This window comes from Vanessa cardui, chromosome 5, assembly GCF_905220365.1.
Source record: "Vanessa cardui chromosome 5, ilVanCard2.1, whole genome shotgun sequence".
In the NCBI taxonomy this organism is placed as follows: Eukaryota; Metazoa; Arthropoda; class Insecta; order Lepidoptera; family Nymphalidae; genus Vanessa; species Vanessa cardui.
Genome location: NC_061127.1, coordinates 3,421,970 through 3,494,058, shown reverse-complemented (window position 1 = coordinate 3,494,058; position 72,089 = coordinate 3,421,970). Strand labels below are relative to the sequence as shown.

Genomic DNA, 72,089 nt, shown 5'->3' with positions numbered 1-72,089 from the left:
CCAGTGGAAAGAACAAGTCAATCTGAATCAAAGACCACGGTTTCTAAAGATTTTTAGTGTTGACTTCCACGCAGGATATATTAATTTAAATAATTGTATTAACTAACATGACTTTGTATTTTTTAAATGTTGAAAAAGAGTAACTACTCTGTTTCTTGCCGGTTCTCCTCGGTAGAATCTACTTTCCGAACCGGTGGTAGCTTCACTTAATTGTTAATTGTCGATTCAAAAGTGCTTGTAACAGCCCACTTGAATAAAGTTTATATTGATTTTGTTAATTTGTATAGTTTGAGCCGAGATGGCCCAGTGGTTGGAATACGTGCATCTTAACCGATGATTTCGGGTTTAAACCGAGACAAGCACCACTATATACCTATATATGTGCTTAATTTGTGTTTATGACTCATCTCGTTCTCGGCGGTGAAGGAAAACATCGTGAGGAACCCTGCATGTGTCTAATTTCATTGAAATTCTGCCAAATGTGCATTGAACAGCGTGGTGTAACATATTCCAAGCCCTCTTCTTAATGGGAGAGGAGGCCATTAGCCCAGCAGTGGGAATTCTACGGGCTGTTACTTTCACTTTACTTTTGTATAGTTTGTGACCGTAATTAACATAACACTTGGCGGTAAGGAAAACGTCACTAGGACAACACTTGGTGGCTACTCACGTTCCATAAAGAGGCTTTGGAAAAGGTGGAGCAGTTTGGTGAACTAACCTACGAACACCCCTTTAAAAGTAGACGATCTCCTTGAGAAACGATATTCAGCCATGACTGAGACTTCCGGGCTATTGCTGTATGATACTTGTATGTTATAAAATAAAACAATATAACAAATACAGTAAAGTATACGTGATTGTATAAAATGAAATAGTTTTTATGACGTTGGTTTACAAATTGGGTTTTTCATTATTTTTCAATTATATTCATTATTAAATAATTTAATATATAAATGTAAATGTATTCGCATTTATAAATAGCTAATCGATGCAAAAATTTTAGCGTACTAAGGAAAACCGAGGTCGAGTTTCCTTGTACGAGAAATATCTGTCGCTCAGGATTTCCTCCGTTATAATTGCGTGAGTGTTCACACCGTAATCATTAAAGGGAGGGGAGTCATTATCATTATCATGATACAGCGCACGTGTCCGACCTACCTTACTTAAGCATGCTGTTTGCATCTATAGCACCATCGATTTAAGTAATTCAAGAAGTTACTTGTAGTTTACGGGAAAAAATGTTAATATTTAATGTCACCAATGTACAGAAAGTATTGTTTGGAGTGGTAAGTTGAGTTGGAGTTGTACCATCCAGACACATTATAAGAAAGAGCTGAGATGGCCCAGTAGTTAGAACGCGTGCGTCTTAACCGATGATTGCGGGTTCAAACCCAGGCAAGCACCACTGTATATATGTGCTTAATTTGTGTTTACAATTCATCTAGAGCTCGGCGGTGAAGGAAAACATCGTGAAGAAACTTGCATGTGTCTAATTTCATCGAAATTCTGCCACATGTGCATTTCACCAACCCGCACTGGAACAGCGTGGTGGAATATGTTCCAAACCCTCTCCTTAAAGGAAGAGGAGGCCTTATCCCAGCAGTGGGAAATTTACAGGCTGTTACTTTACTTTACGTTTATTATAAGAAAAAGAGGTACAATCATAATATGTATAACATCGATAGATAGATAGTGAGACGTAGCATCAGTAGTGTAGATAGAGATTATTTCTTTGATAAATTATTTTAAAATAAATCTCTGTCAAAATAAATACGGTAATCGAATAATTTGATATCTTCTCTTAACATAAAAGTCTCAAGAACCCAGCAAAATGCCATCTCCAACGAGACTTAAAGTGGAGTTTGTTAAAATAGATTGCAACCCCAAAAAGGCAGATTCTAAAGTCTTATAAAATATGTTTTGGAGTCAATATTTTAATGGGGGAAAAGAAAAATTAACAAAGGTTAATAAATAATTACATACACAGATAAAATACATACATTTTGTCTTCATCAAATAAATTAAAATGAATTTGAAACTTCGTTACAAACTCGACTTAAAACTAAGCTTTAAAAGAAGTGGAATCATTAAAAACATTTTATTGAATTAGATAAGTTTAAGATACACGAGTTTTTGAATTTTTTATGGGTGTGATTAAAAGTAATAGCCTGGGAATTTCCCACTGCTGGCCTAAGGCCTCCTCTCCCATTAAGGAGAAGGTTTGGAACATATTCCACCACGCTGTTCCAATGCGGGTTGGTGGAATGCACATGTGGCAGAATTTTGATGAAATTAGACACATGCAGGTTTCCTCACGATGTTTTTCTTTACCGCCGAGCACGAGATGAATTATAAACACAAATTAAGCACATATTTATCGGGGTGCTTGCCTGGGTTTAAAACCCGAAATCATCCGTTAAGTTACACGCGTTCTAACCACTGGGCCATCTCGGCTCGGATTAAATGTTGACCATATTTCCAATAACATATTATTACAAAAGTATCACGTTATTGGAAGAACCCTATTAAAACTATGTAATGTTACAAATAAGGAAATAATTACAAAAAAAATAAAATTACACGGCTTATAAGCCAAATGTACTAACAAATTTTTTAAATATTTCTCTTATTCTATATGTTCCTGCTTATTTTTAAATCTAAAATAAGTTAAATTTTCTATTGCGAAAACATATTTATATGACATTCTTACAAATGTTAATTTCATTTTTTTTTATTTTTGTGTATCAAAATACAAACATTTCTATTACAGAGATTTTAGTCTAGTTATTGATGGATTGCTACCATTAAAACAAATTAAAGATGTACATAGGTATATAATATAGTTAATATTTATAGTTAACTTAGACAATTTTAGCACTTTGTCCTTTTAACACGTGCGGCGACCATAACACGTGCGCCTGCGCACCACAGAGAAATAACACCATAATTCTTTAATCATAGGTGTTATGTTCAAGTATATTTTAAATATCACATGCATTTGTTTACATATTATCGATCCTTGACATATCTGAGTTCACATAAGCAGGCAGGCATTACGTAATCTGAGCTATGGAGTTAATTGTAAACCTTTTATGGGTAAACGATATTAATCAAGCATCATGTATTTCCAATGCAAATGTATGATACAAATATGTTACTTTACTTGGATATATTTTAATAAAACATATAATTTCTTTACAAATTTATCTAAGGACTTGTTTTTATCCTACTATGACGTACGTGAGAAGGATAAAGTGTTTATGAACTTTGCTGTTTGTTTAATTGTAAATAATGCCTCGGCTTAAACTTTAGATATATGTGCAATCTCATACATTATTAATTATACAGGGTTATTGGCAATTTGACGCATATCCGTTAGGAGGTGATAGGGGTTTATTGACTATTTGCAATAATTTTAACCCCCATATGCATGATGCAAAAATTAACCATTTTTGAGTTATCGCGTTTTTTAGCTTTTTTCAAAATTTGTCAAAAATGCAACTTCAAAAATTTATTTAAAAAAAAGTATATTTTCATCTCCTATCACCTCCTAACGGATATACGTCGAATCACCAATAAACCTTTGTAATATAGAGAGTTTAATATAGAGAATTCAATACAGTTTTCTTGATATTAAAATCGGTTGATTCAAATCTTCTGTAAGATTTTTATCATACTCATTTATCTTTATCTTCTTTACATTGTATAAAACAAAGTTGCTTACCGTTGTATGTATGTTTAAATCTATAAAAATACACAGCGGATTGATGCGGTTTTTTTAATAGATGGAGAAAGAAAAGAAGAAGAATAGAATGATTCGAGAGGATATAAAAACCTTTATATATAATACATGGACAATATAGTAGTTGAACACTGATAATTTTAAAAGTTTCTAATGTGATGTCGTAAATACACAAACTCAGTAGTATAAATATACTAAATAGTATATCAGCATTGCTTCCGTGCGTAGCCCGGCCGGGTCGCTAGTATAATATAATTATAAACATCGTATACACGCTTCCCCTGTAAAAATTTTGAATTTATGGTGTGATAAAAAAATGAAAATAAAGATTTTTATAAATCTTCGTTGCAAGACATTAACTTAAAACCAACGATAAGACAACCGCAACACATTAGCTCAAGTGGTTTGAGCTATTTATTTATACAAATGTTCCGTTAGTTACATCCTGAGGTTATGTCTTATAATCGCTGGTCCTCTACGAACTCATTTTGGCCACACTTACAGTCGTGCACCCGCCCCAGCGGGATTCAAAGTTCACAGCGGATAATCTTTCTTCCTAGGGATATTGCATGAAATCCTAAGAGGTTGTTACTGTACTAGCACACTTTTCATCTGTGGACATTTTGGTGGAGTAATTTCCCCGACCGGCCTCTCAATCTGTGAGACGAACAAGTCTCCTCTCTACTTATATGAGTATGTTCATGATTGTTTTCGACATTACCCCGAGAGGATCAGGCTTGAAGCAACGACGGTGGGTCATTGCTCGTACCAGAACACTGCCCAGGATAAGTTGAAAGCGTGTTTCGCATAGGGAGCGACAGATTCTTGTGTGTATCGGTGATCCTCTGCAAGGATTAAATAACGTTCAATTTTAAGTCACGAAACATATTTACCTAAAGACAAATTTTGTAAACAATCTGGTGTTTGTTTATAAATAAAAAGATTATTTATTGTGATCGGGACGAATACGAATAATAAAAATACTTGTCTACCCAGTTACATAATCTAAAATAAAATATTTATTTTATGGAAATTAAAATTAATGTATATGTATTGACGTCAACGGCGGCCCCGCCCACTTTATAGAAAGGTCACTAGACTCAATTTAAAGTTGCCTGGAATTTGTAATTCTTGACTACACACTGCCTGCGGTTGTGATCTGATAAGTTTGTTTTTGTAAAATATGAGACTATTAAAAATAAAAGGCGGAGTTGTGGAATTATTTATTTATACAAGCTTAACACCTGCAATATATTAAAGCAAGTAGACTATAGAAATTATGTCACAAGTAATCTTATATTCTAAATATTGTCTCATTTGAAGATGTTGCATAATACATTAAAATCTATTAATATTTACAAACTCTATAGTCTGTTAACGTTTCATTTTGTCCGATACGCTGCAGAACCCGAGGGTTCAAACATTGATTGGGACTAAAAAATAAATATAAAATAAACTATAATTGGGTCTTCAACTACTGCTGGTTGCTCCTCATTGAAATAGTTTGCAGAATGTAAACATTACTTGTCCCTGAAAGCACGTAAAGAAGCCATGCGGCTTTCGACATATTTCGGTCATTTTGGATTTCGTGAATAAGGGTATAGATAGGTACGTCCCTTCGGAATAAACCTGAAGGTAGTAAATTCAAAAATTTTGCAATACTGTATTCATTATACACTTAGAATTAAAATTCATATAAACGTACTGTAATTTTATTTTTGTTGTCTGATTTAGATATTGTGTTTTTGCTTGGAATTAAAAATGAGGAGGCTGATAACACATCTATAGAGGTTTTATTTGAAGAATACAAGTGAGATTCGATTACGTTCCAAATCTCATCTATAGATATTATGAAAATTAATTGTATTCTCTTTTTATTTATTAAATTTATTTTACAAAACAAGATTTCACCATAGCACAGTATACAGGATTCAGACATAAACGGAACTTGAAAGCGATTGCTTTTTCTTCTGAGCGATGTTTGCCAAAGAAAGCTAACTATAATACAAAACTAAAATACATATTATATGTAAAAATAAAAAAGATAAATTGTGTTTTTTTTTTTTTTAATATTATACGGGTCTCGAGGAAGTCGTGCAAGTAGGCCTGGCTGGGCTGACTGTAAGTAGGCCTTCGTCTGTAAACAGCATTAAAAAAAACTTAATCTATAATAAGAATTTGAGATGTTATGACCCTGTACGAATTATAGTATCCATATATGACTTAAGTTACTGTCCATTTCACAATGTTTAAAAAGTATATTGATACATTAAAAAAAAGTTTTTAGTTCGATTTTCAAAATATGATACAGACCAACATTAGATATTTATTTACTTTTATAGCCGGATCAACAAATATATGCAATGATATTAAGAAGCGCTTAATAAATCGTTCTGGCACGTTTGTAAACGAGTTTCATACTCGTGTCATTTTATTTACTAACGGACAATATGACGTCAACCGATTTTTTTTTTTGTTATTAATACAATAATATCAAATTCCAATAATCTAAAATGTCGCAGTTGTCTAAAGCCCAATAATATGACATTCTAAATATTCAAGTAGAATATATGAGCAATGAAAGAATTGCTTATTTTTTTAATATCAAGTCTGCAAAAATGTTGTTGTTGTGTTGTGTTGTTCATTTCGCTACCTTTTCACTATTACGGAAAAAAAATTGAGCGGGAAAATCAAATTTCATTATAGTGGTACGTCAAAAGATAATTTTCAAATGTGCATATGATAGCAAACTAATCTCGATATGAGTATAATTTTTTTTAAATTTATTTGAAGTATTGGGCGATGGATCTAGGATATAGGGTCCAAAAATATTAAATATTAAAATTATTATTTCAGTCGTACGAAGTCGGAGCGGACAGATAGCAGTTTAAATATAAACATAGAGTATTTAATCGTGATTTTACACCGACCACTTATGTATTGGTAATCCCCAGAGATTCATCGAAGTTTCCCCGCATGTCCCTGTGTGTATATAATCCAAAAGGGCGATGAACTCGCAATAACTATAGTTTAGAACGAATATGTTATCAATGTCACACATAGTATAGAACTAGTATTCGTCAACGACGTATATAAGTACATATACGTTCTTGTCCCGAGAGTAAGTTTTATTATTTGCTGGTAAAGTTTTCTGCAAGACCGATTTTGGAGGACCATTCAACAAGTAAAAAAAATGTTGTTGTGTCATATTTTAATTAAATTTAATTTTTTTTGTAATTGTAAAACGAATTAACTGCACTTACAACTGCACTATCACTTTGCAATTTCAACAAAATTCTAGAGCAAGAAACTTGTGAAAATTGAAGGATTAAATTTAGGAAAGCAACGCCCCTTCATGTTTTGATCAGCAGAGGATGTAACGCGAACACGCTTGCCTGTATCGAATTTAATTGTGCTACACCAATTCATTACTGACTGTTTGTGGAATAAGTTCTAATCATAATATATATATCTTAACATAAAAAGAGGAAAATAAGTATTTTTCGGCAAATGGTTATTCACTATATATCTCAATCTTTAGGACGTATTTATACGTCGTTGTATATTGTTGTTGTTAGAATTGTCTTCAAGACTAGCAGATTAGTTAATGGTGAGTGACGTTAAGTAGTCACAAAGGCATGTCATCTGAGATGCCGTACTATGTTTTTTTTGGCCGAAGGTCTTTAAGTGATACCAAGGTCCTTGCTGTAGAAGATGCAGTTTTATCATCTAAAGTCTCACGTTCGGTGTCCTCGACCATGATTTCCTAAAGTTACACAAACTATGTGAATCATATATTCCTTAGTTTATCATAAAGATACACATGAAAAAATATACATGTCGGGGCGAAACCAAGCCAAACCAACCAATTTAAGAAAAACACGTGTCCAGGAATTATTTCTTTTAGTTAAAACTAATTCGGTAATAATATTTAGTGAATTCTAATATGTTAAATTAGTCTGAAATATTTTAACGTCCATAAAAAGGTGTTATATTGAGTGAATAGTCTAGCCACTCACTTTTGTTATAAAAGGCCGAGCGCCCACCGATATTGACAGGTACGTTCGAGTCGTCGGAGAGATCAGACTTCCTCAGATTGGAATAAATCAGAGAAAAATATTTCCTGAACTTAATTTCATACCCCCGAGGATGGATAGAGATCGAAACCCTGACACTCGTTATGTCAGCAATGCTGACGTCATGTTTTTTTAAAAACGAGCTCGCACTTGCTTCTCCGTCATATATTAGGAGATTAAACTTATAAACAGGATTACCCATCTCATCAAACCTTAGACTATTCGGAAAGTCTCAATCCTAGAGTTGTTGTAAGCATTCTCTATTACTTATGTTATTTTGCATTACAACCGGATATTATGTCAATGTAGCGATACTCGATAAAATTTTCAGGCCATACTATATGTGCTTTTAAGAACTCTTGAGGAATATCCACTATTTTTTTTTACTTCGTATACATGTCACGATACCTATTTTTTTCTATACATGTAATAAAATTGGAATTGATATTTGAGAAAAAATATTATCAGGAGTTAGTACTAACGCAATGGATTACTTAACAATGTATTTCTGCTTTTTACCTGTTTATATATGCGTTTTTTACCGCTAATCTCAGAAAGGGCTAAATCAATTAAAATACTGTTGTCACTGATGTACTGCAGAAAAATAGGAGTCGTGTTTATTTTATTAGAATCGGGTAAGAAATAAAAATATATGTATATGTAAATTTAAAGAATTTCATCATCATCCATATAAATATTGATTAGATATAATCATTTCGAGCAGAGTGATGGAACATAACGATTATACCTACTAACAATAACAGTTGAGTTTTTATGATTCCTGAACGATTCTGGTCCTACCTAAAGTATACCTTCTTATATTATTTATAAAAACTACTGTATGTAATGATACCATAATAAAAGTGACCAATTTACAACGTAACGCGATAGAAGCAGAGATTTGAACAGGGTGCGGCGAAGATTACACTATGCAACAATATATATATGTTTTTATTTAACTGGGTTCACACTATGTAATTATGTTTTGCCACCTTAAAACTAAGTCAAACATCGAAACAAAATTGTTCTATTACATCTAGTTTAATAGTGAAACGCATTTATTGATTTCACCAAAATTATCTCCATAATTAGTGACAAATGTGAAATAAAGTGTTTTTCTACATTAAAAAACCTTTTTTTTTTTCGAACGACTAGCTTTTCTCTTATAGTGAATTTCCCTCTGGAGGCTCTATAAGAAGTCTACAACCATGACTGGCTCCCCTGGCAACGCTTCTCGTATTCTGCAATGTCTTCATGAAATCTTTCACCCTGTTCATCACTTACGGAACCCATGTTTTCAGGAAAAAAAACTTAAATGGGAGTGTAAAAAAAGATTTTTAATGACATACTGCAGATTTTTACTGACATATTCCAGCATCCGATTAATTTTTTTATGAATATCCGGTGATTTGTGATTTTCTAGAAAAAAAATTGTGACGTCGACAAATGCCAACCAAACGTTTTTCCAATCGGTTTGAGGTTATATAAAAAGCAGGATTATTGACCAATTTTCTTATGTCAGGACCGATGAAAATATATTTTAATTTTTGCCTCACTTGACCTAGGAAATTAAGCTACCGGCAAAGTTGGAAGTATTATACCGATTTGGAGTAAAACAGCCTTGCCAGCCTTGTCTTGCCAGTAAAATGTGCTTGTGACCTAATGCCAACATTAATCCACGAATATTTTTGCAGAACACTAATCCACTTTTTTTTTTTAATTAAAAGGTACCTAAAGCAATATGACGTTTTTGATAAGTTGTAATGTTGACTCCAGTTTGCAATAGATTCTACTATTTTAGATTTTTGTTCAGTAAATTTAAATCTCTAACAAGGTCATTTAATTCTGATTGAATTATCAAATGTGGTTCTGTATTTTTTTCATCAATAATTACCTCTACCTCAAATAGCTAACTCTAATATCATGAAGAACTAGAAAGTCTTATCGGTACTGGAGTGTCAAGAGAATGTGCGGCATTTTGTAGATTTGTAAATAACATCAATGTTTTGATGACTATTGTACACATCAATTATATACTTTTAGAACCAGCCTCAACTTATGTAAAGTAAGATTATGATCATATATTACGAAAATTACCATTATTTTTGTTTTGGGACGTGATATCTAAATATATATTTATTTTCTTTTGTTTATTATGCATACTTAATACTAATCACCATTCGGGATATCAGTGATTTTTTTTTATGTTGCATAGTGTTATTGTATATTAATGTCCTCCTCATTCCAAAACACTTTACTTCTAAACGAGTCCAGCGTCCAAGGAGCACTGCCAACTTTATATAGCTCTGTCGTGTGTTAACAACTCCATAAAACTGTATGGCTTAATCCCCGACGGCTCAATGTGTAATACTGTATACAAGCAAGTGTGATATTATAATTATAATTGTTATAGTAACTACAAGTCACTTTTCCACCTTCTGTTTGATACTTTGTTATACATAAGGTAAGTTATATATATATAACTTTTACGGGTAATATTACATTATATGTTTATGAAATTCGAACGTCATTTCAACTTTAAGTTCATAACTTTTTGAACACGGCTAAGAACAACATCCATTCGGGAACTGCGATCCTACTACGTATGTATGTTTGTATATTTTTTAATATACCTTTGAGAGTCACACCAATAGACGGGCACCATCTTGTTTTAAATATACAATAAAAACAGTATAAACTATTAATACTTTACAGAAACCAATTAACATTTAAATATTATGTAAAACAATTAAAATTCGCCCAGTTAATCTTTTTAAATGTAACAATTTTATTAGTATATTAATAGATAATGTTGCTTAAATAATTAAACCTATATTCGAAACTTACCTACAGACTCTACAATCATTAATGTCATGACCATTAAAATATTTTTTTATTATTAATAATAAATATTAATTAAAACATATTATAATAATCTTGCAAATACATATTATACTATCATTAAATCGTGTTTCTGTAGCGACTTTAATCAACACTGGAAGGTCAGAGTCGTTACGAGCATGCACGTGGTTAAAAAAAAAATCGCAAAAAAATAACAATACAATCACGCGTCGACTCATTTTATTATATTTCGGTTCATCTTAATTTATTCAAATTTAGAAGCTTTTAACTGACTTTAATGATACTCGTAACTGAATTTCGAGCACAGATTAAAACTCAGACGAATCATATGTATATTGTTATAAAGAATTTGCAAATATTAATATAATCATATAATAATAAATATCTCATACATACATATTTGATCCTAATATAAGTAGCTAAAGTATTTGTGTTATCTTGTAACGACGGTACCACGAATAACTAGAGACAAGACAACATAGAAAACTAGTGAATTTTTCCGGTCTACACACTACTCTGAGGACGTCAAAATATAAATAATTCTCTATATGGTCTTATTATTAGAATTAAAAATTGATGCGATGAGTGAGATCAGGATCAGGCGTGGAATGATGGCTTATGATGGTAAGTAAGGTAATCGTAACCATTTCTTACAACACACCAATGCGCCACCAATGTTGGGAACTAAGGTGATAAGTCTCTTGTGTCTTTAGTTAAACTGGCTCACTCACCCTTCAAACAGGAACCCAACAATACCATGTATTACTGTTCTGGTGGTAGCATATCTGATAAGTATCTACTAGGGGGATTTAAATTTCTATCTGTCAGTATAATTAGGATGTTTTTAGTCTTGGATAAGAGAACCGCTTCTGGAATACAAAGTAGACTTAAAACGATTGAATTATGAGCAATCTTTTTGAAAGTTACTTATTTTATTGGTGTTATTCCGAATAGTTTGAAAATCGACTCTCCAAAGGTGTGAGTATAACATATTCATTTTTTCTGTGTTATTCCAGTCTAGCCTATTTTAGACTTGATAGGTTTGTGCGGCAGACACCATATGCTTATCCAGCTTATATTGGTTTATTATGGACACGATGGCTGTCTTTCTGAGCTATGATTACAGCTACAGCTACAGGATTAACTTGCTAAAGCCATTGGAGACTTGTTTGGTAGTTGTATACTCGAAGTTAATACCGTTAATCAACAGATATTATCCGTTAATTACATTAATTTTCATGAATGGCGTTTTGGTGTCGATCCGAATACGAATTTATGAGAAAAATAAAAAATTTGGAAGATATAAAGAATTTGTTCCAGCGTTTGGCCAACTTCAATAAGTAAATATATTATTTAAATTTAAACCAGTGGAAATGACAATGTCTTATTAATAAATACATCTCTGTATCATGCTTATGAAACATAGTACGTATTATTGTGTATTAAAATAATACTGTAAATATACAATATCAAACGAAGGATCAAATGAGTAGAATAGCAAGACTATGAATTATTAATTTTATTGTTATAACATCATTTTTACTTTACACGTGTAGCCGAAGATCGTTTCAAGGAATTTCGTTGAGCCAAGGATAATATTTATTTTAGTTATTAATTTTTTGGCGAAATTAGACGACTGAGCCGAGATGGCGTAGTGGTTAGAACATGTACATCATAACTGATGATTGTGGGTTCAAAACCAGGCAAGCATCAGTAAATTTTCATGTGCTTAATTTTTGTTTATGATTCATCCCGTACTTGGCAATGAAGGAAAACATCGTGAGGAAACCTCCATGAGTTTTTCAACGAAATACTGCTACATGTGAATCCAACCCAGATTGGAGCAGCGTGGTAGCATATGCCTTAAAACTTCTCCTAAAAAGGGAGGGAGACCTTCCCAGCAGTGGGAAATTTAAAGGCTCTACATGTTATGTAGACGACACTGATCTTTGAAAAAATTTTAAATTTTCATATATATTTTTTTTGGTTCAGAGTACACTTTATTTATTCATTGTTTTGACATTTCTAATATCGGGAATCAAAAAGCAAGTATTTTCGTTTTGGACACGAAAAAAGAACCATGATTAAACAGTGATAATCACAAAATTGAAAGAGACATATTAATCAGACTTTCAAAAGCATTTCTTATATACTAATACAACATTCTCGGGATAAATTAGTGGATTTTAGTTCCTTATTTGATTATTAAGACCCAATTTTCGATGTAGCTCTTAGATTTTTTATATATTGAAACTACGATTTCGTAAACAGTTTTTCTATTTGCAAAATTATTACCACTAAATGAGGTTTACTTCACTTTGTACCATGTTCTTTCATTAAGAACCTGTATCTAGAGTCACGTTACCTATATCACGTACATTGTTTCAAAAAAACAGAGATATATAAATTATTAATTTATTATTTAAGAATTTATTTGTATGCGAAGTCGAAAGTCCTTGTAGAGTTCTTTGATTAACTAATTAAAAATGTAGGTGACTCACGAACAGTTTTATATAGTTAGATTACAACTTAGAATTTTAATGCGATGTTTAGTATGGGATTTAAGTTGCCATTGCATTTTTTTAATTTTGATTTTGCCATTTTTTATATCCATCAACAAATTGGACTGGCGTAGAGGAGTAAGTTCCAAAACTTTTCTGAACAAGCAGAGAGTCCAGACGTGGGATATTTAATTATTGTTTCTTTTTGCTTCATAGTATTTTAGTGAGTTACATGTACTATATATATTATTAAGTTCTTAACCATATACAAATGTGTACTTACTAGTTACTGTATAAATCTTGATCGCGTGGAATGGTGGCAAGAATACTAGCAGCATTTTCCCGTTGAATCGCAATTCCGATCCTCTGGGCAAAAAAACGAACCAGCCCTCTTGTCACCAGTGGAGGCAATGACTCGAGGTGTTATACTTTTGATGAAGCTTTTTGCACCACTATTCCAAGGGCCAAGCGTTTCGACATATATTATGGAATTAATATTATATGTCTTGAAGCAGTTTAAGATTTAAGTAGTTTCTAAAAGATTAATGTTAAGGCTTTTTAATATTATTACTAGTTTTCGCCTTTCTTTGCGGTGATACAGATTCATTTTGATAACGAAGAGTAGATTATTTCACAAGGCGTAATTTAAAACTACCTTTAACTTGCATAAGATCGGCCCACAAAACGTACAAGACACATTATTTATTTTTTCTTATGAATCGAAAAAGTTTTTAATTGAAGTAAATACTTTATAATTGAATTATTAATTGTGTGAAGGCTTTCAATGATAAGCTCTCTTTCATAAGTAAAATTTTGAATCTAGGAGTATTGGTCGAATTGGGTAAATGGTAGAGGTTAGTTTATAGAGATGATATGTATGTATTATATTTACCCTTATAAAATAATATGCTTATATGAATACAAAAGTATATATACGTATACATTCTTGCCACCTGATGGACGATAACGCAAGCGTAGTGTTGCCTCGTTAACAATTAAATTAACCGACTCGCTTATCACTAGTTCCATTTTAAAATGTAAAAAATGAACTTTTTGAATATAATAAGGTAATATTTCATAGTTGCTAAACTGCATAGCAATAATTCTTGTATGAATATTTAAAATTGCTTGGGTTTTCCGGGGAAATACTTGTTAGCATATGTTATAAGTCGCTACTTGTTGCATGTTGTATGTGTATGTGTGTTAACATAACACGTCTCGACTCGACTCGTCTGTAATAATTATGTATTTTTTATAGAAGTAAACGATGTGACCACTTACCATCAGGTGGCATTCTGATGATAAGCGGTCACCATTTCCCATGGATATCAGTACTACGATATTTGATAACCAAATTGTAAATCATCCTTGCGTTACGAAAATTTGAAGCAGATACGTTAAGTCCTTTGTTTCTGCAGTTAAATTGGTTTGATCCACTTCAAACTGGAAAACTACAATACTAATTACTGTTGTTTGGTGATACAATACGTGATGAGTAAGTACGGCTTCCTCAGAAGGATTTTTACTTAGCTCTAGTTACTTATCTTGTAACAATAAATAGGGAATTTTAATATCAAATAGAGTGTAAGTAATCGTATGAATTGTGCAAATAACAAGTTCAATCAAAATAAAGAAGCATCCTTTATGAATGAAAACATATGACATACTATAACGAGAGAGAGTCTAGACGCCGTGTTTACCTTATATGGTAATGTTGTTGGATTGAAAAAAACAAATGAATGATGTTGTTTCATAATAAAATATATGGGAATAATAAATAGTTGTAAGCAACACAACGCCCGCATACATCAGCTAGCGCCTATATCAAGCAACGAGCGGCTAGCAATCAGTGACGAAACCTGTCGAGCAATCCTTAAAGAAAGGAATATCCAATAAAAATAATATAATACTATTAATAGAATACTAAAAACAACTTAAAAAAATATCAGCCTGTAAAAGGTTCTGCTAGGCTAAAGCTCCAAACCTAGCCCACAAGAGAAGCAGAGAGGACTAATTTTAAATAGAAGGTATATACATACATCAATTCACTAGCGTTGCTCCAATCTTGGATGAATGCACGTAAATTTGACTTAAAAATGTAGTAATGGTAAAATTAATTTAGGTTTTCACCAAAGTGACGTGAAAGATTTTTTTACAATTTATTTTGTTTTGTTTATAGAAGTACCCATTAATCGTTATTTGCGATGTCGCAGACTTGGTTTTTGTTATAAGAAATAAAAATCTAATCTATTTCAACAATCAAACTATTAATTAAAAAAAAATCTAAATGGTCAGACAAAAAGAAAATGAGAGGAAAAGATAGATATAGAGAGAGAGAGCCTCCACTTACTTGCTAAAGGGAAAGGATGTACGTGATTTTATTTTTTAAAGAAAATTAGGGCGATGTTTTATGTTTACCATAGACTCATTCAATACTATTTAGTAAAAAGACACAGCGCGTGTTGTGTAGTTTCAATTAAAAAAACAATTGCAGATCAAGTGTAACGGCTGGAAACAACTAGGAGGTGAATATGACAAGGCATTATAATAATGTTGCAGTGTGGCTGCTAAATTTCACCTTCAGACATCTCGTCACAATTCTAAGTTTCACTTACACCACCTAAATGTCCAAAAATTCACAATAGCGTGATTTTCAATACATTTTCTGTCTCGTATAAGCAGTCTACAGATTTAGCTATCACCGGCGGTTTTTCCGAACCGACACGACTTGGGAACTTTCAAGAGCCGTACTCTTTCCTTAAAAGCCGTCAACTCATCTCGAGTCTCCTGCTCGTTTGTCAACTATATACCAAAAAAAAAGGAAAAAGAAAAAAAAATGTATACCTATATATAATATGGTTACTGGAACCATAAACCTGTAATATTGCATCATGAATACGTTTATTGTGGCGTCAACTAGTCTGTGGTAGTTTGTATAAACCCAGAGTGATTCAGTGAATAGCGTAAGAATGGACATATTTTATATGAACCGTTACTTAAATCGTTATTACATCCAAAAGGTAACATCTAACAGTACCATAGTATCATATATCCAGGATATACTTAGAAGGAATGCCTGTTTTCATTTGAAAATGAAAGAGTCATAACTTATTTGTTCGATTTTTAATATTGACATCGTTCAAATAAAAGTTATGGCCTCGAAATTATTTAATAAATTTGTGTTGAGGTTTTGTAGAAGACTATCCAATGAATCCTACCCGTGACATATAGCAAAGTTTCGATCCTACGTCAACCGGACTCCTGAAGGAAGAAGGAATGCATTGTGTTGATTTCGCTTATTCTATAACATGGTATTATAATATTGGTTGTAGGCTATCAAGAATGAAATAAATGTATATAAATAAATATGCTATTGAAAATAAAAAATAACAAAACTTCCAACAAAATGAATGTATAATACGACACAACTTAGATGCAGCATCGGCAAAATTCGTAAAACCGATCACATCCGAATTAAGTACGCCATCCATGAATCCATGAATATGATCTTTACAAACGCAATAACTTGTAATATCATATGACCTAATATATTCGTCAATTTGTCACGTCGACATGGTTGAACTGACGCGAGAATCTATAGCGACGAAAAGCGTAGAATGGCGCGATAGGGAGCTGTTTCTATTGGTTGTATAAATCGGCTGTCGGGTTTATTGAATTTGCCGATGCTACATCTAAGTTGTGTCGTACTATACTTATTGTGATTGTCACGTTATGTTAGACATTTGCGTCAAATGTGGTTAATGTATACAGATGTTTGAATCAAAGTCATTGTCTGACAATACCGGGTAATTTGAATGTTCTTACAAGCACACCCTGTAAAATAAAATTATTTTTAAATTCATTAGTACCGAAATGTTGGAACGTTATACAAAGCTCTCATTATTTGATAAGTCAATGCTACATATATTAGATGATGATGACGAGATGGCCCAGTGGTTAGAACGCCTGCATCTTAACCGATGATTGCGAGTTTAAACCCAGGCAAGCACCACTAGATATATGTGCTTAATTTGTGTTTATAATTCATTTCGTACTCGGCGGTGAAGGAAAACATCGTGAGGAAACCTACATGTGTCTAATTTCATTGAAATTCTGCCACATGAGCATTTAACCAACCTGTATTGGAACAGCGTGGTGGAATTGTTCTCTCCTTAATGGGAATCCAGCAGAGGGAAATTTACAGGCTGTTCCTTTATTTTTTTACTTTTACATATATTAAATTGTATTATTTTAAACTTGGAACACATACGAGAGAAGTAATATATTGTTTCTTTCCAAAGTTATAGCAAACATGTAACTCTTCACGTAACAGAACTCTAACAGACACATGTATGTATAAGTAATTCAATCATACATATATTTTATTATTTTAATCCGTCATTAACGTAAATTTTATTTTGATGATGAGGCGAAATACATTTACCTCTATGTGACGAATTAAAATTCGTAAAGTAGCTTTAGGTACTCGATTCATTGAAGTTTCATTGCAAATGTACCTAATTTGCGTTTTATGAAACGCATCCATCTATACATATTATAAAATTGGAGTTGTTTGTAATATTAAATAACCGCATTTTTGTATGTATTAACGGTACATTTGCCAAAATAACATTTTTTACACTTTTTGTCTTTTTGTTCCAGCTAATTTCTGAAACGACTGGACCGATTTCGATGTGATTTTCACGGGCAGATAGATGATGGATTCTTACTGAGTGAATTTATCATCAGCCTGTATCAGCCCATTGTTGGATATAGGCCTCCCCTAAGTCGCAACACTGAACCCGATCTTTGCCCTTTCTCGACCAATTTCCACCAGCCACCTATATCACCGTATATTATCGCTCCTTAGAGTCCTTTCTAGGAGCTCATTTCAAGGAGTAACTTTGGCTATTTTATTTTACAATTATATATAAAATATTAAAAATGTTCACTGTTCAAATACTGTCTCAAAAACCCCATGATGACGTCTATAACCATGTATTACACATGGTTATTCGGTTATAATCTTAAAATTAGTTCACAAGTCGGCATATATTTTAGTCCGACAAATTCTATTTGATATTTCAATAAAATGCTTAAACCAAAATGACCAGAAAGAATTTTGGTAGAACACCAACAGCTTTACGTAACTTCTAACTGAACCGCGCAAAGTTCTAAACTCTATGTTTCTACTGCGAATTCGAAAACACATAACCTAATATTTTTTATAACACTTCGAAAACTATAGCCTTATAAGCTAACCATTAAAATAATCATTTATTTAGCTATACCAGCTACGTTAAAGGTATTTTTCTTTAACGTAGCTGGTCAGTATTGTCAATACTTTCAAAGATTCTACTGTCTATTTCTGAAATGACTCTACCATCTTTAAATAGTATAAAACAAAGTCGCTCACCGCTGTCTGCTGCTTTTTATTAGCAATTGCTTGGATCTTTAAAATCACGCAACTGATTGATATGGTATATTACATAGAAAATGAAGTAAATAAACGCTGAAAAATTTAGAAGTTCCTTATGTAATGTCGTAAATAAACACATTCTGTAGTATATTTAGTATCAGCATTGCACCCGTGCGAACTCGGGACGCGTCGCTAGTTCTTAATATAACAAAATATAATTTGTAATTAAACGTTTATAAGCACTTAATGAGGTCGGCGTATGTTTAGTTTTCCTTATATAATTGATACATACATTTATCCTTTTTTATTACGTTTTGGAAAACGGAAAGATTTCGTGACGTAAAGTGTATACCGCTATCAGTTTTTTAATGTAATTTTAATTAATATTAAATAATAAATTGGTTGAGAGTTTTTCATTAATATTAAAGCCCGAGTGAGTCGAGATGGCCCAGTGGTTAGAACGCGTGCATCTTAACCGATGATTGCGGGTTCAAACCCAGGCAAGCACCGCTGATTCATGTGCTTAATTTGTCTTTATAATTCATCTCGTACTCGGCAGTGAAGGAAAACATCGTGAGAAAACCTGCATGTGACAAATTTCATAGAAATTCTGCCACATGTCTATTCCACCAACCCGCACTGGAACAGCGTGGTGGAATATGTTCCAAAACCTTCTCCTCTAAGGGAGAGGAGGCCTTTAGCCCAGGAGTGGGAATTTACAGGCTGTTGTTGTTGTTGTAAAGCCTGAGCTATATTGGTACTCACTCTCTTTTTACTGTAGTGGAAAAGTGTCTCGTTCTCAGAGATCGAGTTCTAAGTTCGTTCTGGTAGAGTAATGTAGAGTTGTGTGTTGGAAAACACCAATAAAGTATCTCAATAAGTAGTCTATATGGGTACCGTTACGTCTTATTTATCAGTTATATTAACGTTAAATAGTTTTGTTCCTTTCTCAAGTCGTAAACGTAAACGTCACAGCGCGTAAGGTGCAGTTTCGATAAAATAAAAACAATTGAAGATCGAATGTAAAGGCTGGCAACAAAGGTGGTTATGATGTATAATATGGTAAATGGAACTATACACTTAAAGGATAATTAAGCCACTGCAATTCTATGCATTGAGAATAGACTATTTGACATTTCGTACACGTTTCGTTTTCGTATTTCGTTTCGTTCTTAAATATTCTAATTTTATTTAAGATTTATCTTGGCCGCAATTATAAACATAAAATACTGTAAAGTATTAAATAATGGTTTGAGGATACGATATTAATATAATTTAATTATTTTCTAATATATTATTCGGGAAAAATGTAAGAAATAATTGAAAATTAGTTATTGCTAACTAAGTTGAAAACGTCAAAACATTTACCACAGGGTTTCGTTATATTTATAAATTTCTTATTAAAGGACTAAACAAGCGCAGAGAAAACGATTGCTCAAGATCAATACTAATAGGGCTGTTGATAAAACTATATCAACACTATCAATATGTCTAAGTACTCTTATAAATATAAACAACGTAGTACAAAGAAAAGCGCGCCCTACTACCATGCACGCTACGCAGCCGCGACGCGGACGCGGGGAGCGCGTGTAAACAAACAACTTTGGATATCGTAGTATGAATAACGCGCTCTCGACGCCCGCCGCCCATTCCGTCGCGAACTGCCGGCCGTGCCGCACGCAGCCATGATTGATTACGCGCGCCCCTACGATCAAAGCATGTGCGATCTCTATCTGCCTCCCACACCACCGGCGCCCGCGCGTCTCGATGATTTCCAAGTTTTCAAAAAGGGTAACCCTTCTCACATCTACGGAAACTACTACAACAATTACGAAATGTACGGGGAACCAGAAATCGACACCGCCGCCAACGTTTACCACAACCTCGTTAGCTCCCGCGAGTACCGTCACGAGGACTGGAAGCAAAAGATGGTCATCGACTGGAATGACAACGAAACCGTGTCCTGGATAATAGAGTGTGCCGTCACCCACGGGTTCTGCGAGTATGATGTGCCGTTTTACAATTTCAATGTCCCAGGTATGGAATTGAGAAATATGAGACGAGAGGAAATCCAGCAGAGAATGGCTCACCCCAGCGTCGATCCTAATCTATCAAGAAGGATAGGTGACACAATTTTCGACAAATTGCAGAATCGTCTGAATGAAGATATGCTCCGGCAGTCGTCAGTGTTTAGATACGCGGAGAGTGATCCGTACCAAAGTAATGAACCAGTGAAGACAGTGTTAGATTTGGACTCTTTGGACCATAAAAACAGGTTATACGCTTCGGGTTATAAGCCAAATGACATTAGTTTGTTTCAAGCTGCCGACTCCAGCGATGACGCCGAGGATGTATTCCGTTCATCGGAAACAGCATCGCCGGAGTGTTCATACGGTAGTGATGGTAGCAAATCTGGTGACGAGGAAGAGAAAAGGAAAATGTTTAAAAGACCACCCGGACGACCTAAGGGCAGCGGCAGGAAAGTATGCAAGCGCCCCAGGAGCGTGTCCGTGCCAGAGTTTCTCCGGAATCTCTTGTTCGACGAAAAGTACTGTCCCTCAATCATCAAATGGGAAGATCACTCGCAAGGAAAGTTTAGGTAAGTTGTGTTTATACTTCACTCTTAATTTAATAAAGATAAATAATAATTAAAATAACAAAAAAATTCAATGTCGTGACTTGGTCATTTGTCGTCGTTTGATACTCCGCTGTTCATCCATAATTTATCTCATCTCAAGTCACGTGGATCGGCGAACGCCAATAAACGGTTTTACAGCTCAACTATACGATGTCAATACGTATAGATCATTAGCGTTTGAAGGTTTACTTCTGTTCTATTGTCTCATAAAAGTACAAATAGTTATTGTACAATGTAAAAATGCAGTACGTGTTAGTTCCATGAGTAATCAAATAAAAACTTTACATAAAATGCGGATAGGTAGGTATGCAAGATATACATTTTATTTTAAACATAAATAACAATACTTAACTACATTAATTTATTATCTTTATCAAATCATTAATTACATTTTTCTACAGCGTTAATGGTACTAATTAATATGTACTATATATGTGATGTTTGTTTATTTGAATTCAATTTTACTAAAATTGTAATCAGTAATTATGTTAACGATAACAACAAACTGTATTAAAAGCAAGACCAATAAATATCCAAGGTAATGTAACAAAACAAAACATTTTTTTCTATCATAACAAAATTGTAAAGTAAACAGTAAAATATTCTTATCAAACGACAATTTGAGAACCACTAAATTAAGGCTATTGAAATAAAATATTTGAACATCGACATAAATACAATTTAATTTAAATGAGTGGAAAAGTCCTTAATGAGAGACAAATCGATGCAACCTTATATACCTAAATAAAATCAAAATTACTCAATTTTTGACCCCAAATGAAGTTATCTTAGAGAAGAATACTCCAGAATGCAATTCATATTAAATAAAATGGATAAAACATAGCCATTAACAATTGTACATCATATTTCTTAAAGAAACAAATCAAAAGGGACGATATTATCAATTATTAATTGATTAAATGGTAACCATATATTTCAACGGAATCAGCTCGAACAACTATCTTAATGAGTATCATAATCGCCTTCATAATATGCTCTTATTCCATTATTGCTTATAGTATTCATAGATTGTGTTTATAATTCATCTCGTGCTCGGCGGTGAAGGAAAACATCGTGAGGAAACCTGCATGTGTCTAATTTCATCGAAATTCTGCCACATGTGTGTTCCACCAACCCGCATTGGAACAGCGTGGTGGAATATGTTCCAAACCCTCTCCTTAATGGAAGAGGAGGCCTTATCTCAGCAGTGGGAAATTTACAGGCTGTTACTTTACTTTTACTTTACTAATATACGATGTGTTAATAATATTTAGACACGTTTGCTGTTTCACGTTATTTGCTTATTATCGATTCTTCTCATGTTTGCATCTTGCTCTGTGCGGTGTAATATGATCATGAAAGGCAAGTGTCGAGAATTTTAATTGCACACCATTATCACACGGAATTAGGTCATTTGCAACATATAATGCGCACTTATTTACTGAAGATTTTTATTGCAATTTTTAATGCGAAGTCTATTAAGTTATGATTATTTGTCTGACATTTAAATTATTTTAATCATTATCATTACATTGTATAAAAAGTCGCTTACCACTGTCTGTCCCTGTATATGCTTTGATCTTTAAAATTAGGCAACGGATTTTGATGCGGTTTTTTTTAATAGGTAGAGTGATTCGAAAGAAAGGTTTTTGTATATGACATGGACAATATACTAAATAAATAATGATAATTTTATAAGTTTCTAATGTGATTTCGTAAATAAACAAATTCTGTTGTATATTTCTTATCAGTACTGCGCCCGTGCGAAGCCGGGGCTAGTCTCTAGTAAATATATAACTTTAAAAATGTAAATATTACCCGTCATTATTACAAAAATGATAGACGTGATCCATTATAAAATAATATATAATAAAAAGTGAAGTAAAAAAATATGTTTGAGTATTAATGTGTTTTATAGCAGCAAACATTTAGGATTTTATTAAATTCAGCGTCTTCGAATATGACCTTCCTCGAAGCATCCGAATAAAAACACATCGAGTCGGTCAATGTGACTTTGCTGACTGGTCCTGGGATCATATGGTCAGAATACGGCGTTGTATTCAATTCAGCTAATGCATCTTTTATTATATGAACATTATTTAAAGCCTCATTCAATTCAAAATCACATTGTATTCGAACATCACTTACTTCTTGTAGAGATCTGGTAGGATACTCCATCATTATTATATTTTTTAATTGTACATCACTTTTCTACATAACAATATATATGTTGGCGTAGGTTACATCAATTATGATTAGATCATTGCAAGTCACGTTCTTTACACGTTTTGAAAACAGGATAAACATATACCATAACATCACTGTATTTATTTTCTATAGGTACTAAGAATAACGTGCTTAGTTTTGGTGGATTATATTGTGATGTTACCTAAATGAATGAATATAACACTTCTTTTTTTAACTTAAATATTTAATCCGGCTCGAAAGACCAATTTTAGACGGAGAATGGAACGAACTATTACTTCAGGAAACGCAGAGTTTATTTTGAACAATGATTTACTTATAGTAAAAAACGAAGACAACTATAGCGTGATTTAGAAATCTACTAATGCAATTTATTTACGAACAAAAGTTTTGAATTTATTGATATTTTTGACCAAACGTTAAATTGAATATAATGGAGGTTACCTATTCGATGTAAAGTACGTTGTACTGAATATATTCTATTCAAATTTTATTCTTGATTAACAAATGTGCAATTATATAAAAAAAAAACGTGTACCATAATTAAAAATTCTTTGTTTTAAAATAATTAAATACGTTAAAAAAATATATAACGCCTCTTTGTGTGAGGTCTGTGCTCTCAAGCAGATCAGCACATGTTTTTATACTTCACCTTTACCTTGCTGGTTTGGCTTTGTCCTTGCTTAATTCACACGTTGCTTGCAATTTTTAAATGCATTCTATTTAATTCCTATAGCCCTAGCGTTAAAGTCTATTTTACATGACAGAACTACAGTTTAGTCTAAGAAGTTGTTTGAGTTCAATCATTACTGCGTCGTTCAGAGTGGAGGCAATCATCATTATGACCCTTATCTCTTTATCTTTAGGGTTTGTATTGTTGCGAAGTCGTTTATATCGTTTTAAAAATACAGATTGTGATTTGCCATCCATATCGTAAATATTTGAAACTGTTTTGTTGGTATGGATTAAATAATATTGAGATCTTTAAAATGTTTAAACGATAAGTTTCTATGGTATGTATAAATAATTTAGTTATTTTTATTTTTTTTTCATTATCTTACAAGAAACAGACTCATATTGGAGGTTTTCTATTAAAACCTTTTTAAAATTCTTATTGGACCTCGAATATTTGTGATTCGTATCACTATGATCTTATTTAAGTCGTTGGATATCATTTCTGCTAACAGTTTAACAATAATAAAACTTTATTTACTGATGATAGAATAGTTACAAATTTAAAAAGGAACACATGTTTCGTCAACAGCTAACGGGCAAATATCAAGTCACTTTACAAATTTTTCTTCATCAAAATCTCGGCCATTGTTAATGATAAAATGCCAATTATTTTTAGGTTGTTAGTGTTAAACATATATATAATATAGGTATACATATAAATATCATAATAATAACTCGGCAGAGCCGTTAAAAAAACGTACATACCATAAAGTATAATTGAAAAGATCAAGAATATACTGGCGATGTATTATTATTAACTAAATAACCGTCTTGAGCCTGAGACCGGTTTGCAAGTAAAACAATTCGCAGAATATACACACCACTTGAGACTATACATACATATACGTGATTTTTTTGTATTTCCATTTGTTTTATTATTTACTAACAGTTGAGACAGGTATTAAGTGATGATTTTAATCTTCATTTACATTTTTTGTTAAATGTAATTTGTAACAAATATGAATTTAACTCTGTCTGTAATGGTTACTTATGACTTAAATAAATTAAGTTACATTGTTTGATGGTCTTATCTTCTCAGGCTAATGTTATATAAGTGTATATGTTTATACCTATACCCCTATATACTTAACACAGCACTTACTGATTAATCTCAGAAACTGTAACGTGTAAAAACTTGAAGGTTTCTTATACGATGTAGTAAAGAGAGTAGTGTAAGTTGGTGCTTAATAAATTTCGAGCGGGTAAGACCGCAGAATCAGCTTGTATATTATATAACATTAGAAGTAAAACAGCCAATCTATAGTACCAAAATTATTCTAAAAGTAAAAGTAGTAACATCACTGATGGGCTAAGGCGTCCTCTCTCTTTGAGAATGTTACATGCTTGTTTCACCTCTTATGCGGGTTGGTGGATACACAAAATATAAACAGACGTAAGGTAGCCTTAGCCAAATGCAACCTTACGGTATTTTCTTTATCAAGAACAAGATTGGGTAAATTCATTCGTGTAATGATTAATTATTTTTAGAACAGCGATCTTTAAGGGAGGTAGTGGTAATTTACCATCTTATAGGACATATGTTCGCCCACTATTAAAAAATTACAAAATATCTATGATATATTCTTATTATATCTTCTAAGTAAAATATATGAAGATTTCAATCGCTTTATCCTTATTTGAGATAGCTCTCATAGTCGAATTCAAAGCTTTCCAGTCCCTCTGGGAGTGATTAATAAAAAACACTTTCCGATCGCTTCTATGGGATCATACTTTGTTATTAAACTTACATTTATGTTAAATGCTCTCCATATTAGCGACATTATGCAGATAAAATGAATCGTAAATCCAATGACTTTTAGAACTCTTTATATATAATTAAGATATAGGTATTTGTATGATAAAGAAAAACAATAATTGATTAAGAATATTTTCCTACGCTACTAATTTTAATAAAGATTATAGACTTCTTATAAGATATTGTAACCATTACAACAATTATTGCTTAATTAAATACAAACATATATTTAATGATTATATATCTTACTTCAGGGTACACTTTTTTCGAGTCCAAATTATGATACAGGATGTATTCAGATTTAATGCCATTGTTATATTTGATTGTAATGAAGGTTATATAGGATATAAGAAAGACATTTACTTACACAATTTATCGTAAATTGACAATATAATACAAAGTAAATTGGGAATCTTCAAAAGACTCCATCCAAAATAGTATCGTTAAATGTTTTGAAAATTGTCTGATTTAAATTAATTAATTTTTAATAATGTTTAACAAAAGAATAAAGTAGTGCTCCATGAGGGCGGTTCCCTGCACTGGTATAGATTTTTTCGTTGCTACGCAGCTTCAAGGACGCTTCCGTCTTGCGCTTCCTTGCTACACGTGGGAGCATTAGCTTGCGGAATCACTCGGCTTTCCCTGCGAAACAACTTATATAGATACATAAGACACTATTCAAACAAATTATCATTAGTGCATTCATTGCTCACTTCGAATGCCTGGTGTTCTTTTGTTTTTAGACTATAAAAATCGCAACATATTTAGGTTTATATACAACTTTATATAGCAACTATATGTTAATAAGTATACAATGACATAGTCTATTAGTACTTTTATTTAGAGCTGTAATAAATAAAAGCTAATTGGTTAAATAAGCGTGGTTTTTATTATTTTTGTATCTATCTGTGCATGATATATTTTGGAAAACTGATATTAGTTTTTTTTTTTATATTCGAATTGTTTTTTTAAATTCATTTTCGCTTACATACGTGGTTATTTCCAGTCACTTAAAAATATGTAAAAGTTAGTAGGCAGTACTGCGAATGATACTGTAATATCTCCTTAGAATAAAAAAATAACTTGTGTGGCTCAAAATATACATCGTAATTAATTAAGCATATTACAAATGTTCTTAGTAAATTTAAATTAAAAAACAAAAGCCTTCCAGTTCTTCTCGGAAGAATCTTTATTTACAACTATTTCAAAAGTAACATGACGATATTTGTATGGAATTAATATTTTTTTTAATATATAAAAATAACGATTAACAAACAGACATAACATATAATTTGAGAGGTTAAGAAAAATCGCACGCCCCCGTTCGCTACGCACGGACAAAAATAAACGATGTAGCCCTGCCGTTACCATGGCAACGGCCGGGAAGCTTCCAGTCACGTGTCGCAGCTTCCGATTTTTTCTCGCATTTTTCTCCTTCCCCCCTCGTGTACGCGCCTTAATTGCGTCTGTGAGAGTGTGGTCCCGAGAAATTAGAGCAAGGATAGTTTGTGCGCAGAGGCTGCACGATATTTTATTAAATTATTTAATTAGTCTTGTATAAAATAAATATTAAATCATATTCATAGGTATGTATTATAAACGTGATATTACATACCTCTTATCCTTATAACAAAAGTAAATTGTTTAAAAATATTTTGTACGTCAATAACACTTAAAATTTAATACATATAACTGTATTTTGCAGCACCATATTTGATAAGTTTCGAGGCACATAATTGTCCTTATTTACAACGACAGGAATTTAATTCTAATTAATATTTAACAATGTAGCAACAACAAACCATTAATTAATATTACAAAACATATTATAGGTACGTCCATCCGGTGTATAATTAACCGAAAGATAAATGGTTAATTTATTTTAATAACAATCGTATGTTTAACGTTATTTTCCATTAAAAAGTTTAAACGTGTTAAATGGTAAATTGCTTGAAATAATTATACAAAAAACATAGTCGTCTTAAAAATATTACGATTATTAATTCGAATTGAGAGAGAAAACAATGAGATTTTTTATAACAAACAATAAAATGAATTATCACGAACAAAGATAACACCGATCCTCTGTAATAAATTACTCTGTGGAACGCTTGCACCAAAGTCCCTGTAACATTTCTTTTTCGTGAAAATCTATTTATAACTAGGGCAGCCTCGTGTTTGCCACAATACAATCATAGTCGACTTTATTTCTTTTCGAGTAAGGTTCAAATTCGTCTGTATCGAAAATTGTGCGTTGATGGAACCTATATATATTTTTTTCTCATAGTGCCTCTATTATATTGATTAGTAAGACTCCCTCTTCCGGGTGCGGGTCGAGCGTCTTTTGCGAATACTCCTCGCTTTTCTTTGTTTTCCCTCGTTTATTCTCTCTTAGTTTGTGGGATGAAAAATACGCATTACGACGTTTGGCCTAGTTTGTAATATAGTAAATTAATGATATTATAATACAATATAATACAATAATTGTTTTTGTTTGATAAGACACAAGCCTAACGCAGCGTGTGTATTCGATCTGTTATTTAATTAACAAAATCTTTTTTATAAATTATTTTTAATTTTTGGTAGGACAAGTCTGGGTACTAATCAAATCAAATCAAAATAAACTTTATTCAAGTAGGCTTTTGCAAGCACTTTTGAATCGTCATTTTAGTGAAGCTACCACCGGTTCGGAAAGAAGATTCTACTGAGAAGAACCGGCAAGGAACTCAGTTACTCTTTTTCAACATTTAATTTAATCTCTAGTCAACCATTCTACCATCTAGAAACAATACTTAATAGTTTTGTATCTCCATTCTAGAGTTGGTGTCGCATTGATGAAGTAAGCAATGTCTAAAATTTCTTCTCTAAAGTCTATAGGCATTAGAGACTACTTACCACCAGGAATCCCATATACACATCAGCTTACTATGATTTAAAAAAAAAAATGAATAACAAAGCAACATTTTCGGCGAATATTTTTTTTTTACGCTATGTAAAATTTGAGTAAAACTTTTCCACTGCTAAAAAATATATTGCAAAACTAAATTTTCGTTTTCACACACACACTTATTATATGAGGCTACTCACGCAAAACAATATGAATAATACATACAGACGAGTAAGTGCACGTATGCAATGTATTGCCAAACTTACAGCTCAATTTAAGTTTCAATTTGAAATCCACTCGAAGTATTAAACCCATACAAATAAACATAAAAGATATAAAAACTCGATAGGTAAGTCACAAAACTAATAAAAATTAAAAAAGGAATATAAACTTCTGATCGATCGAATGATTTACCCGTTGATATTAATTCGAATACCATTATATATTTTTTGTAATATCAATCAACTAAATATCGTTTCAAAGAACCCTAAATATCAAGCCAGCAATTTACACAGTGGGATTCCCCCGCGGTCGATTCACGCACACATATAAATAACACTCGTACACACTCATTCGTTTGCATAGTAATGACGTGTGTCGCAGTGGAATGTGCATCTCGGGAAATGTTATGAAAGACCAGATCAAGTTTCTAGTCGAGTCGTTGGCACTTTGTCAAGGAAAATGTTCTTTAAAATGTATCGATGTTAGTCAAAACTACTTCTACTTTCATTTATTATGAATAATAATGAATCACTGTTGTTTTTGTTAACTAAATATTTTATATCAATGATGAATTATTACGAATAATTGAATATTAATAGTAAATAATGATAATTTTGGAGAAATTTGTGACGTATTTAATTATTTTATTAATAATTGACTGCAACATGACGCACGCAGTGACTCCATAATCACATTAATAAGTTAAAAATAATCATTGTCACAATTTATGTAGACGGTAATTTAAATCGAATAAACTTAATAGAATATAATATAAAAAAAATAATTATAGAATATAAATTATGAGAATAGTGTTGATATAACAATTATACAATTGTTACAAATTAAAATGTTCAAGGTCGAAGTGGACATTTTCGTACGCGTTCAAATCGAGATAATACACATAATCGAATTGTGTCAATCGAATAACTCGATGACGTCATGTCACACAGCGCTGATACCTGTGGCACAGATAACGATATGGAGGCGTATACATATTTGTCACATCTTTTTTTGTTATATATTGTACATAAATCAGTATACGGAATATTTAAACATTATTTTATTTGTATTACGTTTTGAAATAAAATTAAGTATTCAAAATAAAAGCTACTTTTTATTACCAGACAAAGGCATTAATAAGAAACATGTCATTATTGATAATATTTTTTATGATTGTAATATTTTTACTATTACGAAAAAAAAAAAATAACAAATTCATCAATAGAGGAAGAGTATAAGTTTATAATAAATTAATTAAATCGTAATAACTGGTATACAAAAATAATATTAGCCAAAATTTGTAACTATTCCAATAGATGCGAAGAGTTATTATTATGGTTTTCTTTAAAAATAAATATCGTCATGTTATGTTTTAAGAAAAACAGTTAAACGTCGGTATTAAAATGGCAATAAAATGGTTTATATCTATGGCCACATTTGCATATGCATAGCTGTTATGCTATGGGACTAAGTTCTATATATATTCAGATAATATTAAATACGAATAGTTTATGCTTTTGTATTTTATATAAAACCTCCTTGCTTACTATTAAAAAAAACTTACGTCTATATGATACGTCTCTAATGTTAATATATCATTGTTACATATGTATAACTTCAATATTCAATAATAAAATAAATAATAAAACCGCATTGCCATTGTGTTGATATTGATTATATTTTTATGACGTTAGTACTGAGATCATGAGCCGAGGTGGCGCAGCGGTTATGATACTTACTCCTTATTCAATGATAACGGGTTCAGACCATGAGCACCATCCACCATCTCCTGTTCGATGGTGAATGAAAACATCAGAAAGGAATCTGCTTGTGTCTAATTTCAATGAAATTCTAACATATATGTACCAACACGCATTGGATCAGTGTGATGGAAATTCAATCCGTTTTTCGTGACGTATTACGATCCAGTGATAGATCATACTAATTATACTACTGATAATACTATGAGTATCAGTTGTATCAGGGCCCCTTTAATTGAGTGTGCAGTAGGTACAAAAAAATCTCCGGCTCTGCGAGTTGAGACGCCTCGTATCTGATGGTTAAGTCTCAGAAAATATCTTAAAAATCTATTTTGGGTAAGGAGATTCTTAGAACACTGGCTTGCACTCTTGTTGTTATGAATAACTTATCATTCTATTAATAATGAGTTATATGAATACTAAATGACAAAGTAACCTAACTTTGTTAATGAATGTACCTGACAGTATCAATGTTCTATCTGAATCTTTCTTAAATAATTATTTTACATTAAAGCATTGGACTGAATTTAGGTAAAATTATACTTAAAGTATTTTATGAAATGAGCGAATATCTAGTATATATATCTTCCTGGAATAATCAGCGGAATAGGTGAAAGAACCACGCCTCTCTCGTCGATTGAGGATTGGATTCCTGACCTCGTAGGTCGCCAGACAGTCTATCGTCGAATTGATTATACGTCACAGTTTATTACATTAATTTAGTTGTAGTATAATATGACCTATTTAATTATCAATCATAGTTACAATTCATTAAGAAAAAGAATTATAATTGTGATATTCAATTTGTTGGAGTTACTTTAGTAATGACATGAGAAAACCCTAATCAATTTATTAATCGTAATTGAAAATGTAATTATGTTACTTAATGTCAAAATAGATCGATTAAATAGATAAGAATATGACACATGCTATTATCGATAAAAATAGAATGCGATGCAATTAAGTATCGTTTTAGCATCCGAGTTGTGCGAGCGAGACGGAATGAGGATAACGTGGAACAAACGTGCGATTTATCTCGTGAGCGACGTAAAAAGTTTGCAAACGTACACACGGCCACGTGCTAAAAAATCGCTCGTCATTTTTACCGTAGTCTGTATAATCGAATAAAAACTTGTAACGCGATGTAGCCTACCGTACTGTATTGTGGTGTTCCGTTAATTTATACGAATGAATAAATGTGGCTACTCGCTTCAAATTTTTTTTGTTATTATTTTCTAGCTCTTAACATTTGCTTCCTCAGTCTAATTTAAATTGAGAAATATTTTATCTGAATTCTTACACGTGTATGTGTGTGTGTAAATAGTTTTATAACAGAACTACTACCAAAGAACATGAGTACATTTTTAGATGTTACTAATTGTTAATTCTAGATATTAATCTAAGCGAGTGATTTTGATGAAATTTAATTTTACTTTATTGCGGATAACATACATTACAGTATGATGTAGAGTTTATATATACATACAAATTATGTACTTATATCCAAATAACACAAAAAAAAAATATCGATACTAATAAAAGTTAATCTTGAAATAATATTGATTACACAGTTTTGTATACCATTTATAATTATATCGTAAATAATATTTTCCAAATTTCATAAACAGTAAAAGAGTAAATTATGTTTTAATTGTACTTGAAAGCAAACAATTGCTTTTAACAAGCTTTTATACTGTGTGACTCACACATATACAAGTGAAGTTAATATCGTATATTTGTATGTGTGAGTCAAGCTTAAAACTTCATATTAACCTGTCATACAGTCGATTGTTCTGAATTTTTGCATACACTGTTTGAACTTGTTACAGTATAATATATTAGTCTATTATTGTTTTAAAATGTTAGTTATACTTAATAAATATTGTATAGACTTTTTAAGAGGTCATATAATTCGTAATAAATAACAAAAACTCCAATGATGAAGCTGTCATTTTAAAGTAATTTGTGGAAAGTTAACATTTTTTACGTAAAACGTAACTGCTTAGAATATGACTTGCTATAAGTGTTCGGTTTAAGTATACTAAAAGTAAACTTCCCACTGTTTCGCAAAAGCCTTTTTATTATTTAAAAAGGTTTTTATGTTATTCCATGAAAACCTACCTAGTAAATATATCTACCAACCCACAACGTACATGCTGTTCTTTTCTGGGTTTTGCATCACTGAACAATATGATGTTCTTAGTTATCAATTCGCCAGTTTTGAAAGGTTAACCAACAGTAAATTTTGACGTAGAGTTAAACGATTTAATCCATAACTATTGCGTAAAACGAAAACAATATCAGAAGCTGGTCTTATCTTAAACCGATAAATATTTATTAGCGGATCCACTCTTACTTGTTTATAAAAAATTATGAATAAAACATGGTATGTTTTTTTTGTTTATTTAACACACCGGAAGTGACGTAAGATGTCGCGTATTATTATTATTACTTTAATATAGATTTTCGGACAGGAATTTAGTTCACTTGCTGGTAAAAACACTCACAGATATAAGCAGTATAAGAAAACTATTCCTAAATTACTTGAAAACTAAGATGTTATCTCCCTTGAGCCTGTAGTTACACTGGCTCATTCAAACTGGTTATATCTGGTGAGTGATACGTATATATAAATAAACTTGTATAAAGCTATACCAAATCAAATGTATGCACGTATAATATAATACATTTATTATGTTAACACCAATTTAAAGTCTACAATGAACATCGGACTATAAACAACATACCGGCTTCAATCATTGGATGACGCAAATAACAATTCCAAGTTTAAACCATTGTGGTTCAGTGACGTGTTTCAAAGGACCAATAAACAAAGGCTATATGTCAAAATCGAATGGTTTAGAAAATATACGGGATAAAGAAATAATCATTCGTTCTTTACTTGAAGTTCGCTCGTAGTTTCCTCTACCGTAGATTATGATGTAATTGTACATAATCTATAATCTATCTGTATAAATTGATTATATAAATCTTAAATGAAAATCGAAAATCGAAATCGTACTGGTAAATCTTAATATTTAAAGAAATAAGTATATGAATAAGAAATCAAGTGGCCCAGTGGTTAGAACGTGTATATCTTAATCGATGAATGGGTTCAAAGCCAAGCAAGCACCACAAAATTAGTAGACATGTGCTTATTTTGTGTCTATAATTCAACTCGAGCTGAAGAAAAATATCTAGAGGAAACCTGCATACGTCAAATTTCAACAAAATGTTGCCACATGTGAATCCACCAACACGCATTGGAGCAGCGTGGTAGAATATGCTCCTAACCTTCTCCTCAAAGGGAGGAGGCCTTTGCCCAGCAGTGGGACATTTGCAGGTAGATTGTTATTATTATTAATAAGAAATATACTACGTTATAATATAATCTTAAAAGTAATCTTTGCTCTAAAAAGCAGGTACACACAGGTAAACACTTCTCAATTAGCGCGACGAGAATTTCGCAGAAACATACAAGTTTTCCGATGATTCAGAACGAAACAGATATAACACGAGTGTATCTGTGTAGTCAATAAGAAATAAATTATGTGTAAATATATATTTCTCGGAATTGCAATTTGTGTAATGAATGCTTTAGTTTTATATTTCAATCGTAAATAATATCATATTTTTTAACTATTCTTTGAAAAGAAAATTAGATTAAAAAATATTATTCGAAATGAAATTTCAGAAACAAAACATGTTTTCTTTGTGTGCGATTTTCTCGAAATACCTGGAAACCATCAGCTCTGACAAGTTCTGAATTTAAACTGCCTTAATGCATGATCGGCTACACTAAAACTGACTTAATCTCAAACGAATAGAGTACATTTTTAACTATCATTTCAGTTTGTTTTGAAGAGGTGGGCGTTGCCAAAATTGATGTAATGTATAAACAGTCGGGGAAAAAATACATTTGTGCTAATTTTAACAACGTTCGAAAATAAGATGTCAATGGACAAAAACACGCAAATAGTCCTAGAACAATACATATGTACATACATTTTGAATTTTAAAACTAAAAAATATATTTTGATTCGTTGAAAACTGATCGAAAGGCAGTGCTCAATTGGACGCATAAAAATCTTTGTAAATCAATTTTCTCGAGACAATAGTCTTAATATAAAACTGTTGAACTGCAACGCTAATTAAATAGTAGTTTACTAAAATCTTCTCTTAAACACCATATTATGGTATAAGTATGACATAATAGTTTAGTAGTTGGGTTACGTTAGAGAAAACTTATTTTTTATTCAAGTAAACAGCACATAGATTATACATCAGAGCCGAGATGGGCCAGTGGATAGAATGCTTGCATTGTAGCGCTCAACTGGACCCAAGCTAGGTACCATAGTAAAATATATTTTGAGCGACCCGCTATCCAATTTCAGCTAATTACGCAATAATAACTTATCATGTACACAAAACATAGTTTTTATTTATAAAATGAATGACCTCTAGCAAAAAAATGACCTGACGATTTGATAAAGTTGACGTTGAAGGGGAATCCCTGTGATAACGAAACCTCTTGGCCTTGCGTTACTACGACACACCGAACTGATACTAATTATAATTCAATACCTTATTTTATCCTTTGACTTTATAGTCAGTTACTTAAGACCTTTCAATTTTTGAAACATAATAAAACAATGCTTTAAAAATAAAACTACATTTATATTATAAATGTGAAAGTAAATCTGTCTTTCTTACTGACCGCTGAACCGAATTCGATGAATTTGTGTATGAAGCAAACTTAAACTCCAAGAAAAAACATAGGCTTCTTTTTTGTTTGAAACATGATAACAGCCTAAAACGCTAGCGAAGCCACGTACGGCGATTAGTAATTAAATATAATTTATAAGCGATTACAATTAAATTATAGTTTGTAGATTTAATTGAATATTATTTGAAAAACGTTTCTGGTTAATAGAATTGACAGGCGCAATAGAACCTCAGCCCGCATAATATGCTATCAAGGTAATTACGTATACAGTAGTTTTACGTGATCTTAACTTACTCGCTATTACAGATAGTATTTTTTCCCCTCCATTGAACCTGTTTCGAAGTAAAAACATTCAGTAAGAAATTTGCGGTAAATAACCGTGCCGATTTCGTTACTATTCAACCGACATATAGTATATATAGCTATATTTGACTTTAGCATTCTTGGAAGAGTTAAGTAATGTATATAATATGTATATATTAAATCGTGAAACCTTGAATGTATAGTTTCTATGAATATTCTAAACAACGGTTTTGTCCCTTCTTTAGAGTTCTCTTTCACCACTTTTTCTTACTAATCAAGTAACTAAGGTATAGTTATTTGGACGTAGTTCTAATTGGTAAATTTATGCTGTTAATTGTTAGTAGGTAATATTACTGGTACATCATTGTACTCGAGTGGTCATACTACATTGTATTTAAGCCGGTGGTAGGATTTTGCATATTTCCGCCTGGGTAACTAACTAATTCACTACCTATGTATACTACATTTTTTTTTAATTCAATGGTGAGTAAGCTAGTAAATGTGCTATAGTTAGCAGTGTGTTTGGAGTTTTTATTCCGTTCCGTTCGAAGCCAGTAAAAAAGTATTTGATTGAATTCTATTTTTAAATATAATAATAATGATTTTTTTTTCTTGATTGTTTCTCGAAAGTTACATCATTACAACCTTACACATGTACCTATATTTCCTTACAGCTGATAAGAGATAACGCAAACTGTTTCCACTTATCAAAGGTCATCGTAACGGTAACCGATAAGACATTTTAACTCTGAAATCGAAAGTTAGTTTCGAAACTGTTAGATATAACTATATATATTACTAGTAGTCACCCGCGGCTTCGCTTGCGTTTTTTCGTCTTGGTTGTCATGTGTTAGCCAAAAAATGTAGCCTATGTCCTTTTATGGAGTTTAAGCTTGCTTCATATCAAATTTCATCAAATTCGGTTCAGCGGTTTAGTCGTAAAAGAGCAACAGACAGACAGTGCTACTTTCACATTTATTATATTAAAAACAATATAGATTGAAATTCTGTATAACTATATATATATATTTATATATATCGCACTATGATTGTATTGGTACTATGGAACTCCATATTCATATTGAGCCTTTTTTATGCCAGTCATTAGTTTGAAAATGGAACTAATTTGAAGATAATTTAAAAAAAAAGAGTATCGGCAAACGATTAAATGAAAACAAAACAGCACAGCGATCACCCATACATTATTATTTATTATTATTTACGCGTGTACATGTAACATTGTTATCAACACATCAGATGATTTAAAGTGACCTCGGATATTGAAATAGGTACGAACCAAAGCGAGTGGTTCCCCTTTACCTATAGATTTAACGCCCCGTTAATATTCTTTGAAAATAAATTACATTTGCAAACAAAACACGTATCATTTAAAACAGCCGATTGCCTTGGACATGAATCTTAGGTAGGTACTGTTTTATTACACTGTTTATTTTATATTTTATAACTATGATATATATCAATAGTTATATCAAAGTTAGTACCCTGTTTCAGTAAGCGATTATGGATTAAATGTACATTTTAAGAAGTGATTGAACGTAAGTTTACTTTGACATGGTCTGAAGTAAAAGTCGATTTGGTATATTTGTTTCGAAGGTGCCTTTCACTTGCGTTTGTTGACTTTTGACTGAGAATAAATATTTATTTAAAAAAAATTAGACATCAACTGAGGGGCTATATGTTCAGAAATCTTTATGTCTGTGGTTTTTTAACGGTTTTTGTGTTTGATTAATGGTGTGGTTGGTAAATTTGGTAGTTACACTATTATTATACATATATCTTGCAGTAGACTTGAAGTTTTAAAATTTTAAGGCTTCTAAGGAAACGCTTTGGATATTCAACTATACCGCTCCAATGGTCATTGATGGCATATGAGGCAGATTATCATCAGACATTCGCAGGTTTATCTGAAAATAAAGTAAAATATTTTTACCCATCTACTAAATATACTAGAAATATAACGTAACCTAACATAGAAGGTCCGGAGTAATAGTTTTTACTCATCTACTTAATATACTAGAAATATAACGTAGAACATAGAAGATCCAAAGTATATAGATAAGAAAATTGTTAGGAAAAACGTAATAGGTATTTTTTATGAGAAATTAAAGTATACCTATAGAGGTATTTATGTACTCATCATATTGAACAAATAAACAATAAATAAAAAAAATCTATTATTGTTTTATCGTAGAAACTTGATTTTTTTTTAAATACACCATAAGATTTTAATTTAAGTATGCTGAACGAGATCAGAAACATTTTCCATCCAAGGTTCGAAAGATTTGCATAAACATAACGCATTACGAGGTGCTCCTTGGCCGAGTTAACTCGGTCAAGTGTACGTACTCGTAGAATAATTGTAGTTTTTCCTCACAAGGACATTGACTTTGACAACTTCCTCGAAAAACAACCATTGTTTATGTACGAGTTAAAGTAACTTGAAGACATAACACTGCACTTTTAGAAAAAACCAGTTTCTATTCGTAATTCTGTATAACAGATACATCCGTATTTGAGCGAATTATACCAACATTTCTATCCCATCGGTACTGAATTGATATTTTAGTGTATACATACATATAAACGTAGATAGTTTAGTATAAATTTTCTTCTTCCAAGGAAGATCTTAATATATTTCTTTCTTGCCTGGAGGTAAAAAGATGACAGTGTTAAATTCATGTGTCAAACCAACGAACTCTACGTTCACGACACATGAATTGATCCTGTCTGAATCCTCAACGTCATTCAAATCATTCGTGATAATATATATTATACTTACATAATAATGTATTCTGTGCTGTTGAGTAATCTGAAGGATTTGAACACTTTGATTTATTTCAGTCGGGATTGATTATTATGATTCTTATACAATATAAGAATAAGTGTCATTTTATATACCTACTATTTATGTATATCATCGTTGAATATTTAGGAAATCACTTTATAAACAATGTTTTACTTTTGAAATTTTGATAAAATATTCTCAATTGAAAAATAAAGAAGTACAACTGGGAAACATCGTGTCACTCATTTCGAAACAGCAAACTGTTAATCTGCAACTGCAAATTGCCTGCGATTTCTAAATATAGATTAACAATAAGTTAATTATAAGTTAAAAGCCAAGTAGCCTGGACATGTTCATTTTTATCAGCAAACAATTGTGCTACCGATTGATAATAAACGATCATCTTTAACTATTGAATATAGGATTCAAATTTGCAAATCCTTCGGAATGTAGAGTCGGCCTAATTGACTTTAAAGAGGAACTTGGGTAAGCTTTAACTAAATTTAATGTTACTGGGATAACGTTGTTATCCGTCGATTAACGCTATTTATAAAAAAGTATGGTTACTTGTATAAAATACACAAAGACTTCGAAAGCGATTTACCATTACTTATTTTGTAAATTATAATGTAGAATATCCTTTAAGCGAAATATATTAAAATTTAATGAATCACGCAGCGACTATACTTCGATGAATTGCAAGTTTCTTGCCATTGAGATAGATCTTAATAAATATGGACTAACCGCTCCACTCAGTTTTGCTCGTGAAAATATTAACATTGAATTTTTCCTTATTTTTTTTTATCCGAAAGAGGCATAATGTATCGACTCGATTGAAACTGTGAGATTGATTAGTATTATTAAAAAAACATTTAATTTAATTAAGCAACTCGACAATTGTAATTATATGGTTGTTCAATCTTTACAATTCGCTTTCACTTTTCAATTATAAAAATATATTTTTATTATTAACTGTTTGTTGTATTTGAGTGTCATTATATTTCCTCCAATTTTATATGATAATGATTATGATTTGGACATATAAAAATAAACAGTTTTAATTTTTGAAGAGGGTTAATAAAATGTATAAAATTTTAAGTTTCATTCCTCAGTCAAATGTCAGTCCGGCTTAATGCCAAACGAATTATATCTACGATCAAAAAATCATCTGACTCACGCTTTATGTCTTTTTGTTAAATGTTTCTTTTTGACGTTTTTACAATCTTCTTTCTCCTAATCGTTATGCTGGTGACACACATTCGTAGAAGTCGAACTATAATGAATCTGGCCGTAAATAATTTTAAACGTCAAGTTTAAAATTAAAAACATCAATCAAATATTTTATTACAATCTTCATTCTATTATTAAATATACTTAGTATTCCCGTCAAGTCCTGGAACAATTAACACAAGCCGTTGTAAAAATATCCGTTTAATAGAAGCTTAGATATTTTTTTTCGTATTCAGTGCAAATTCTTTACGTATCGTATGAAAATCTTCCACGTCAAAATCCATCAAACAACACTAAGGAAGGAAAGTTTAAATAGGAATATTTACAGGTTTTTATTTTACTTCATAGCATATTTTGTGAGCTGAGATGGCCCAGAGGTTCGAACGCGTGCATCTTAACCGATGATTGCGGGTTAAAATCCAGGCAAGCACCACTGTATATACATATATGTGCTTTATTTGGGATTATAATTTCTTTCGTGCTCGGCGGTGAAGGAAAACATCGTGAGGAAACCTGCATGTGTCTAATTTCATAAAGATTCTGCCAAAGGTGTATTCCACCCGCATTGGACCAGTGTGGAGGAATATGTTACAAACCCTCTCCTTAATGGAAGAGGAAGCCTTATCCCAGCAGTGGGAAATTTACAGGCTGTTACTTTACTTTTACTTGTTTTATATTTTGCGAACTATTCTAAAACTTGGAAAGTATGGAGTAGTTCTAACGAACATCATGGATTGAGAAATAAATTGTTGTCACTGTATTGCAATCAGTTGCGTTATTTGATAGCATGCCAAGATATACAGCAAGCTTGACTAACACACGTCTTTGTTTTGGCCAACCTCAGAACTGTCATTACTAGCACTTCACTTGAATAGCAATAAATTGTCTTTGATCTATTTATTAATAATAAAAATGTATTAATTCATTATTATTACTGCAACACTCTTGAATTCTGATTTATCTAGATTTATTAATGACAGTTTTTGATGGATGTTCTATTTGGTTGGAGTGACTCTGTTCTCGTTTTGTCAGCCAGCTAAGGGACGTAACATCTTCGTTGCCAAGATTGGTTTGGGTAATAAGGAATGATTAATATTTCTCGATCGGTAGCGATACTCATTACAATCAGCAATTTCTTCGTAACGCTTTCCATCTTCTTGTATACCTTTTATTTTTATTAGGTTAATAATTATTTCAGAAAATACAAAAATTTCTTCATTTATTAATATAGATAAAAGTTTTAGAAACTATTTACGAAAAATTAAATAGTGATGTTGTTATTTTATAGAAGTAACATTTGTTCGTTTAAATTTGAATTTAGAATCTTATCTAAGTAACTTCAGGCTGAAAAATGTTATACCTTCAATAATTTAACCTCGATAAAATAATGACAAGGAAAGTTAATGTCAACTGTTTAACGACTTTTAATACTTTTATGCGTTAAAACAACTATTAATTATGAGTTTAATGATAATTACGAATTGATTCAGTCATTAAATAATGACGTAGTAACTTTGAAGTATTAGAACGAGGACTTTTAGTGCAATTTTTATTATTATTGTACAAGCTCTTTATTATGATTTTATTTAACGTTACTTTTTTAATTTTTAGTTATAAGAAATATTTATTAAGCTTTCTTTATTAAACATAATATTAAATCTATTCGTATTTTTTTTACATCGATCCTCAATTATTGATGATATTTTTGTAAAGATAACATAATTATTTATTTACCATTTCTTGCAAAACAAATATCCTGCTATGGACGTCATAAATAACTTATGCCATAAAGTACGGTAGAAATGAATATACGGCACGATTAATATGATAACAATTTAAAATATGACATATTTAATATATTCGCGTCCTTAAAATAAAGACATTTTATTGAAGAAGTATTACTTCGAGTGGCTCTTTTTGGTAATGCATTAAGTTGAACGTTTTATTGTATTTTATATCCAACATATATTTAACGCGTGACAAATATTATAAACAAGCGACAGTGAAATAGCGGAGCTTAAAAATTTCAGTTCTTTTTTTAAAATGATTCTTTGTCTGCTGTATTTGTAGTTTTAGTTCAAAAGTAAACAGAGCGTCTAATGATGTTAGCTACCTTTAAGACATGAAAAGCGCTTCCCAAGTGCTTAATTATCTGGGAGGAGCGAACTATATCAGAATAGCTTCCGAAGAAACGATGGTACATTCACATAGGCAATATGTAATATTGATATACTTTGTATTGCACAAAATTACCATAACAACTGACGCTTCTATTGAGTATGTGTGAGTTTGCATGAATGTGGGGTTTAAATGAAATATAAATACTATAATTTAAATGATGTAATTATATAATTAAAAATAAATCAACATAATACAGTCTATAGTAAGGGTTATATCTTAAAAAATAAAGCAGCTTATCTATTTAAAAACAGTGATGAAATAATTTACATTTACAAATATAGTAAAGTAAATAGATTACTAATCAACAATATAAACTCTTGTGTTATACAATAATAAGTTCGAAGCACCTTTGTAATCTATATACATGTGTACAATACGGTATATATAATAATAAATAAACTAATCACAATTATGATCATAAAGGGCGACATGTGTTAAAGGTCAAGTTTGTAATTGCTTGATTAACCCTTCGATTGTTATAACATCACACTTATCAGGCAATAACAATGTTCAGATTAATTTAAATTAATCTATACTTATTATATAATAATTAGTTTCTTTGGCACCAACTCGCATTGGAGCGTGGGACTCCAAATGTTATTTTCATAAGGAAACGAAGCCTTGTGTGGGTTACTATTTTTTATGTTCATGTTGTAAGTGTTTCCTTTCATTAATTTGGATGTTTGCCTAAAACTGCAAGTTCTTCTTACGGGCCAAGATCTGTTCTCCTTTTGATTGGTTTCTAGCATCATCATTCTGTTTCAATGTTGGATGCTTATACACATGGAATGGAATCATTTGACACATATAGGTTAAATCAATTTTGTTTTTAAATTTTAATGAAGTAGACTTCAACCTCAGTTTTTATTATGGTTTGGATGTGTTTTATATCTGATTAAATGCTGTTGTTGACATTATCGTGATTGTTTTTGGCATATGGTATTATTCCTTAAACAAACACGATAGTCTGTTGAATTACATCGTATATAGCAAATCAGTTTAAAAATGCATTTGGATTTATACTTTTATCTTTGTTCTATTCGAACCACACGTGAACAAATTAAAGGAGGTGTGATATGAACAAGGTTTTATTAAACAAGAACTGTAATTAGTGCACTATATATATCACTATAAGAAATACCTTCTTTCTTTCTTAATTTGAAAAGGCTGTATAGTATTTTATATGACGACGTTTGAGATTGGCATTTCTTTCGTGTACAAGGAAAACTCGATAGATGTTATCTGTTAAACTGCTGCAGCATCTGTTAGCGACACAATGGGTAGCATGAAAAATGCTCCGTAAAAAAAATATACGTGCCGCCTTTCACGGTGCTTTATCAAACAGCGTTGAAGTTTATTAACCTCTAACAGACAAATCAACGTATATTTTTATGTACAAGACGTAATATTGCTAGTATATAATGAAATAAATATGCATGCGGCCCACTGTTATACGCGCGCTACATATATAACGTTATGTGATTCATATATTTAGTGAATTTGGATGCGTCGTGCGCTCGCGCGAGGTCGGGGCCCGGCCTTGCTGATCGTACCATCAGCTGGGCCAAGGAACGCTACGTGACATGCATCCTCTGTACATCGGAATAACCACCCATTAAAGGCTGACAACCTTTAAAATTTCTCGTAAACATAACAATTTATTACGGACCTAAATTAAATAAATTTATCGAATCATTGCTTTGTATTATATATTTTTATTTTATTTACAAACTAGTAGTCGATTGCAGTTTAAGTGTAGTATCATTTCTTGGAGTTCAAATTTGCCTCTAATTTGGTTGTGAATAAACGACAGATAGACATATAGACAGTGTTACTTTCACATTTATAAAATTAATATATATAAATAAAAATAAATCTTATATTTTCAATGATTTTATTAAACATGATGCGTCATATTTCATAATTAAATAAAGCTATATAATTTCTCCTTTGTAGTGTTGCAAATCGCTAATAGCATTGAGTGGTGAGGTCAATAAGGACTTGAATAATCCGATATTGCAATGTAAATAAATATTTATAATTATTTTATCGTTATGAGTTGACGGACAGTCGTAAATAGTGATGCGTTGTCTCATCGACGATTTGAAACAAAAGCATATCGATAAAAACGTTGTATTTTTAATAGTATCAATCAGATTCCAAGAGGGCAAGTTAAAGAAATCGAATGATAAATAATAATAATAAATATTGGTAAACATCACATACATGATGATCCCAATGTAAGTAGCTAAAGCACTTGTGTTATGGAAAATCAGAAGTAATCACGGTACCACAAACACCCAGACTCAAGACAACATAGAAAACTAATTAACTTTTTCTACATCGGACCCGGCCGGAAATGGAACCCAGGACCCATGAAAACTGGTGTACACACTACTCGACCAGGGAGGTCATCAATATGTCCAATGATTTATTTTCGTCAATGTTCAACTATAAAAAACAAACATCTTCTATTCATTTATATTTAACGTTATGTACATATTTTATGTGCATTAAGATGCAATATAGTAGAGTTATTTCATTTAATTTAAACAAAGTTTGTTAATAAGGCTATTTTAAACAATGTTAAGTTTTATTTACATATCTAATTGTTGTTTAAAACATCGCACAAAACTGTCAGTATATTGAATTATTATTGAATAATTAGTAAACACAATTAATTATCGATAAAGATCAAATATATCCTGATCCATTGTTTTCAGGACCTTCGGATTATTGTTTTATCAATTAGCTAATTATAAATAAATATTTAAATGTAACAATGACGAGGTTAAATAAAAAAAAAGTAGAACTTGTTATTTCAAAATCACGGTGGATTGTCTCTCATTTTCTGTCATTTGTATCGTTTATTTTTCTTATCATTAATTGGTATTTCTAGACGAGAAATATGTTTTTTATTTTTATTTTAAATATAGAACGAAAAATCAAACAAGATGACAGCAAGAACTGTTATCACTGCTTTTTTTTAAAATATATATTATCTCAAAAAGTCTATCCTCAGTTCATACGAAATTATTGGTACAATAGGGTCGTTTTTAGAATAACTCGCGCTTTTTTCAATTTAAACATAGAACTCTCCTTTTTTAAATCGATTCTAATCAAATAGTTTTTGAATCGAATCGGGTAGCAATCGATTGAAAATCTTATTTGATTCAAAGGATCAAAATATGTTATTATCAGTATTAATACATTCATTCTTACTAGCTAGTTTACATGTTAGAACCGGGAGAAGAACTATGGAACTGCAATGCTTTTTAGTCTAGTTTCAGTGATTTTAGTTTGTTTTGATGTCATTAGTAAAATTATTATTTTGAGGGTTATTTATTCCTTTAAGATAGATGAAAAACTCAAGTATTTGATCTGTACTCCAAAATACGCACACGTATTTATTTATACCTAAATATATATTGATAATAATTAAGCAAGGATAAATTTATCAAATAATCAATACAACTAATGACTTTATAGTCTTAAGACCGTATAAGCTAAAATTTAATTGCTCTTCGAATTAATATCGCAACGATAATATTTATTAGCAATTTATAAAATGTCTGGTCCATCAGAAACGTTTTTCATCCGCTCTGGTCGCTCACAAGGTCGCGACGATTGACTAACGCGTCATAAATTATGATTTTATCTTCCTTCATAGTGAATGCGGTGAAAACGCAGCGTTTTTGAATTAAGTAATTCTAAGTGCCGAACTTTATAATGGAACTGAAATGCCGCTAAATTGAAGTTTTAAATCAGTGAGTCAGTAACAGATTTACGTAACAATAATTGTTACGAATAAAAATAGGGATACATTTTTATATGAAAACGTCAATGAAATAAAAGTGAGACTTCATTTTATTCATTTTTATTTTATTGTTATGTAACAAGATAATTTCAAATAATTCTACATTACAATAATTACAGAATAATACATTTAAATGAATATATTCGTGTATATTTTGTTACGTTTTTGAGTAAAAAATAACACAAAAATATTCTTAGTTTAGAAATTTCGTCCATCATACTAGTAGTGTACTCTAAAACTTGAAGTCTTAAAGCAAAAAACTACCAAAACAAATTAAATCTCTAAAGCAATCAATGCATATTACATAACTTCTACTCAATATTTTCACACTTCGAAATATGAAATCGATTAAGCTCTATAAACTCAGACGCAAGTCAGAAAAAAAAATATAAAAAAAAATGTTACAATTATTAAAACAGACGCTATCATTGTCATTATAAACACCGCCCGGTGCTCAGCACGTCACGTTGCCGGCCGGGCTGGTAATGACAGCAACTAGTAAACCTTGACTCCGATCACAATTATCTGGACATTTTGCATCACTTGACACCGTTGCCGTAATACACGTTTCATTCGCACCGTCTATATAAGACTTGTTGTTGATGGGAATTTATTTAATGACCAGTAAATTATATGAGGGTATGTTATTAGACGCCAGTTGAACTTGGCTCGTTTCTGATCGCCTATATATTGATAAGATGCGATTGCTCGTTATTATGCACAGTCCGTGTTGCAATTATAAGAATTGTGGATGATGAGGAATCTTAATTGTTCTCAGGTGTATGTGTGTGTTATTTATGTATGTAGTGGAATTGATGTTGTTTTGTTTTATTGTAAAATATTCGTCACTAATCTCTTGTTTCGTTCCAATTTCAAAATTGACAAAGAGAGTTAGTTAACACAAATCAAAAATTATGAAATGGCATTGCAGATAAAAGAATTGATTAAAAAAAATAATCTTACTCTATGATACTGTTTCTTGTTTCATACAAAAATTGTAAATATCAACTCATAATTAAGATTCAATGTGGAATTTTTTCGAGTAAATAAACACCGTGAAGCAAATTAATAAGAATTGTTGCGTGAACATCATTATCATCAACATTGAATCGACCTTGCCTATTGCATTTAAACCTTGAATTAAAAATAAATCGGAAAAGAACCTTAGCAACCAATATGATCGAACAATAAGATTAATAAAAAAAAATGAATTATTTTTCTAAGAAAATTTTTCCTTTATTTCCAGATTCGTGAAACCGGACGAAGTCGCAAAATTGTGGGGACAGATGAAGCAAAACGACAACATGACCTTCGAGAAGTTCAGCAGAGCCATGCGGTATCACTACAGACAGTCCGTCCTGGTGTCAGTCCCCACAGCGAGGCTGGTCTACCAATTCGGCCACAAGGGGCCCGACTTCAAGACAGACAACCCGAATTTCGTCAAAGTAAAGTCAGAAATCGACCTACACGACATGACGTATTCGAATTCGTAGTGGAATTTTTAGAATTTAAGGATTTTATTGGAAAACGATGCTCATTATGAAGTTGAGGCGATGATAGTTAATGTTCCATGTTTGTAACCTGGGGGCGATTATCGAAACTGAAATTAATCGGTCATGCGAATCTCTGTTGTAATAAGAATGAAAAAAAGAAAAAAAAAAGACTCAATAGAGGATGTCAAAGACCTTTCCCTAACAAATGTAGGTTAGTAAATTTTCAGAGACATCGCTCCCAGGAATAAGTTGTTTGAAATGATTAAGAATAGGTATTAGAAAGAATATTGGAAATGATTACGGTTTAGATGTTTCCAGATTGTAATGAGTGTGATTATAGTAAGCTCGGTGTCCGATTCGGTCTCGTTTTGAAGGTTGTAAACAAATATGATTGTTGGATTGTTGCCGTCAATTAATGGTTGTATGCCCGACTCGTTGAAGTGTCCATATTATTTTTTTAAGTGATCTTTATTAAATTTCTAAGAATGCTTTTATCCTCGACGTCGAGTTTTCGTGGTCGAACTTTTATGGTTGTTCAGAGTTACGAATTTTTGATAAAGTATTTTTAGAGTTATGATCGTTGTTACCATATGGATAAGATTAGTTTAAATAAACTATTGTAGTTAAACGATGTATTTTAAACATTCCGATTTTTTTATTTATATTACTTCTGATATATTTGATATAAAGTTAATTTTCTAATTCGTAGAGGTATTTATCGTTGCCATACTTATTATCTATTGTACTTAATTACATTTGTATTGTATAAATTACTATTTCAAATTTGTTATTTCACTTGATAGATATTAGATTTTTTTTTTTCTATGATTATTTATAATCAACTCTCTCAGTGTTAGATTTAATTTAGAATAATTTCTAAGTATGAAATGGCGCGAATGTGCAATAAGAATTATGACAAGTATCAAGATCTGTCGGCCAAAGATTACGTAGTTTGAAACGGTACATTATTGATTTAAGAAAGATAGATTTTTTGATATTATAAATGTAATTTAGTTTTAAGTTGGTGACTCTCAGGCAATTGCTGTGATGTAAAGTTTTGAATCGATTTAATTTATGTATATAGTTATCTACAATGAATGTCATGAATCAACGAATTATATAATTAAGAATTACAACAATTAATATACATCCATTTTTAATTGTTAACTATAATTTAAATAATAGACTAGTAAAATAATTAGTTTTTTGTTTTTAATTAAATACTTTAAGAATTTCCGCGTATAGATATTTGTCTAGTATTACAGTTGTCAATTTTACTTCAAGTACAAAATTTGTGTCTTCATTTTTTAAAAGTAATAATAAAAGGAAGTACATTATTCTTATAAGCAATAGATGTTAGGATATTTCGTGACGTATATTGAAATATTCATGTTTTATCGTAATTTATATAAAATAATGTTTGCATAATATTGATCTTATTATCTATATATATTGAACAAAAGACAGTAATTGCTTTAATTATTCACTTAGAGAAATTTCAGTATACGCATAATAATATTTCACTCTCAAAACCATTTATTTCTTTTGTGAAAATAATATCAGTATTTTAGAGCTCATCGCGTTAGTAATAATGTTGGCTACGTAATTTATGAAATTTAAAGATTTTGAGGTAACTTAGTAAAAATCCACTACTGTTATCTCGGTCTACAATGGTGACGAAATATTTTAATAATATATATAATGATTGTCAATTTGTCCACTTTGTAACGTCGAAAATATTAATATAAGACTTGACGATTTGTTCTCTTAAAACATTTCTAAGATACCCCATTCCATTATAAGATGATTTATTAAAAAAAAATTATTTATTTTAAAAAAATCGCCAAAAAAACGAATATCCAGGTATGTTATTTATACGTGAATTACTTACAAAAACATTGTCATTTTTCGATAAATTATTTTATAAAAATATTACTAATATATATTTTAAAGTAAGAACTATATTGGAATGAGGTTAAGAGCCGTTTACAGTAATTTTATTTTTTTCTGTTTAGATAGAATACATATATTTTTTTTAGAAAAGATGAAATATTATAATTTATTATATACGTATTTATGGAAAAATAATGTACAAAAACCTAAAAGTCAGTACTATGTTTTTATCCAGTTTATAATTTAAGATTATTTTATTAATTTACAATGTAATTGTTTGAATATATAATTTTAAGTTTGTTTGACGTGCAATTGAATTATTGTATCATTTCAGAATTATACGGAATAGATGAAAGATTATACGAATTATAAATGTGAAAAGTTGTTTCAATTATATCCTTTATATTATTTTTATTTACAACTTAAAAAAAATTCAGTTACCAAAATATAGTTGTTGTTCAAATGTCAAAGTTTAGGAATGAAGCATTCTCTACTAGTCATCTTTTATGCTAATTGGTAATACATAAAGGTCTCAAAGTATTAAAGTAATAAAAAAAATACATGCATAAATCTATATAAAATAGTTCAATGATATCAAAAATGATATAATTTTTTTTATAAGTCGTTCTTTTATTTTTATTAATTATTATTATGTAAACTCTAAAAACTTTAATCATTAACAAATATTTTAATAATAATTTAAGATGAGAATTATTAATTTGGAATATTTTACAAAAGTTGCGACACAGATTACGATATAAATTGTCATTAAAATATAAACTTTTAATTTTATATTATAAGATTCTCCTAATGTTAATATTCAGCTAATCCAATATATTCTACTGATCTTATAGACGCATGTCTCTGTCTGTTTGTTTATCTGTTTTTCTTGTTGTTTTACAACTAAACCACTGAACTGATTTTGATGAAATTTGGAAAAAGCAAACAAGAAGGACAAACTCTAGGTTTATGCTTACTACCCTGCGCACAAACCGTGGGACGTGAGTGAAGTCGCGTTCGACATCTAGTTAGGTATACATAACATATAATTATGTTGCTCTAATAAGTGCATACATTGCTGGCGATATATTTAATGACGAAGTATTTTGGTTAATTTCCCAATTTGACAAATCGTTGCAATTCCAAAGTCACATATTCGTTTTAAACAATATCCGTTTGTTTGAATGCTCGATTGACAAAATGAAATGCTTCTTTTTATTGTAAGAAGAAAATCGTCGACACCTCCAATATAGAAGCACGTTTTTATATACCTTATGTTCAGAGTATGTATCTACGAAGCAACATTACTTGGAAAACGTGACAGTTACGCTTCCAGCTTCACATTCGTCAATCGTTTACGTTTTACTTGGTGGTAGGGCTTTGTGCAAGGTACCACCCATTCATCAGTTATTCTACCGCCAAATAAAAGTACTCAGTATTGTTGTGTTCCGGTATCAAGGGTGAGTTAGCCAGTGTAACGACAGGCACAAGGGACATAGCATCTTAGTTCCCAAGGTTGGTGGCACATTGATGATGTAAGGAAAGTTAATATTTTTTACAGCGTCATTGTCTATGGGTGATTGTGACCACTTACAATCAGGTGGCCCATATACTCGTCCGCCAACCTATACTATAAAAAAAACTAATATGTCGTAAGCCGATTTTTGTCCCACTGATTGATTATGATACACATAGAAGATCGGTTAATTATTTTGAAGAGCTTTAGGTGTAGGTGTACAGAAGAATAAAGAGGATTCTTGATTGTAATTTATTAAATTGTTATAATTAATTACAAGAGCGGAAAATGTTACTAGCCGGTTATATAAAACTAATGTATTTGACACAAAAAGAGCTGAGATGGCCCAGTTGTTAGAACGCGTGCATCTTAACCGATGATTTGGGGTTCAAACTCTGGCAAGCACCACTGTATATATATGTGCTTAATTTGTGTTTATAATTCTTATCGTGCTCGGCGGTGAAGGAAAACATCGTGAAGAAGTCATCATGTGTCTAATTTCATCGAAATTCTGCCACAGGTGCATTTTACCAACCCGCATTGGAACACCGTGGTAGAATATGTTCCAAACCCTCTCCTTAATGGGAGAGGAAGCCTTAGCCCAGCAGTGGGAAATTTACGGGCTGTTACTGTACTTTTACTTTACTTGACATTAAAAATTTCATTTAAAAATGGATTCATCGCTTTACATTGAAATTATATGATTTGAAATACTTAAAAAATATAAATAAACGTAAAGTTTTACGGGCAACCCACTAGTATGACTTTACTAGTGTGCGTTAATTAGTTGTCAACTGTTGATCAATCGTGGTCACAATATTTTTCGACGAGTTTTCAACTTTTATATCTATCTAAAAATTTAAATAATAGAACACGTTAATATTATTTGTGACTTATTTTAATAATATGATATATTGTCTTTTTGTGGTTCGTTAAGAGTGTAAATTTCGTTCATTAAGTTTAAATATTTATAGTTTTAAGGAAGCGCTGGGGTATCACATCAACTAAGTTTCAGTTATGAGGTTTATCTCTAAAGCAATACAGTTATGTATTATCTAGCGACACGACTCGGCTACGCACGGATGCAAATTATTTATTAATAAATACAATTGCGTTCAGCAACGTAACATTAACTAGTTATATTACTTTATTTAATAACATTTCTTGTAACAAATAAATGTTTCTCTGGCCTCCCCTCACTTTTGAAAAAGTGGTGCCTACTCCACCACTGTGCTCCATTGTGGGTTAGTGGATATATATACCTGTGGCAGAATTTCATTAAAATTTCATTCTTGCAGGTTTGTTCATGATTATTTCCTCTTTCGCCGATCTTCTCAAAGGGAATGGAAGCCTGCCCAGCGATGGGAAATTTATGGGCTATTATTATTTTGTTATATAATTAGACAAATTCAGGTTTCCTTCACAGAGCACGAGATGAATTATAAACAAAATATAAGCAAATGAAAATTCGGCGTTTGCCTGAGTTTGAACCCGTAGTCGATTAAGATGCAGGCATACTACTGGGTAATCTCTACTCTACCTTTGTTGATTTATTAGTTAATATAAGTAAAACATAAATGCAACAACAACAGCCTGTAAATTCCCACTGCTGGGCTAAAGGCCTCCTCTCCCTTTGAGGAGAAGGTTTGGAACATATTCCACCACGCTGTTCCAATGCTTGTGGAATACACATGTGGCAGAATTTCTATGAAATTTGTCACATGCAGGTTTCCTCACGATGTTTTCCTTCACCGCTGAGCACGAGATGAATTATAAAGACAAATTAAGTACATGAATCAGCGGTGCTTGACTGGGTTTGAACCCGCAATCATCGGTTAAGATGCACGCGTTCTAACCACTGGGCCATCTCGACTCTTATAATAACTTAAATGCAAATATGAGTAATAATAAAATTAGTTTGAATCGTAATTTTATTATGAAGCAGATTAAAGTTTTGATGTCTCTAAGTGCCAAGGTCAATATTTTATTGTCACAAACAGTTACTCGAGGACCCGTTTCGCAACAAAGTTTTGGTTGCACGTAATTTGAAATCGGTGATAACTTCTGAAGTATTAATTCGAATGATTTAGTGTAAAAGATAATCTTAATTTATATCAGCCCAAGATAAATAGAGGAACTCTATATTTAGAGGAGGAAAGAAAAGGGATTAATTAATATTAATGAAACCAAGTAAATACCTTTGCAAATATTCTATTTTTACTAATCATTTCACATGCTATCATGAAAATTTTTGTTGGTCTCTTTAATCTTCAATTTTCAAGTATTTTGCTTTGATGTCCTGTGATATAGACAGGCTTAGAAATGTTAGTGTGGAAATCAAACAAATGTGTATGAAGCAAATGTATTTATTCTTAGTTAAATGTTTAATATAGACGCCTGTCTATCATATGCACAAAGTCCTTACCGAGTAAATTTCGCCCTTATTAAGTACTAATACATGTACCGGGAAGTTTCTCAACTTACTATAATTAAAATTCTGCATTTTTTCATCAAATATATCCGATGTTTAGCGTAAGCATTGAGAAATAAATTGACATCCAATTTTGTACGAAAAAACGTCTTGTTTTTGAACTCTTTATTATTTTCCCTTTGACATATTACCGTTTCAGAAATTAATCCTAATCACTGATGACTTAACATTGAATTAATTAAAGACACTCTTCTGAATTGAACGCATGAAATAAGTGCTGACTGCTTTGGAAAGTTTCACCGTATTCTGAATTTTAAGTATCTAATTACATTTTGGTTTAGTATCAGAGGGTGAAGGCGATAAAACAGTCTTGTTTTGTTTAATCTATAAAACTGTAAATGAGTTGGACAAAATGTCATCTGAAACGAGTCGATCAGGTGATCTTTATAGACGATAGTACATTTTGATAATGACAAGGTCGTGTTCAGGGTATTAAACAAAAAATATATATTTTTTTTTTAAATAAATACGCTTAGTTTATCTGCCGAGCTTTTTAAAGTCTGGGGTGGTCTTTCCGAACTGGTGGAATAGAAACGATAAGAAAATGGAATACTTCTGGGTGGAATGGTTTTTAATTTTTAATTTTCAGTAACGATTGATGAAAATCATCAATGTCACTCTGCCATTCATCTCAGAAAATGTTTTACAATGGATTATTTTGACTCAAACTGTATCAAAACGAACTAATCGAGCTGAAAATATTCAAATAATAGTAAATATGTACATGTCATATAAATGTACAACTAAATTGCTGAAGGAAGGAATTTCTTCAAACTCTTCTGCTACGAATACTGCCTATGTCTAATTCGATGGATATAAAAATCGCGTTAAATTAAAAAAAAATAACTTTAACTCTCAAAAAAGTTTTTATATAAAACAGTTCAAAGAACTTTAAATATAGCAGTTTTTTATCGAACTCTTATTTTTGCATGTCACGAATGTTCGTTTACAACTAAGATTTTATTCGCTTAAAAATATTGGATCTGTTTCTGGACAAGTTATTATTTTATCACTTATAGCCTTTGTATTGTAAATACTATTTGACTTGATTGATTGATTAAGAGGGTATTTGAGCCTGTGAAACTACAAGAAAAAGAAAAACAAGATTAAAACTCTACTTTAAAAAAGGTACGACAACGCAGTATGAAGTGCAAAAAAGAGCTTAGAACGTAAGCACGATTAATAGATGTACGTGAATGACACAACAAAGTCAAAAATCTCACGAAAAGATGAACATCGGCCCGATTGCTATGAATCATCATGCGAAGATCTCTATGAACTGATCCGTCGGAGTCAGGAAAAGTATTTATTAACTGAAAGAGAAAAAGAAGGAAGGACAATATCAAGAAACAGCAGACCATCGTCAATCACGACAAAATGCCCAGCGACTTCAAATAGAACTAGACCAAATAGTTCACTTATTAGAAGACTACCTGAACAACATGGGTTTGTGAAAGCCCGATCCACAGCAACTAATCTTGTGTCCTTTGTTGAAGACATTACTGAAGTTCTTGATACTGGCATGTTCGTTGATACAATTTACACAGATTTCAGTAAGGCCTTCGATAAAGTTGATCATGGTGTTTTAATTACTAAACTTGAAATTATAGGTATTTCAGGCCCATTACTGGAATGGTTTCGGTCTTATCTTGTCGACCGGTCTTCAATTGTTATCGTTGATGGTTATGCTTCGGAACCATTTTTTGCGCAAACCGGCGTACCACAAGGTTCTCACCTGGGTCCTTTGCTGTTTAACATATTCATCAACGATATCAGTAGTTGCTTTAAATACTGTAAATGCTACTTGTTCGCTGATGATCTGAAGATTTTTAGACCTATCTCTACAGATACCGACAGAGAACTCCTACAGGAGGACTTGAATAAGCTATCCTTATGGTGTCGAAATAATGGCATGACTTTGAATGCTGAGAAGTGTCATGTAATAAAATTTTCCAGGAAAAAGACTTCTTTTGCGAGAACATATTTAATTGATGGTACAGCTCTGTCTGAAGTTCCTCACATACGTGATTTAGGAGTTAAACTCGATAATAAACTTCGGTATAATATCTACATTGACAATATTGCAAACAAAGGTTTTAAGACTCTTGGCTTCTTTTAACGTAACTGCAAGCAATTTAAGAATTCACGCTCTAAATTAATTATTTATTCAGCCTTGGTAAGTAGCATTTTAGAATATTGCAGTGTTGTGTGGAATCCTCACTTCAATATTTATTCACAAAGAATAGAAAGTATTCAAAAACGATTTCTTTGGCATTTGTGCTTTGATCTTAACCTAGTCAAAACTCTTAGGACATACGAAGACAGGCTTAAGTTCTTTAAACTTCATTCACTTTCGGATCGAAGATGGCTCCATGATCTCACTTTCCTGTATAAATTGGTGAATGGTGTCATTGACAGTCCCTGTTTATTGAAACAATTAAATATTCGTGCACCGGTGAGGACACTAAGACCGTCGTCTTATACTCCATTTGTTGAAAAACCTACACGCTCACGTCAAAGACGCTACTCTCCAATTAATAGATTAATGTTGAGTTACAATGCCATCTATAAAATAACAAAAAATAATTGTACTCTTTCTACTACGTCACCCACTATAGATAAAAAGAATTTAGATAGAAAGATGGATATTGACATATTTTGTGATAACCTTGTGAAATTTAAATGTAATTTATTAAATTTTTATTCATCATATAATTCTAATTAAGAGTAATCTAATAATTATGATGGTTGTGATGCATTAACTTATTAATTTGTTATTGCCTAATATCGGAAAACCTTATTACTCAATTATTCTTCAATTGATTTGTTTTATATTTAATTTAATTGGACATTGTAATTCTTTATTTTAATATTTATTAATGATATTTAAGTACAAATTTATAAATATGCTCAATTTAATCTAATTTGTTAGGATATGTTATTATTTATTATTTTAATGTTTATGTTGATGATTTTCTTTCCTAATTTTGTTTCTTTCAATTTGTAATTTTACCTGCATGTTGTGTCTATTTTGCTTTGAAATGTGTGTAACACCTATAATTAAGATAACATTTAGATTTTAATATTAGTTGTTTTATTATGTTCTACTCGCTTTTGTTAATGTATATCTTGTTGGTGTTAATAAATAAATAAAAAAAAGACTCTGAAAGTTAATATCATAGTTACATGGGCTATGAAGGAGGAATCAGTACATTCTCTTTGTTTAAGTATTTGATCCACTTAAACCGCACAGATATATTCCAAAAAATTGTGCAACTGAAGCTTTGGATGAATTGCTCCTTGAATGGGATGAATGAAATATGGCAGACTACTACTTGGTGGTAGGGCTTTGTGCAAGCCCGTCTGGGTAGGTACCACCCACTCATCAGTTATTCTACCGCAAAATAACAGTACTTAGTATTGTTGTGTTCTGGTTTGAAGGGTGAATGAGCCAGTGTAACTACAGGCACAAGGGACATAACATCTGAGTTCCCAAGGTTGGTGGCACATTGACGATGTAAGGATTAGTTAATATTTCTTACAGCGTCCTTGTCTATGGGTGATGGTGACCACTTACCACCATATGCTCGTCCGCCAACCTATACCATAAAAAAAGACTAAGCGGGAAAACCATGACAGAGAACCGCAATATTTACCAAAACGACCAATCCATGGGTTCTATTACTGTTCTATTTTTGTGATGACTTTCTTAAATCTTCCTGCTATAAAAACAAGAACAAGATCTGTTGGGGTGAAAGCATAAAGCTTGTTTAAAGAGTTCCATGTATGGTTTTAAGTTATCCTCTGCATTTGACGATAATCATACTTTGCGGAAGAACGGCTTCGACCATATGACCAATCCATTCAATGTACTTTTAAATTGCGATTTTGTTACAGCGGATAATGTAGAGTATATCAAAAAGGATGATTCATTTAAATATACGTTGAGTTCTTCTGGCCCACCAGCTCATAAAATTACTTTAAAAGTTCGCGTACTTACTTTAAAACTCAATCGTAATTTAAGCCCAACAAATCTATGTAACGGTACCAGATTAAAAGTGACCAATTTTTAACGCAACGTGACAGAAGCAAAGTATTCAACAGACAGTGCCGCAGATAATTCTATATTTATACCACTCTCATTGCGAAAAAAAACGCTTTGTTTACTTTTAAACTAGTCTAATTTCCAGCGTCACGGTAGTACGATCAAGCGATTCCGTGACGTAGCCCGAAAACTTGTGGGTACCGCTGGTTTTTTAAAGGGTATTACGGCGTCTTCAGCGCCAGCCTCACAGGTTCATATGGAGGAAACACATACTGCCTTTTTCCAGCGAAAAAAAAGTCTGTGATTTTTGTCGTGTATTGGCAACTCTAGATAACTCAATGATTTAATCGCCGACGGCACTACATGTAATACTGTGCAGAGAAGCATTTCTGTAATTATTGTGGTTGTAAACACAACTCATTTCTTCTAAGTTTTTTATTTTGTTAAACATAACGAAGTTACACAAATACATGATAACTTTTTAGTAGCGAAATTAAATTCTAAATTTAACCCTAACCTCAATAACTTTTGCTGATTCGATCTTTATTGTTCGTTTATTTAAATAAGTCATTTAAAAAAAATACGATGCCATGACAGACACACAGATAATTCAAACTTATAATATAACTATGTCTTAGTTGTGACTTAAAGTCAAGCGAACATAGTCGCCTGTATCAGCTAACTTAACATTAAATCACACGCTTCCCGTTACAAATTTAAATTTAAATTCCGTAACGTTAAGTCTGCCGAGCATTACAAATAAACTAAGCACTCTTTTAAGAATCATTTAATTAGATAATTAAGTCAATTAATCGTGTCTCTGTGACGTCACTGTTATTTAAGAGTAATATAGTTTTTTTAATAATTCTTATTTGCCAAAGAAACATATCTTTGATATAGTATGTATTTCAATTTGAATGTATTATAGATATTACGGTATAAGACTAGGCGAATTTAAAGTCGGTAAAATACTCGAAGCTTAACAAAATATATAAGTTTAACAAAATGTATTATTCTGATTATTTGTGTTTACATATACGTTATTGACGATATATGGTATATTCTGTTTCGATATATGATATATTTTGTTTGTTTCTACTTTGTAGGCTTAACAGTGCATGATTAAAAAAGTAAAAAATAAATGGGTATACCTGTCATGAACACGTTCATTGTTTAAAATCAAAGAGAGCGCTGCTTGCTTAAATAGAGTGTCCATGTAAAACACTTAAAAAAAATTATAATATATGTTCCATATATCTTAATATATAAAAATCCAGTGTCACAATGTATGTTCCCAGTGAACTCTTCACCAACTCAACCGATATTGATGAAATTTGGCATTTATGTGTAATTTGGTCCAACTTAAGAGATAGGATAGTTTTCATTTCGATTAATGGCCTCAATGATTTATAAATAACAATAAACTGATTATCAAAGTTGATTGTTGTTATTAATTGTAAGTTACGAAATTTTTTAATTTGTGTTAAATTTTGTCTTTTAAATCCTTCCTTAATCACTCAGCCACAGCAACGCGTGGCCGGGTCTGCTAGTAATATATATAATAATAGGATTTCCATATACAATAATAGGATAACGTAGGATGACATTTCATTGAGATCCCGAATGAATATAGATATTAATAATAACTGGCAACCAACTAATACGTCAACATGAAAAAAATGGGGCTGTCATAAAATTATTTAAAAAAATTAATGAAAAAATTCTATATTTATCTAAAAAAGTGTAAACAAATATTCTTGGATCATAAATAATAAAATATACGTACAATTATACAAAAATGAACAGATATACCTACATCAATAATTCTACCAAAAATAAAAGTGACATTGTCAAAACAAAATAAGAATGTTTAAAACCCAAAAACATGTTGACAAGAGCCAGACAACGAGCGCACAACTATCCATCCCCGGACCCGCCGCTCAGCTCCGCCTCGCAGACACAGGACCCCGCACAAGGAAGTAGTCTGGTGTCTGCAGTTGCGTCGAGCTCGAGCGACGAGTACTTCTCCCCGCCGACGTCGCCAACACCTGTACGTCGAGCGGGGAGACGCCGGCCACCGACGGGCTTGGGAGCCAGAGGCCAACCGGTCTCGAACAGGGTCCCCGCTTCCGGTGGTGGTGTGCAGCGCATGCGATGGACACAACCCATAAATGAAAGTGTCATGCGCGCATACTATGGGGCTACAAAGGGGGGAACTAACCTCACGGCGTACCGTGTTAGGATGCTCTCTCTGTTTCAGGCGCTTGAACCAGCTGTCAACGTCTCGGCTCAACGACTGTCGGATCAGGTGCGAGTCATTCTGCGTAACAACAGGCTGAGTGACACCGTACTTGATCGGATTCGCTCGGAAACATGTAATAGCGGTGTCACTTCCGGCCCGTCAACGCCCGTGGTTGAGGAACCACTTCCTACAGTACCACAGGGCCCAGAACATGATGACGAGGGCGGTGGTGACATGGCTATTACAACAAGTAAGTACAGTGATCATTTGAGGAGCGCACTGGGGGATGCGATTCGGGAGTATCGTAACACTCCCGCTGAGCTTAGGCCACGGTTGCCACATTTACCCATGACTAAACGGAATAGGGACCTAGTGTGCACTCTGGATTCACTGCTCACAGATTATTTTGAGAGCAGTGAAAATCTCGAGGATACGCACTCAATTCTGTTTTGTGCGGCTGTTGCAGCATGTCGTGTAGCTGGTGTTACATTTGAAGACACCGAACGAGCTACACGACCAAAGGCTGTTGCACCGGCCTGGCAGAGCAGGATTGAGAAACGTATTAATGAGACCAGAGTGCTCATTGGAAAACTATATTGTTTTAAGGAAGGGAATATGCGTCCACGTGTAATGCGTTTCGTGGGGCGGGCGTTCTTGGGGACTGGTATAGGTCCGCAAGAATATCCGTCCCATGTCGTGGAGCGTATTGACTTCCTAAAACAAAAAGTTTATGCATGGGCAAGCCGCATCCGTCGGTACAGGCGGCGAGTGGACCGTTATCACTTGAATCGCAAATTCCAGAGCGATCAAAGGTGGGTGTACAGAACGTGGGAGCGACTCGACCAGGATGTGAGCGATGGATGCCGCCCAAATGATGATGCCACGAATACATTTTGGCGCAACATCTGGTCGGTGCCCGTCGACCACATTGAAGGTGATTGGATGCTGGAGGTCAGGCAAGCGTGCGAGCCTTTGGAAGTGATGGGAAAAATTTCCATTGCTTCTGAAGATGTAGCCGCTGCAGTTCGATCCGTTTCCAACTGGAAGTCTCCGGGACCGGACGGGCTGCATAACTTCTGGCTAAAATGGCTGCGCAGCTCGCATGAATGCTTGGCATCCCAGTTCCAGTCAGCTCTAGAGTCTGGGTCGCTACCACAGTTCCTTACCACCGGAGTCACCCACCTGCTCCATAAGTCAGGTAGTGCAACGGATCCTAAAAATTATAGACCGATTACTTGTTTACCGACGGTCTATAAGCTCCTTACCGCCATTCTGAGAGATAAGATTAATAGTCACATACAAAATAATAGTATTTTGTCTGTCTCTCAGAATGGATGTAGGGGTGGATCACGAGGCACTAAGGAGCTACTCCTCATTGATATGACCATTAGCCAACAGGTTCGTCGTTCTCGAAAGAGTCTGTCGACATGCTGGATAGATTACAAGAAGGCCTATGATTCCGTGCCGCATACATGGCTCTTGAGGGTGCTGGAGTTGTATAAATTAGATACAACTCTATGCAGTTTCTTGAGATCATGTATGGGGCAATGGCGGACAGTCCTTCGCTATCCAGGATGCCGAACGATTCATGGTAATGACGAACCGATAAGGATTGAGCGGGGAATATTCCAGGGCGATAGTTTGAGTCCATTGTGGTTTTGTTTAGCCTTGAACCCCCTAAGTACTCTCTTGGAGAGTTCAAGGCTGGGCTATCGTTTGCGGAGAGAAGGTAAAGTAATATCCCACCTACTTTACATGGATGACTTAAAGCTCTTTGCACCTTCAGATTCACAACTAATGGAGTTACTAAAGGTAACAGAAACTTTTAGTAATTCTATTAGAATGGAATTTGGAGTTGACAAATGCGCGGTTATGCATGTAAAGCGAGGAGAGATTATGGAATCTGACGGATTACAACTTTCAGATTCCATAAACTTTAAGTCACTGTCCGCAAACGAATCATACAAATACTTGGGTATGTCGGAAGCGTTAGGCATCAATGTGACCGACATGAAACAATCATTGCAGGAGCGTTTCTTTGGTCGCCTGAAAAAGGTACTCAAAAGTCTTTTATCAGGTGGCAATAAGGTTCGCGCCTTCAATGGTTGGGTCATGCCGGTCTTGATGTACTCTTTCGGCATACTCAAGTGGACTCAAAAAGAACTAGACACCTTGGATAGGAAAGTCCGTGTCCTGCTGACTGCATATCGAATGCATCATCCTCGGTCTTCGGTGATGAGATTGTACATGCCACGGAGATGTGGTGGCCGTGGCTTTTTAAATGCCAAGACCCTACATAACCGTGAGGTATACAAACTCAGGGAGTATTTTCTCCACACTGACTTGGATATGCACCGAGATGTAGTTACAATGGACAAGGGACTAACTCCGCTCTCCTTAGGCAAAGAGAACTGGCGCAAACCTGTAGTACTAAGTACTGAGAACCGCAAGGAGGTATGGAAGTGCAAGGAGTTACACGGACGCTTCTATCGGGTTCTTCATGGACCCGATGTGGACTTTATGGCGTCCGTATCTTGGCTACGGTTCGGTAACCTATTTGGTGAAACTGAAGGTTTTGTCTGTGCGATTATGGACGAAGTTATCATGACGAACAATTACCGGAAGTATATTGTGAGGGATGGCACGGTGGACATATGTCGGGCGTGTCACACTCCGGGCGAATCCCTTAGACATATTATTTCCGGTTGTTCTCGTCTTGCTAACGGAGAGTATTTGTACAGACATAATCAAGTGGCCAAGATTATCCATCAACAACTTGTACTTCGATACGGTCTTGTGGTATCAGAGGTACCGTACTACAGGTATGTGCCCGACCCAGTTCTCGAGAATGGTCATATCACACTGTACTGGGACCGATCTATAATCACTGACAGGACTGTTGTCGCCAACAAGCCTGATATAGTGGTGATAGATCGGTCAGAGCGCCGCACGATAATTGTTGACATCACCATCCCTCATGACGAGAATCTCGTGAAAGCTGAGAAGGATAAACAAATAAAATATCTTGACTTAGCTCACGAGGTTGTCGACATGTGGGATGTGGATACAGCAGTTATTGTGCCGATAGTTGTTTCAGCGAATGGCCTAATGGCCAAGAGCCTCGACCAACATCTTAAGAGGCTCTCGTTAGGCAGCTGGGTCAAGGGCCTGATGCAGAAGGCAGTACTCCTCGGCACGGCGCGTATTGTGAGGAAGTTCCTCTCTTTGGAGCCCTGACCACCGGTGGCTTAGACCCTGTTCCCGCCACTGGTTGGTCTCTGTATTTTATATTTTTAAATATATTTTATACATATGTTTGTATTTTATATTTAAAAATGTAACTTTATATAAGTAAAAATAAATAAATAAACAATAATAAATATATAAAACTTTATGTACTTGGAAAAGTGACTAATTAGTAGGTAAAACTTTCGTATTCTACGCGGTCAATATATATAGTACACAGTAACAATTTTTAATTCATATTTTTATGAAAATAAAATTATATTTTTACTATATCAAATAATTAAAGTTTTTCAATAAAAGTATCTGCATAAATCGTTCTTATAGTAAATCCTCTTTTTACGCAAAGGGGTACCGTTAACTAAGAACATTTGTTGTATTTGTTATTTAATAGTTTTGTTCGATTTCGATATCTACATTTTCTTTAAGTCTATTATTCAATTAAAAGAGATTTCAGCGCCACCTATTGACGAGTAGATAACACTTATAGGGATGTCTATTCGTCACTAGATACATTTGTAAATGTTTTGATTTAAATGTCGTGTCATAATGGTTCATTTTGCTGGAAACAAGGTATAAATCAGTCATATAGTTTTGTTTAGCTCTCATAGATGGCGTTGTAAAGCAATATCTTATTTTTATTTGTTTAATTCATAAATTTTATGATAATATTTTATAAATTAATCGTAATAAAAATCGAAGCCAACATACAAAGATATAAATTCCTAATCTAAATACAGTAAGTATGACACACAATAAAGATTAAGCGCCCTATTATTATTTCGCACACATCCTTGTGGTTGAACAATATTGCGATTTGCATCTATATTTTTAATGTGCGATTGTTTCAAGATAGTAAACACGGGACTTTTTTAAAAGACAATGTAATCCTTTTGAGCCGAGATGACCCAGTGGTTAGAACGGACATTTTAATCGATTTCAAACCCAGGCAAGAATGACTGAATTTTCATGTGATCAATTTATGTTTATAATTCATCTCGTCCTTGGTGTTAAAGGAAAACATCGCGAGGACAATTGCACGTGACTAATTTTGCCACAACTGAATCCACCAATCGGTGGGAGGTGGCCTTAGCCCAGCAGTGGGAAATGTACAGGCTTTTGTAATCCTTTTTGTTGGTACGTATGTCATACTATTAATTACATAACAATTTAGCCAACTGAATATTTAATATACAACACACCTATAGTTATAGTATGATTAATTTACATAATCAGCTGATTAAAAAACAAATGACTAACGGAGAGTGCGAAACATTAAATTGAAGCATCGAAAGCGAATACGTAATCAAAAGCGAATACAAATTCAATGTTTGGCTAAATAATACCTATTTTTGTTAAAACAAACGTGTTGTCATTTTAATTGTAGCTATTGTGGTTGAAAATAGCCATAAAATTTAAAATATAGATTACTCTAAAACAAATAGAAGAGTACCCACATAGAAATATTTAAAAACTGTGTTATAAAAAAATCTGATGTTTATAGGACACCATATAATGGCGATGATGACGCATTAGTAATAAGTTAGCAGTAATAATTAAGTAAAATTATTAATAATCAAATCACTTGAACTCAACAAACAAATGATACAAAGTTATTACCTCTATGAAAATTGTTATTAACAACACTGTATACACTGAAATTTAATTAAATGTAATTATATATCAAATTGGCATTTGATATGTTTGTATTATTAAAATATATTCAAGAGATCATTAGTTATCAATATTATGTTGGAGTGGTTGATATCACATGATTAGATTCTATAAATATATGTATAATATATGAATATAACAGCGCAATTACGGAAAGCAAATACTAACCTTATCTGTTATAACAATCGATTTGGTGACGAGAAAATTGTTGAGCAAATAATGTCAAAATTGGGTTTAATAACGCTTTACTTTTGCAAATTTATCGTGATACGATCTCTTCTGTGGGCAAAATAATGACGAACAATAGTTGATTTAAACGAGCTTCCACCAAACTATATTTTATGAAAAATTTTGGCATTGAAGATCATCACATATATTTATTTTTAAAACAGAATTCTTGCTATCCCCAGATGAAGGAAGGAATAACTAATATCCTTAAATATCCTTTCTTTTTAGTTTATCACTTGGGTACGACAATGCCCCTATACCGCCAATATAAACTGTTTTTTGTAAGTGCTATCCCTAAATGTAAAATTCATCAATCCACTAACTTAAGCTAACTTCACCAACATTATCTTCTATGCTTTCAAAATTTTGGTTTAATTTTGATCTAAAATTTAAGATGCAGTTTTGTTAGCTATGTTAAATATAGTTGGACCCAATCAATAATAGAACGTTTACAGTAGAAGAAATTGTGTAAATAGTGAACTGTAATACTGTCGAACGTATGGGTAAATTTCAGGCAGATAAGATTTAGGCTAAATGAAGTCTAAGCAAAGTTCTGTCTTATCTGAGGAGTTAATTCAATTAATTATAGCGTTTTGATTACAATTTAAGGGTTCGAAATTTGAAATATCTAAACCAAATCAATATTACGTTAAAGGTAATCTACCAATCTAAGCTGAATGTGATAATTAGACATAGGATTATTTGCACTATCAAAATGCCAAAATATGCATTCAAATATGCACCAAAAATGGCGAGACATGCACATATGGTAATATGCACAATAAAAAAAAACCATTCCTATTTGGATTTTGACATTTATTTAAATGAGGTATAACTATTAGTTTTAATTAATTATAATTTATAAGACCTAGAAAACCTATAAAAATATAACTTGTTTATTATAATTTTTGTAAAACTAAAACAATAACATATTTTCTAGGTTTTCCACAGCAAACTGAAAAGGACTTTTCGACGTAAACTGATGTTGCCGGACCAAACTTGAAATTTGGCGCCATTCCTACACATACAGGAATTTATTAAGATTACGGATTATTACGCGCCTAACATGTCTAACTACGGAAATAAGCACTGTTAATGAAAAATTATCCAAATATGCAATAACGCCATAAAAATTGTATTAAATGCATTTGCATATGAAAATTTGTCCGATGATGATATCCGATGTCTAGTGATAATAATTATCTATACCTAATATAATTTACCTATCTGTCACTGATTAATTATGTATTTCTGCAACAACAATTCAAGCTGTTTACAAGGCTGAAGATTAAATTATTTATAACAAATAAAAACAAATATTTTTACTAATAGCCATTTCATTTTTGAACATCTGACATGTACTTTTATTGCTATTTATTACTTTCCCACTTTTATTTTAGTTTTGTATTTTTGCTATGCATGGTGTGGTCTCCTATAATTGAAGGAGCACATAACTCGTGTAATCCTTATACTGTTTATTTTATGAATGTTTATTTAGTGTGTGTGTGTCCTTTGTTGGAGACTCATAAATAAATGGAAAATAGAAATGAAAAAAAAATTGAACTCTTTACCAGCACACGTGTTCCCCTCCTCTTATAACCTGGGTGCCTTTAAACGAGGCGTGAAGAGGCATCTTGCGGGCCGGCATGGCGAGGGTGACTAGTGCAGCTCATTCTTGCTGTGCGTAATAGTCTCCTACGCGTTTGGATTCCACTTCCACTTACCATCAGGTGGAGTGGAGTCATATGCCTAACCGCATATTATAAAAAAAATAAACAACGTAGGAATCACTACTAACTTTTTTAACGACGATGAATACTTAATGCAGTCAGTCAGAATAAATATAAAGACTTTATATCTTGCACTATATGTTTGCATAAAAGGCCTTTGTTACATTTGTAAAATATTGTTTCACGTGAAAAGAAATCGATCGTCGTCTGCAGTACGTAAAACATTATTTTCGTTGTAAGTGCAATACACTGATACAGTAAAATAAACAAATACCACATTAGTCACGTACTAATCTTATCATGCTTATGAAATATAACATTTTCAGACCTTTTACATGTAAACATTAATTCATATATTATATTTTGTTTGACAGTCAATTTTCAAAACTCTCATATCTGATCTTGCAAAATACGGAACGTTCATTGGTCGCGTTCTACGTCATCGGTTACAACGACCAATTACAATTCAGATTAAAGTCAAATTAGTTAATCTGAATTTGATTAGTGTTTCAGAAGCAGGAGGTTAGATATTAGAGAAGATAAAATATAAGGTTCGAGTTTGAAAACACTGGGAACATATAGGAGATATCATAATTTTTGCGTAAGATATTCGAAGTCCACATAATGATGTTCAAATAATGTACGAGTACGTATCAAGTCAATAATAATGTGACAATGTGATAATGTGACGACCTCCATGGTCGAATGTTGTGTAGACCAGTTTTCATGGGTACGCCACTCCGAGGTCACGGGTTCGATTCCCGGCCGTGTCAGTGTAGATTATCATTAGTTTTCTATGTTGTTTTAGGTCTGGATGTTTGTGGTACGGTTGTTACTTCTGATTTTCTATAACACAACTGCTTTAGCTACTTACATTGAGATCAGAGTAATGTATTTGATGTTGTCTTATATTTATTTATTTGTAATGTCAAAAACATTAAAACAAAAATTCGCCTTGATTTGAACTCGGATTAAACACAGGGCAGATTGAACAACAATTGCAAATAGTAAATATTAATCTGGGTATTTAAAAGGATAATTTTCTTGCCACTTTTTCTCGTAAGGCTGCTTTCGGATTCATTTCTTTTGAAAAACTTTCTTTAATAAATTCCATTTGAATTGGACTGCACGTTTTTAAATATAGCAATATAGAAGATGTGGAAAGGATCAGGTTGTCTGATTAAAATCAGTGAAAGTCTAAAGACCATAATCTCTTGTTCCCAACCATAATTTAACTTCTTCCAAATTAAATTGCAATACTTTAGGCCCCAATGAGATTAATATTAATCGTGAACATAATATTGTTAGTATTTTTTATGGAATATAGAGGATGGAAATATGAGACAGATTAACAAGGCTAGCAACCGTAACTCAATACAAGAAAACGGTCGTAAGAGACACGTATAAATTTTAAGAAATTTTAACTAACATTGTACAATTACTCTAGCATACAACGGCTATAATATAATAAACAATTAGTTATCCAAACAATAAGTGATATCGTGTTAAGTATTTTATGTTTGGAATAAAATTAAGTTACTATATTCAATTGATATTCATTGTATTCTTTATTGACAGTTGAAGATCAAACTAACAGTTCCCAGAAGCGAGTGGACAGAAATAAAATGTTTTTTTTTTTGTCTTAATTTACAATTGGTCATAATTTGACATTATGGAGATACAGCTACAGTAGTCTCAGTGGCTCAATTTATCGCTTACTGGTGATAGGATAACTTCATCGAGAAAATTGGCATCGTCATGATTATTATGTAAAGCAATTAATTATATAATTGATCTGTATCATAAAGTTATTATACATATTGAAAGAAAAGTTGTTTTAGTACCATGAATATACACTTGAATACTCTTGAGAGGAAAAGAACACGTAAAACAAACAAACACTTCCGTTTTATAAAACACAGAGTTCAAGCCTGAATAGTAAAGATGTTGAAGAATTGTCGTTTTGTATTGAATATAAATATTCTTGCATTTTTATTATTGACACCAAAAATCAGCATAGTTAGTGTTATGTAATATTTGTATAAATTGACGTTTACCTAATGATAACAAATAAATATAGTGAAGTAGTACTATATGTATTTCTTATCATTAGGTAAATACATATATCGTTAATAAGAAACACATATAGCTATCGTTAACAAATAGTGAGTGGCTAGCTAATCTTAGACTTTCGCCTTTTATTCCATGTTTTGTTAGATTTGGCGTCTTGTTGGATTATGAGAGCGACATAATCGAGACTGCATTTGTATTTGTGCACTCTCTTGTGCATTGTTGTATGCCGTGGACAATATTGAGCCGCGATGGCCCTGTGTTTCGAAAGCATGCATCTTATCCAATGATTACGTGTTCAAACCCAGGCAAGCACCACTCAATTTTCATGAATTTAAGTTGTATTTATAATTCATCTCGTGCTCGACGGTGTAGAAAAACATCGTAAAGAAACCTGCAAGTGCCTAATTTCAACGAAATTCTCTCACGTGTGTATCCACCCATCCACATTGGAGCAGTGATGGAATAAGTTCATAACATTCTCCTCAAAGGGAGAGGAGGCCATCACTCAACAGTGGGAAATTTAAAGGATGTTACTGTTGTGGTTGACCAATATTGAACAGAACGACATCACACGCGTAAGTACAGGTTTACCCTCTCATCAACTACTCTTATAGTTTCGTGGATCGGTATTCTGGCGGTAGACCCGAGTTGACACAAACCTAGCGTATAAAAATCGACTCTACGTGCTATCTAAGGCGCGGCACAAACATAAACTGCAGGCTCAAGTCTCCTCTGTCACTGAACTTCATCATTGAAAAACATAATGGCTTTTTAAAGGATGCTCCTTTCCCTGAAGCTATCTTGAAAAGCGTAACAAAGATCCGCAATACAAGTGTCTGATATTGTTTTAATCAAAATAATTGTAAATACTCGATAAAGAGATAATATTGATAAAGCCTCACGTATCCGTGTAACGCCATAACTAGTCACTAGTGTTACATAAAACTATAAAACACAAGTGATTCAGATGCCTATCGGATCTAGTGCTTCGAGGAGACAGCACGCTCTTTGCGTTTTGAATTTAAACGAGAGATAATTTAATTTAAAAATTGTTGAAATCGTGACGGAAGGTGCGAAGGTGATAAAAAAATAAACAACGTGAGTGTTTATTATTTTTAATCTGTATGTGTTTATTAAGATTGTACGTTTATTTTTGTTTTTTTTTTTTTTAATACTGCGCACTTTTCATTTGTAATAGCATCACAAACAAACTTATTGTCGTAAGACCTTGTTTACTTGCTGCAAAGAGGTTTTAATATTTGCATCTACTATTATTATACACGGGTATAAAACCATCTAATTATAAAAAATTATACATTATTTTATAAAACTAGTTAGTATACATTTCCTGTTCATACGATTTTTTTTATCTCAATCTATTGTTCTTTAATCTCGAGAAGAAAAAATAATTAAATCTATTTAATGATTTTTACAACTAATACGAAAATCCGAACTGCGTGTATAATATAAATCAATAAATGTAAATTCTTGGATTTTTATGCAAATAAATTAAAATAAAGAATTTATAATAATAATAATGTATAATGATACAGTTTGTGGTTTTCGGTTCTGGGTCACGGTTATCCAGTTTTGGTATTTGTAGATTGCATGTGTCGTAGTAATAAAAAAGTATTAAAAACTCATAACAAGAAAATTAATATCATTAATTACGTTACTATCAACGTATTGAGTCAACAATTTATTTAAAAAAAATAGTGTTACTTTTTTGTGTACGATTGTCAAATATTTAGCGCAGCACTTAAAATATTTTTAATGATAATCCTATTATTATTATAAGTTTCCGTACTCACACATCCGGTTTCGTCTCTAATTCGTACTCCGTTCGAACTATCCGATTATGGAACAAAGTACCCGAAAATATTAGAAAAGCTACCTCTACGCACTTGTTGAGCACATATTGTCAGAAATTCCCTACCCTATGCTTTTTGTTATGCACTATTATTGATATGTTATATTATATTTTTTTCTATAGACTGTATAGATCAATATTTATTTTGTGGATGATATGCTTTTTAATATAGATTTACGAGTATATATGTATGGGTGTGTTATATATTGTTAATTTTTTATCAATTACCGCCTTCATGTTTTTCTGTTTGACCCAAAGTTTGACTGGCAGAGAATGCCTTCAGGCATTAAGTCCGCCTTTTGTCCTATATACTTATTTGTAGCCAATAAAGTATTTAAATAAATAAATCATCATCATAATAAATAAAGTTGCCGATACAACACGTTGTAAATACAAATCATTAATTTGTAAATACGATGTATTCCTAACGTCGCGACGCTTCATAATTAATTTATATACCTATTACCTTGTCATATATAACCTTGACAATGTCGGATCTATATATTTTTATTTAACTAAACAAAGCAGAACAATAACCTGATAGGTAGCTTATAAAATAATAATATTAATATAATATATTTAGTGTTTACGTTCATTAACGTATACTCGCAATATTCTGACATATAGACCGGGAGATGATAATGACAAATATTTTGTCATTATCATCTCCCGGTCTAATATGATTTATTGATTGTATTTCGTAGAACAACTTAGTGCTTCTGGGTAGGTTGTCTCAGGTTGTAAAATAGCATTATGTTGTGCTGCTGTCGCGGTTTGAGCCAGTGTAACTACCGGCTCAAGGGATATATCATCCTAGTTTCCCAGGTTGGTGGCGAACCAACGTAATGGATAATGTGTGTGGAATGCCAATGTTTATCGGCAATGACCATGAAATAAAAGAAAAACATTGCTTAGATCATCGTCATTAGTAGGGCTTTATTTTGTTTTTGGTATAAGGAAGCGGACGAGCAAAGGGTCTACATTATGTAGTAAGATTAACACATCCATACAAAAAAAATGATTAACTATTACTTACAATTTTGGGAATTGAGATGCTATGTCCCTTATGCTCAGGCTTCAGGTTCCTAGCATCTCAATTTGAAGGGCAAGTGAGCCAGTGTATCTCAGTAGCTTAACCGGAACACAACAATACATTGTATTGCTGTTTGTTGGTACAATGTATCATGAGGGGTTGGTACCTATCTCGATGGGGTTGCATAAACCAAGGGAAGTTTATTCAGAAATCACTTTATATCTCACTCTTGAAATAGTGAAATTCGACATGACGACGCAAATATATTATCTTAAATATGATTTATAAACAATGACATATCATATTTTGAAATTTAATGATCGTGGTCTGCGGTGAGTTTCTAGATAATATTGTGAAAACGTTGACACTAAGCTCAATCACTTTATCATATAAACAATTGTTATCAATCTTGTTTCAAGTCCGGTTCATTAGAGTGTTTTGGTTTTTAAAGAACCAATATAATTAAAGTCTTTGACTCCTAAATATGGTCAATTGATCCACGTCCCTGGCAGGTCATTAGTGATACATTAATTTAGAGTTGATTATTGTTCTCGTAGAAAATTTGACTCAGGAAACAATGAGCATACGCACGTCATAACTAATCAAATAACATGATTGTTTGTCGTTTCTGAAATATTGCTATAATTAAGTGTTAGTTCACTTCTAAAAAGCTAGTTTTCGAACGTCATATT

At 32.3% G+C, this 72,089-nt stretch overlaps 2 protein-coding genes across 2 annotated transcripts in view; both read left to right on the top strand.

The window, feature by feature from the left end:
* The first annotated feature begins 20,215 nt into the window (after positions 1–20,215).
* LOC124529621 (ETS homologous factor-like) lies at positions 20,216–47,506 on the top strand. The gene is made up of 2 exons (XM_047103431.1): positions 20,216–21,199; positions 47,113–47,506. Exons 1-2 carry the CDS (start codon positions 20,286–20,288, stop codon positions 47,357–47,359), a joined length of 1,161 nt encoding a protein of 386 aa, XP_046959387.1. The 5' UTR covers positions 20,216–20,285; the 3' UTR covers positions 47,360–47,506.
* Positions 47,507–69,440: 21,934 nt separating this feature from the next.
* Positions 69,441–72,089, top strand: part of LOC124529719 (cytochrome P450 9e2-like) — a 9,186-nt gene continuing 6,537 nt past the window's right edge. The window contains exon 1 of the mRNA XM_047103601.1: positions 69,441–69,592. The gene's annotated coding sequence lies outside the window, so the exon portion shown is untranslated. The remainder of the gene's footprint in view (positions 69,593–72,089) is intronic.

Bases quoted from the DNA above. Each gene is read 5' to 3' on its own strand.
- LOC124529621 (XM_047103431.1), top strand. From the start codon at position 20,286: ATGATTGATTACGCGCGCCCCTACGATCAAAGCATGTGCGATCTCTAT. The intron at 21,200-47,112 runs GTAAGTTGTGTT...CTTTATTTCCAG, and splicing joins CACTCGCAAGGAAAGTTTAG to ATTCGTGAAACCGGACGAAG.